General features: G+C 40.5%; 1 protein-coding gene across 3 annotated transcripts; it reads left to right on the top strand.

The window, feature by feature from the left end:
- Positions 1-27,823: 27,823 nt before the first annotated feature.
- map3k7 (mitogen-activated protein kinase kinase kinase 7) lies at positions 27,824-56,165 on the top strand. Of its 3 annotated transcripts, none has more exons than XM_085381556.1 (18): positions 27,824-28,096; positions 28,613-28,732; positions 28,851-28,961; positions 29,040-29,105; positions 29,185-29,230; positions 31,656-31,794; positions 34,332-34,456; positions 35,237-35,365; positions 35,692-35,822; positions 41,598-41,679; positions 45,311-45,441; positions 45,800-45,947; positions 46,689-46,769; positions 50,811-50,878; positions 51,467-51,566; positions 52,238-52,299; positions 54,233-54,348; positions 54,601-56,165. In XM_085381556.1, the coding sequence occupies exons 2-18, from the start codon at positions 28,640-28,642 to the stop codon at positions 54,779-54,781; spliced, it is 1,809 nt and encodes a 602-aa protein (XP_085237682.1). In that variant the 5' UTR covers positions 27,824-28,096; positions 28,613-28,639; the 3' UTR covers positions 54,782-56,165. The 3 variants fall into 3 exon arrangements, with proteins under 3 accessions (XP_085237682.1, XP_085237684.1, XP_085237685.1); XM_085381558.1 differs by having other exon boundaries at positions 28,662-28,732; XM_085381559.1 differs by lacking the exon at positions 46,689-46,769.
- Positions 56,166-68,099: the final 11,934 nt, after the last annotated feature.

A 68,099-nucleotide genomic window follows, 5' to 3' on the forward strand; every position in this document is an offset into this window, starting at 1 on the left:
TCCTGACAGTACCCCCCCTCTAATGGGAACCTCCCAGCGACCTACCAAACTTGTCAGGGTGCCGGCGGCGGAATTCTCTCACCATGGCATCATCAAGAATTGCGGACCACGGCACCCAGGAATGTTCTTCTGGACCATACCCATCCCAATTCACCAAAACCTGGAAGCCTTTACTGCAGCGCTGGTGATGGAGTATGTGCAATAATATATAATCCAGGCCGGTGGCGGGGTCCCGGGAGGCAGGCACAGTGGGTTGGTCCGAACAGGTCTCACCTGAGAGACATAAAAAACATTGTGAGTTCGCATATTACGAGGCAGGCTCAACCGAACTGTCACCGGGTTCAACACAGCTTGGATAGGAAACGGGCCAATGAACCGGGGAGCAAGCTTCTTTGATTCAGTTCTGAGGGGAATGTGTTTGGTCGAGAGCCATACCTGTTGGCCCACCTGGTAGTCCGGTTCCGGGGTGCGGCGGCGATCGGCCAGTCTCTTGTTTTGTTCTGCCGTTCTCAAGAGGGCTGCTCTGGCGGCACACCACGCCTTCCGACAGCGCCACAGGTGGAGCTGGACAGATGGGACGGCCAATTCCCTGTCAGTGATGGAAAGCAGCGGGGGTTGATAGCCCAAGGAAGCCTCGAACGGGGATACTTTGGTGGCCACTGACGTGCTGGAGTTGAACGCATATTCCACCCATGCGAGCTGCTTGCTCCAAGTCGACTGATTGGACGAGACGACACAATGCAGCATAGCCTCCAGCGCCTGATTAGCCCGTTCTGTCTGACCGTTGGTTTAACCCTCTGGGGTCGCCGGATGCGCCGGCGCGTCAAAATCACATGACCACTTTAAGACGACACAGCTACAAGATGCAGCACGTCAGAGTCTCCATTTCAACTTGGTTCGAAAGTGTGGACTTCAAACTATATACCAATTTTTGAATTGTGTCAATGGGCCACGTAAAACCAGAGTTATGATAAAAAATACACGCAATGTTTTTTTCTGAACAAAACAGTGGCGTTTACAGCGGGAAGAACGGTAAAAACGGCGTTTTCTACAGACAGCACTAGCAAACACTCTCCGCTTGCGAGTGAAAAAAAAAAAAAAGAAAAAACACCCCTTCCCTATTGGTGTTAGAGTTTACCATGTCAGCCAATCAAAAATATGATATGGCAACAAGTGACATTTGGTTGTTTAGGGAGAAGGGGAAGGAATGACAAAGTCGGAACATGGAATTCGCATTTCTCGGCCTTCACAGACGATTCTCCAATAGGCGTTGCCGCACAAGCCTCACGTGCTCCACATGTTCCACCTAGCTCTGGGAAAACACGAGAATGTCGTCTAGGTAGACACAGTGGTTAATGAGATCATGCAACACATCATTAATCATAGCCTGGAAAACAGCAGGGGCATTGGTGAGCCCAAAAGTCATCACCAGGTATTCAAAATGCCCAAGGTGAGTGTTGAACACCGTTTTCCATTCATCCCCCTCACAAATCCGCACCAGGTGGTAAGCATTGCAGAGGTCCAGTTTGGAAAAGACCGTGGCGCCCTGAAGGAGCTCAAAGGCAGACGCAAGCAAGGGCAAGGGATACTTGTTCTTGATCGTGATCTTATTCAAACCCCTGAAATCAATGCACGGCCGAAGCATCTTGTCCTTTTTCTCCACAAAGAAAAATCCCCCGCCTAAGGTTGACATGGAGGGTCGAATGATACCGGCCGCCAAAGAATCATTAATGTACCATTCCATCTACTTCCGCTTGGGCTTAGAGATGTTATAAAGCCAACTGGTGGGCAAGGGAGTGCCGGGAATCAAATCAATTCCACAATCGTATGGTCGATGGGGCGGAAGCGAGGAGGCTTTGACTTTGCTGAAAATCTGGGCCAGGTTGTGATACTCAGGCGGGACACCAGAAAAATCAAGGGGTTCAACGGGCTCTACGGGATTAGCAACTGCCGCACCCAGAGTGGCGGAGCGTAAGCACAAGGCATGACACTGACTGCTCCACCCAGAAATACGGCCCTTTGCCCAGTCAATCTGCGGGTTATGTTGCTGCAGCCAGGGATAGCCCAATAGAAGAGGAGCATCAGGAGATTTAAAATGAAACAGGCTGAGCTGCTCCGAGTGATTGCCAGAGAGGGTGAGTGTGATGGTTTGAGTGCGGTGAGTAACCATAGTCAGCGGGCTGTCATCAAGAGCCGAAACTTGGAGAGGCTCAGGGAAAGGAACAATGGGTAAGGCTAATTTAAGAGCTAGCGATTCATCCACAAAGCTCTGCTCAGCTCCAGAGTCAATTAGCGCAGTACAAGGGTGAGTGAGGGAATGAAAAATCAACTTGGCTGGACAGCTGAGATGAGGGACAGAGTTAGCTGTGGCACTCGCCAGTATTCCCACTGCTACTGGCGGGCGGATTCTTTTACTTGCTCATGTCTCGGCCCAGTGTCCCCTTTTCCCACACACAAAGCACTCACCCGTGCACTGTCTTCTCCTCCGATGAGAAGTACTGAATCGAGCCCAACCCAGCTGCATCAGTTGTACCTCATCCTCCGCTGGTTCTTCTTCTTCCTCTCTCCACTGAGAAGGAAGCAGTCCGATAGGCGCATTAGTGCCCCCTGCCGGTCACCGTCCCTCTCCTGCCTGTCTCCCAAATTCTCTCATATGATTATCAAGCTGAATGCACATATTAATTAAAGCACTAAGAGTGTCGGGTAGCTCTTTTGTAGCTAACTCACGCTTGATTTCTTCATTAAGGCAGTTCAGGAAGGCTCCCCGGAGTGCGTTCTCCGCCCAGCCCGTCTCCTCAGCCAGGATCCAAAAGTCCATGGAGAAATCCGCAACACTCTTACGTCCCTGCTTCAGGGTAAACAAATGGTTAGCGGCACCATCTGTGTCTGTCCCTTTATCAAACACACAGCGGAACTTGGTTAGAAAATCTTGATAGGAGATATTAGGTTGAACATTCAAAACATTCCACCATAAGAGTAATCTTAGCACAATCTGAGCCATAACCCTGTGTCTGTTGTCTGAAGATTAATGAACACTGCATCAGAAAGCCTCTACTCTTAGTTAAGTCCCCATCAAACTTCTCCGGGACTGGTAATGTGTGTTCTCACTTAGGTGGAGGTGGCGGTGAAGGAGGTAGTGGGCAAGCTGCGGCCGCACTTACTGATGGAGTGGGTTGTGGATTTTTAGCTGAAGTCCTGGGGGCAGTGAGTAACATACCTTGGAGGTCTGCTAGCACCTGTCGCATCGCCAATTGTTCTGTCATAATATGCTTCATCATGCTCTCATGGCGGTCCAAAACTTCGCCCTGAACAGAGAGCTCTCGTTGGACAGGATTAGAGTCCGCTGAGTCCATGGCTGGCTGGAGTATTCTGTCACGTTGGTGACAGAATACTCCAGCCAAATGGTTTACTGAGTGGACTCAGGCATGGAGCTCAGAATAAAGACAGTGCATCCTTTTTCCCATGCTCAGACCATGCGTGGTAGTGAGTGCCCCTCTCCTCCAAGTGCTTCCTTTTGCCATTGGATCCTCCATCCCAATTCCTGGGTGCACACAAACAACAGCAGAGATGAATACGTTGAGCAATCAACACTGAGAGAACGCAAGCTCGTAACACTACCAGGCTTAGCAATACTCCAGCGCTGTCTGTCGCTCTGCCACACCATTAAATAGCCCTGCCCAAGATGGTAGATGATTAGCAGCAGCTGGTGAATTGATTGCAGGTGCGGCAGCACCGGGCGACAGCACTTCTGGGTCGTGGGGTCCCCTGTTGCTAGGCTGCCTCCGTACACACCACAGCGGAGCCGGAGGGGAAAGACAGAGCGAGAGGCACACACGCACACACAAATATATACACACCGGCAGGTCGACCGGTCGGGGCACCATCAGATCCTGACATAAATAAATGTGGATATCATCTGCATAGCAAATGATGAAATGTATGCTTCTAAATATACTGCCTAAGGGAAGCATTTATAATGTAAACATAATTGGTTCTAGCTCCGAATAACAACAACGGGTTTTCCCCAGAAAGTTTCCCAGTTATCTATAGAGCCCACATCATTTTTTGGACACAATCCAGACAGCCAGCAATTTAAACACAAGCAGGATAGAACCCTGCTGCTGCATGTTTTTGGCTTTGAAACTGATGGTGCAGCTTCTCTGATATGCCAATAGAGAGAAGCAGTCACACTCCTGGGACACATTGCTGATAAAAAAAAAAACAGAAGTGATGTTTTCATTGTAAATGGTTAAAGCTGTACTGAATGCAGAGAAAGTAAGGTAAAAGATTAAATTAAACTTTTCATGATACTGTGAGATACGCAGGAACTGAAAAGGGAGAAATGAAAATGCTGAATCTACTACTGGAGGGAAATACAAAAAAATGTAACTCAGTTATGTTTTTGTAAAGAATGAAATATACATTGATTTGGGATGAAGGAGTTCTGTGTTTAATCCATGTAATCTCATGAGGCTGGCTGAACCCACCACAATGAGATATGTGGTTATATATGGCATAACAGCTTTAACGTAAGCCAATTTACTACACTGAAAACCAAATAAATACAGGTTAATAAGGTGGGTTTATAAAACTTTTTGTGTTTGAAAGGGTTTTATGATGAGTGTAGACTTAGGAAAGGAACATTTTGTTTAAATGTTTTAAATGATAGCGAAAGAGACAAAACCACACCAACTTGAGCAATTGGAAAAAACTTATTACCAAAACAAATAAATAGAATTATTTGATAACATCATTTGTAAATGTTGCATCGCCCTTTGCATTTGCAAAGTGAATTGTTTATTAGATGTCCTTTGTTGTATCATACTGTTGTTTCTGTGTTTAACTGCAGTATAACAGTGATTTCACAGGAAGAGTTCTTTCCATAGAACAGGGCCTGACAAGTTCTGATAAAAGTGCTGATCTACTGCTTGTACATAGGAATAGATGTCTGCTCCTGGCCACAGAGAATACAACATCCCTTTGGAGCTGGAAAATAAGCAATTTTCTACTTGGCTTAGGGCCTCATCCATAAGAAGCATGGATATATGTGACCTCTGCTTGACAGTTTTGCTGATGTGCTGCTGACACTGGCATGTATAAATGATTCTCAATTTCCTTTATTAATTTCAAATGCCACTATAAATTTGCCTCTAACTGGACCTGACCCAACATTTTAGTTCACCATCACACACAAGAGGAGATGACCACACACGCACACACATTTTGGTCATAGTATTGAAAGTATAGAATAGTACTGCAGGTGAGCTTAGAATAGGCACATCTACACCTGTTCTTCACCTGCTGCATGTGGTTAGAGTAATCCTCCAGCTCACAGCAGGTCTCCCAAGCAGAACTCCCATTTCTGGGGAATGCCACAACAGCAACCTGATCAGCCTGGGGGCAGGGAAACATAAACCAGGCAGAGTGCTATGTTTTACCATTCAACAGAACTTTCAAAATAAGAATGTGGGATTCTCTATTAGTAAATTTAAATGTGTCATAACTGCACTGAATTTCCTTTCATTAATAGCGATGATGACCAGCTCATCACTCAGAGCACGAGGGTCTTGTATTTTCAAGCTTTCAGTGACCACTTTTAATCATAGCGCAGTTGCACAGCTGTGTATTTCTGTGTATTTAATATAAGTGTCTTTTATCCTGTCTTCCTTCTCTTTCCCCAACCAGTCGCAGCAGATCACCACCCCTCACTGAGCCTGGTTCTGCTGGAGGTTTCTTCCTTTTAAAGGGGAGTTTTTCCTTCCCACTGTTGCCAAAGTACTTGCTCATAGGGGGTGTGATTGTTGGGTTTTTCTCTCTATGTATTATTGTAGGGTCTACCTTACAATATAAAGCACCTTGAGGCAATTGTTGTTGTGATTTAGCGCTGCATAAATAAAATTGAATTGAATTGAAAAACAAATTTGCAACTGATAGCAAAAGGTTTGTGATTTTTGCTTATTTATCACAAACAGATTGCAAGTCATCTAATAAGAACTAATGAATGCAGCCTATCAAGTTCATTAGTGTGTATAACAACAAGCACTTAACTCAGTAATACACAAGTTAACATTTTCTAAAAGACTAGAGACTGAAATCCTTGCCCATTCTTCTTTGCAAAACAGCTCCAGCTCAGTCAGATTAGATGGACAGCGTTTGTGAACAGCAGTTTTCAGGTCTTGCCACAGATTCTCGATTGGATTTAGATCTGGACTTTGACTGGGCCATTCTAACACATGAATATGTTCTATTTTAAACCATTCCATTGTTGCCCTGGCTTTATGTTTAGGGTCGTCGTCCTGCTGGAAGGTGAACCTCCGCCCCAGTCTCAAGTCTTTTGCAGACTCCAAGAGGTTTTCTTCCAAGATTGCTCTGCAATCCATCTTCCCATCAACTCTGACCAGCTTCCCTGTCCCTGCTGAAGAGAAGCACCCCCAGAGCACGATGCTGCCACCACCATATTTGCATCGCTGTGTTCTGGAACCTAAAGGCAACTAGAGCAGCAGCAAGCCCCAGCACAGAACAGTGCATCACTGACAACTAATATTATATTGGTGTAGTGTAGTGTAAATAGGGATGGGTATTGAAAACTGGTTCTTGTTGAGAACCGGTTCCTACTGTTTCAATTCCTTGGAATTGTTTGCCATTTTTGCAAACGATTCCCTTATCGATTCCAGTCGCCCCGAATGACGTCACCACATTGCGGAGCGTCATTTACCTGGCAGGAAACATGGCGACTCAAACGCTAAAAAGTTTGGTTATACTTTACGAGAACGGATGACAACAGGGCAACTTGCAATACTTGCAAAGTGGATATTTCATTTAAGGGAGGAAACACTACGAATATGCAAAAGGATTTGCTCACAAAACACGCGATAACCTTAAATGAATGTTGTGTTTTTAATTCCGCTCCAGACTCGTGAATCTCAACACAGCAGCAGCAGTAACGTTTGCACATCCCGTTAATGCGGCAGGTAAATAATCAACTAACAGTGCATATTATGTTAGCGCTATCTGCCTTATTACAAAACCTGCCATTACTGTGCGCTGCATTTAGGTGACCATGATGAGAGAGACAGACAGAGTCTGGCTCAGATGCTGGCATTTCTCACTGCAGTCTACCGGTAGCGTCTCCTTTCAGGCCAGAATAGATGAATGTCACCGAGCAGTGACTAAGTTTGTGGTAAAAGGCTTGCACCCATTTGCCACAGCAGATGCCCCCGATTATCGGTAAGTGAATGTGTTTAATTGTAGGCAGGGACATTACTGGATATTCTTGTGTAAGTGCTACAGAATAATTTATGTTATACTTGTCACGGCGGGGTGCGCCGATGTGTGAGGAAGCAGGACCCAAAAGCAGATGATGGACGAGGAGTTGAAAGTTGTAACAGAAAAGTGATCCTTTATTAATGACGGCACAGGAAACCGAAGCAAACTGACAAAAACACTAAGAAACAAAAACACTAAGAGGGACTGAGACCAAAAACCTATAACTATAACTGTGGTGGAAAATAACAGGCAAAGACTATGACTAAGACTAATGTAGAACTGACAGACGAAAACCATAACTATGACTGAGGGTGAGGAAAACTAACTAAGACTAAGGTCAAAATAAACAGACGACCCGACAATGGCATGCAGAAAACAAAGGGCTTAAATACATACATGAGGTGATCAGGGGAAGTGGAGACACATGGGGGAACAGCTGACTGACGTAAACCTAATGACAGGACCAGGAGAGGAAAGCTAAATACAATGAACAAAGAACACATGACACTGTCAGAATAAAACAGGAAATACTAAAACTAAACATGGCAACACAACTTAACAGACCTACGTGATGAATAAATACAAAACCCCAAAACATAGAAAACCAGAAGAACAATAAACAATAACTGCCCAAACTAAAGACAGATAGGAAATGACACAAAACTAATCACATAACAAAATGAGACAAATACAAACATGAACTCAGAGCACTGGGTCAGAGACCCAGCCTGTGACAATACTTTGTTATTGCTACAGAAGAATATTTATTTTATTATTTTACTTTTTTTTTTCCTGGGGACCCTGTGACACCCCATTGAAGAGCCGTAGGCTGGATCTCTTAAGCTCTCACTGTTGGGTTTGTAAGGCCATGTTACTCCTAAATTTCTATCTTGTTCAAATAGAAGATATAAAACAAAGTTTAAGCTATTCGACCTTAGTGTTCTCCTTTTTTTTTTTAAAAAAAACGATAAGAGAATCGATAAAGAGTCGAATCGTTAAACAGAATCAAAAATGGAATCGGAATCGTGAAAATCTTATCAATACCCATCCCTAAGTGTAAATAGCATACTTTATTCAAGAGTTGTCAGTTGAGTGTGCAGAAGCAGACATGGGCTGGTACTGACATCAACCAATGTGTTGGGATTGCTGCTGAGATTAATTTCACGGTCTGTCTGAACTAATGTTTGAATGCATATTTTGACCATTTTTAGCTTGATGAATTTTTGAAAATCAAATGTACATTCTAAAAAAGTTTTAAAACATGCTGTTAGATACATTAGAGGGATTGTTGCATTAATTTTAACATCTTAACTCATTCTACGAGAGATTTGGCCTTGGACTTTTGTTCCCAACAGTTTTTCTTGAAACATTATTGTTTTAAAGTCATCTCTCGTAATTGATCTCTATCTGATATAAGTACAGTATTAAATGTATGCAGTATCTTTTTAGGTTTCTTGAAAGTCCTGCTATCTGTACAAGTGTGTAGATGTTGTGCAGAATTGTGATATGACTGCAGTTTATTTTCAGTGTAGGAAAATATAAACCTGACAGGCAAAGAAATGTCCAGCTCTACTTATGTTCCATAAAGGTGGATATACTGATACATACAGTGATAAAAAAACATTAGTTGTAATAGTTTGAACATATCTGAACCACCTGTAAAATAGCAGAAAAATTAGACTTTTCAATTAGGTCAAAGTAGTACTCCACCTAAGATTGTTTCCTGTTGTCAAAATCACTATGGTCTGGCTTTGAAGCTAGCTTTGGCCTGTTTGATTCATGGAAGGTTGCCCAAAAACAGGATAAGGGTTTGCCTCTTCTGTATAGAGAAAGATTTTTACACATGTAGGAAGAGCCAAGATATTCACTTCTCTCTTGTTTGTTCAGGAAAACTAATACACGGCCGCAGCTTTTCAGCTGCATCCTACACACCACCATAACAGCAACTCTTCCTTTTATGTTCTTTTTATGCAGGGAGGCGTGATTGCCGATGGAGCTCCGGTGAGTTGGCCTCCCCTGCAGCTGCGCCACAAACCACGCCTGCCACAGATGGCATCCATCTTTCAAGCAGCAAACTGCTCATTATTGGCACTTTATTTGACTGGTTGTTCAGACATCAGTTGTCACAGTTTATCAGTGATACCAAGGTAGGGTCAAAATAAGCAATTGCCAAATCCCCTCAGCTGCAAAAGACTTGTGTAGAGAAAATGCTGGCACAGAGCTCTGGAATCTTTCTAAAGCCGCAGTCACTCTGGCATCTTTACAGTTTAACCCCACAGTTGATTATGATTCATGTCACCAAATAGGTAATAATTATTTTTCAGGAAATTGAAAAAGTGGTGCATATGAAGTGTTTAGTGTAAACAAATACATTTACTCTTCTTGCACTTCAACAATGGAGTGCAAGAAGTCAGACAAATTATGTGGTCATTTCCAGTCGTACTAATGAAGCAGCTCGCTAGTAATTATTATATATACCGTTTTATAGTACATTTTGTTAACTCTGCTGAATTCAATAAAGACAACTCAGCAACATAGCAGTTCTATCAGCATTGAAAAATTAACCACATCCTTAGTAGTTGATTTAAAATGATTATGAGTATATTGGATTTCAGGAAGGAAATTTTATTTGACTTATTTTAATGCAGTGGGTTGTTTTTACAAAATAAAACTAATGGTCAAGTGTTATATCTTATACACTCTTTTTCATTATTCAACTTTTTGTTGTAACTTTTTTTCATTGGTTTTTGTGCAGGGCTACTTATTTTTATTTTAGTTTATGACCAAATGCTAATTTAGAAAGCCAAGGCAAGACTGAAGACAGGAAAAATGTTGGTCACTTAATATACTGTTTTATAGTTTTTGATTATGGTTGTTTGTTTGTTTTTTCAACATTAATAAGAAAGCTGTTCATTGACACCAACGTCACTGGTCAATGTGAGGTCTGCTATGATAGCTGATAGTAGAGTTGGATTTAAACAGAAAAACTTCCTTGGTGTCAAACTGTATTTTCAAATCGCAACATGGCATGATCTGCCATTGTCTGAATTATAGAGAAGGGATTTATTCCTTGCTGAACTTGAGAGCCACAAAAACATTATCAGTAGTCACTAAAGGCCTGCAGGCTTCGCTTAGTGAACACTGGGATTAAGAGCAACAAGTGAAGAATTGCCTCCATGAACTGATTTTCTTGATAAACCACCTATAGAAATTTGTCAACAGAAAATGACAGCGATAGTCATTTTCTTTCATATTTTTTTCTTGAAATTTGATTCCTGCACTACATTTCAGTGAAAACTGAACTTATGTCAGCTACATCAGTGATCATGCTGTGTGGAGCATTGTACGCCACAGACTAAAGGCCTGTGGTCAGACAGAGAAATGGTGCTAAGGGGTGGCCATAATCCTCCTAAATAGGGATGGGTATCGTTTAGGTTTTATCCGATACCGGTGCCAAACCGGTACTTTTGAAATGGTGCCGGTGCTTAAACAGTGCTCAAACCAGTGCTTAAAGAATGGAGAACACAAAGTTGGTCCAAAAACCTTCATGTTCAGCTGTTTTTTTGTAAAAAGATAACAATGTTAGCCTTTTCTGCAGCTATAGGGCATATATGGTATCATTCTTGGCTGGAAGCAGTGCTTAAACAATGGAAAAAACACAAAAAATTTTCCAAAAACCTCTCATGTTTAACTGTTTTCCACTTTTTCTTTGGTCATTTTAGCCTTTTTGGCCAGGGTGAAGGGAGTATCTGCCATCAAACAAGAAGACAGCCGCATGTAGCTATGATGATGTTTGCTAGTTCACCTTACATGCATTAATGTAATAACGTGGTTAGCCTACTCAACGTAAATTACACACGAACAACATTAAGCTACTCACGCAGAGAAGAACGGCTGCTGCTGCTGCCAACATCATCCGTCATCATTTCTGCTACACTGGCAGGGTTACGGCTACACCCGCAGTAGATGTGCCCGGTGTGAGGTCTCACAGCAAGCTATCAAATACGGCGCATTTCTCGGCTTTAAAAAAAAACGCTATGCGTCGCCAGGTGTTTCATCGGATTTGAGGAGTTACCTCCTTTGCACAGTATCACCTTAAAGCACTTGTTGCAGGCTGCTGAGTTTGCATATTTTGCTGTGAAGTACAGCCAGACTTTTGACCGCTTCACCTTGGGCATTTTTAATCTGTAGCTCTGCTCTAAAAGAACGTACGTACCTGGACCCGCCTACCATCCTTGGAAACATAAAATGATTGGCTAGAATCTAAAGTGTACCACAGCTCAGGTAAAAAAAAGCACCGAAATAAAGCACCGAAATGTGCGCTGCTTTTCGGTCTGGTTACTACCGTTTATGTCAGAACTGGTGCCATCATGGCACCGGATACCGGTACCCATCCCTACTCCTAAATCCTTGAAAGGTTGTACAGCTGTCCCAATGGCATTAAAAAAGAAATTAGTTCCTTGTGCTCGAACAATTTCCATGGGTAACTTTAAAATTCTTCCTACTTTTTCATCAGTGTTTCTTTAAAAGCATTCCTGCAGATACTCGGAGCAAAATTCAAAAACAACAAAAATGCCCTTGATCCCGTTGGAGACCTTCACCCACTCTTGAGACTACCACAGTCTGTGCTTCTGTGTTCTCCCCTTGATAATATCACCTGCTCAAGGGTATGGATATTATCCTATCTTGCTCATCCATGTGCTTTGATACACAACACTGATGTGCTCATGTACCAGCTGCTTCCTCAGCAGAATGTTCTGTCTTTATCACAGTCACACATTCTTAAATTGGTGAGTGCTGTCAGAGTGCCAACAGAAAAGTTGCCAGGAATAACTGATTGCATTAACTTGTTTGTTTGTGATGTGGAAAACAGCTGAATGTTTAAAGTATCTTCAACCACTACTTTATAAATCCTATCATTCAGCACTGTTTTTGGATTTACTGTCATTGAGACAGCCATGCAAATTCAAAAGTGTTAAATTTTTTGGTGTTAATAGTCTCCTTGCAAAAGTAGAGTTAATTTTACTCTAAGCAGAGTCACATTCTTTTAATGTAACTCTGAGGTGTAAAATGATAGTAGTTAAAATCGAGTGTTAAAAATGAGTGTTTCTCTGTCAAATCTGGAGGTGTTAAAATGGAAACATTAACTCTTGACCTCTTAACTCTGAACTCCTAGAGGGGCTATGACACCAATAGAGTAAATTCACAGACTCCGCCCCCAGCACGGCTCCAATCGAAGCTGAAGTGAAGCCGTTTCAGAACATTTTGCTCTACATATTTGAGTTGTTTGCCATGCTTGGTAAGTCATTTTTTCAAAGATTGTTTCAATTGTTATTAGCTTTTACTTCTGTGGCTCTTTGGAGTTGAGACAAAGCTGTGTGAAAGGCATTAGCCATGTTGCTCGCTGATAGCATAATATTCTGTTTTAGCTAGCTGAAAGGTATTGTTTGCGGGCAAATACCACAGCCTTGAAAAAATGGCTTTTCAGTCAAACCTTTGGTCAAATACACCTAAAACAATGTCTAGAATGTGAAATGTTGGTATAATGGTGCTACTTGAAGCCTGAAAACGATCGCCCATAAAAAAAATAAAAAAAACGAGCAAACAGCAGTAGCAGACGTCCTGACTGGGTTCTACGTTAGCATAGATCCCTCCAGAGTTTTGTGCACACGGTTTAGGTAAAAATGAAAAAGGTTGAGGTTTTACATTTAGTTCAGTATTACCTGTTGCCTGTGTCCTTGTCTTTTGGGAAAATACTTTACACAAGTAATGGCTCAAAGAGGATTCCTTCTTACTGTGCTGCAATTGTTTACTGGATTATTTGTGCCATTAATTAGTGTCAACTAATTTTTATTCAATCTCTGCACAGGATATGCTTGTGAAGATGGAATATGGGGGAGAGCAGAAGTGCGTTGAAGTTCCACAAAGGGATGAATGAAGGACATGCATATTGTATTGAAGAAATAAGTGATGAGAATGCTGTTATTTGCATTTACCATGTCAGACCTTTTGATAAACAAAATTCTAATGAAAGTGAGAACATGTATACTGTTACATCTTTCAGAAAATGTTTTGAAATTGTGGTGCACAGTTCAGAATAAATGTTTTTCAAAAACCATTGCATCTTTTTAGTAAATGTTTATTTCCAAAAGAAATTTCTAGAAGTTCAGAACAGTAAAATTCCCGCTTTTTAGAATGAATTAGAAGATAACTCTTACGTAGTTAAACTAAAATACTCTTTGAGAGTTAATATATAAACTCTTAACACCAAGTGTTAAATTATCAACTCCAGACAGATTTGGTGTTTAACACTAAATCAGAGTTAACGTACCAACTCTCCAAAAAGAGTTAAATTAACACTCTCTGGTGTGGACCCATATAGACACTTTAATAGTGTTGAAATCAAATCCGACAGTGTTAATTTGGACATGCTGGATTTGCTGTGTGTAAAAGAGCTTTAGTGAAGGATTCTTTATCAGTGGTACTGTGACAGTATACTTAGATGATGTCACAATGCGATGTGAGCCCTCTGTTAACCTGTTCTGTTTACAATAAAAATATCAAGCTCGACCGTGGCTCAGGGGGTTGGGAATCGCATCTGTAACCGGAAGGTCGCCGGTTCGATCCCTGGGCTCTCTGTCCTGGTCGTTGTGTCCCTGGGCAAGACACTTTACCCTACTTGCCTACCGGTGTTGGCCAGAGGCGCGATATGGCAGCCTCGCTTCTGTCAGTCTGCCCCAGGGCAGCTGTGGCTACAACTGTAGCTTGCCTCCACCAGTGTATGAATGTGAGAGTGAATGAATAGTGGTATTGTAAAGCGCTTTGGGTGCCTTGGAAAGCGCTATATAAATCCAATCCATTATTATTATTAAATGAGAGTAAAGCCACTCCTGCTTTGAACAACTGTGTACCAGTGATTTGTTTTCTTAATCATATACTGTATATTGCTACACTCAGCTTAGAAGAATAAATATATGAGAAAACAAACAAGCCAAACAATCACTTGCTAATGGTGGTTATTGTCAGAGTGGTTGGGTTTAATTTGATATATTTTAGAGGGAGATGTACATACACTCATAGAGCAGAACATTAAAACCACCAGTCAATGCAACTAATGGTAAATAGACTGATTCGTATATAATGCTTTTCTACTCTGCTGGAGTACTCAAAGCACTTTATACAACATGCCACATTCACACAAGCACTTACCTAAGATTCACACACATTCACGCACATTTGAGCAAGTTGGGATTAGTATCTTGCCCAAGCATATTTGGCATGCACACTGGGGGAGCCAGGGATCAAACCACCAACCTTTCAATCAGTAGATGACCTGCTCTTTGAGTGCCCCAAAACGGTCGCACGACTGAAAAATCGGCTCAAAATGGGCCCAAAATCGCACAGTGTATGCCCAACTTAACTGTGTACTAATGCATAGTGGCAGGAGAGCCATGTTCAGCATTAAGATATTGTTTTACATTCTTCCTATTTCATGTGCGAACAGTCATTTTCTGAAATGTGACTGAAAAGTCACATTTCTGCTTTTAAGATGTACGAGTGCCAATAATGTTGCAGAGTCTCTGATAACAGCAGTAAACTTTATTCTGTTTTTAGTCAGATATGGTTTTAGCCTTTGGATCATGAAGATATTAACGTATGGTGGAATATGGATTTAATCTACTTTTCCTTTTTACACACCGCCACCATCACCATCACCAAATAAATAAAAATTCTAATTGATACTCACACTGTATGCGTGTGTGTTCTTGCTATCTTTGTGGGGACCAACAACCCTCATGGGGACAAAAATCCTGGTCTCCATGGGGTTGAAGGCATTTTTCACACTCAAAATGTGGTTTTAGTGTCAGGGTCACGGTTAGGTTTAGGGTAAGGGTAAGGGTTAGGCATTCATTTTTGATGGTTAGGATAAGGGGCTAGGGAAACCATTATGTCAATGAGATGTTCCCACGAGGATAGCAAACATGACGCATGCGCGCGTGTGTGTGTGTGTGTGTGTGTGTGTGTGTGTGTGTGTGTGTGTGTGTGTGTGTGTTTAGCAGTGACTGGTGAAACAAATTCAGATTAACAACAGCTCAGTTCCTCTAAGTGTTAGATTGAGCTGTGACAATGAGCCAACATCCAACACAGCTGACTTCCCCTAAATAAAATGAAGCCATCATTGATAATTAACTTTTCCTACTATGACATGCCAAATATTCTGCTGTGATGCCGGTCAGTCACTATTTATTAATAAGGTTTTAAAATAAAATAAATTTGCTGCTTGTCACTTTATTGATAAACATATTCAATTGTCTTGTTGTTGATTTTATTTGCTCATCAGGAATTCGCCATCTTCACACTGCAGCATGGATCTAAGTTTTTGACCATACTTACTGTGTTATTTTTACATTTTTAGGTGATTGATATATTATCAACCTTCTTATCACTTCCTGTAAAAACATTAAATGAATGAAGCTAGCCTGTCTAAAACTGACTTAGTGCAGTGACGCATTTAGAGAAAAACTTGCTACAACTATTACATGGACATTTATGTCTTTTTAAAAATGAAAACATTCAGCATTTTTAAAAAAAATAAGAAATAAAAGTAAATTAAATTCAGTAGGGCAAATAAAGAAATGTGTAGGGCAGCTGGGTATAATAGTTTTGCCTCATTAAACATAAGAAAAGTTTATTAAGCACCAAGCCCATCACAGATGTATCGCCACAACAACATTAAAAGGGTCTAAAAACTCTCCCAAAAGGTAACATTAGTATTAGTGAATGAAAAGGTTGGCCAGATAAATCTGATCGGGTTCATTACAACACGTGAGAAACTCATCACACAGAATGGAAGGGAGGGTAAGGCAGCATTGTCCCACCTTGCTACTCCTCTCAAGACAGCATATCAACTGTGATACATTGGAGGAACAATGCAGAAAGGTCACTCTCAGCTGGTTATCTGTGGTGGTACTGCCACCACCAACTATGTAGGGCTGCAGCTGTTTTGTCACCCTGTGAACAGGAAGCAGTTAGAGGGGGCGCAATCCAATTAAAATCAACTCTTCAAGTGAGAACAGAAAGACGAGAAATAATACATTCATTTCTGCTTGGGCTCGAAACATACCTTGGCTGTAATAGTCACATTGCTTGACACTTTTACTGGACTTAAGGCATCCTTTCAGGTTTAGCTCTTTGATTCACTCTGCTGAGTATTCAGCCATTTGCACACTGCTTGCTCGTACTAGTACTAATTAGACTGTGGGATTATTTTTTCAGGTTATGTGTTTCACCTGTCAAATAAATTCAGCATAAGTGAAAGAAGGATTTAGATACATTTTTAAATGACTTGGCAGCAGTTCCCAGTGTCTAACCTGTTTACTTGTTGGGGTTGGAGGGAAACTGGCAGCGACAGGAGTTGTTGTATTTGTTTTGTTTGTTTGTTTGGATTGGTTTTTTACCATTCACTCTAATGAAATAATGCAAGTCTTCTCGGGGAAAAGATCTCCATAACACCAAACGGCAGTGGTCGTGGCACTTAAAAGCCATAAACACAAGATAAATGTTCATCAGCTGCATGAGTGAACCACAATCAATCATCCAAGTTGCAAGAGGAAAAAGATTATTTAAAATGTAGCAGAGTGCTGATGGTGACATAAGAATGAGTAAATGAATCCATCCTAATTGTGAGGAATTTCTTTGTAAGTGGCATACAAACAGATGAAATATGCTGGCCTAATATAAGTGGAGAAAAAGAGGGAACTGTGACTGATCGCTATTAGGCTCATCTGAAAGAGAGGCCAGCTGTTGGAAGTACAACAGCAACACCCTGTGGCTGTGATAACTCATAACGCTGACTCCTGACTTTAAACATGGCCCAAATTTCTTCACAGTGAAGGTACATTACAATAATGCATATTGACAGCCAAAACTAAATCAATAAAATCATCTTTGGCTCAGGAGGTAGAGTGGGTTGTCCACCACTTGGAAGGTCAGTGGTTTGATGTCTGTCTTCTTGATTTTGTCAAAATTACCCCAATGTATCCATGCGTGCAAATGTTAGACAAGATGCTATATACAAGACGGTATACTGCACTCTGTATAAATGTGTGTGGATGAGTGAGGCTAGCAGTTAAAAGCGCTCAGTTACAATAGCAAAATAGTTTATAAATATAAAAAGAGTAACTTTAGACTCTAGATTTCTAAAACTTGATGACTGATAATGTTGTGCAGTTTTTGCCTGCTAATGTAGTGGGTTAGATTTTGTAGATGTTCTGTTCATGCATGGGGTCTGTGAACTCAGCATGAACGTTCCACTTCTCTCTTTGCTCTCTAATGCTGGGCAGACACTGTGCGATTTTTTTCAGTCGCGCGATTCAGCTCCTGCTCAAACTGTACGATTGACTCGCAGGGGTTAGAAGTTCATAGGTCACGATGCAGGGTCTCACACTATACGGCCTGATGCTCTGATGCGACCTGAGTGCTCAAACTATGCGTACATAAAATGAAGGTTATAACAGAAATTCTGTCGCTCGCTCTCCCTCTCTGTCTTTCACTCACACAGACACGCACACCACCACCATCAACTTTGCTAAATTGCTCATGAAAAACATTGATCAGGCAGCTGTGATTGAGCAGCAGTGTAGATCCAACTATTTTCAAGGTTGTTGTGTCGTGATAATTTTTTGAGGCCACATCAAAAAGGCTCGGATGAGCTTTCCAAAGTTCTACAAGTTGTGCCTCCATCGCTTGTGTCCAGATCACACGCTGCACTGCCGTGCTGCGCCGTCTTTTTCGCTGACATTTGTGTTTGCGCGTGCGCAGTGTGACAAACTGCGGTGACACCCTCACGACCAAGCGATTGATGATCGGGAGCTCGTTGTGAGGTGTTAATCGCGTCTCGTTACCCCACGTATACTACACGATGCACGACGCACGATGAAGGCCAAAATCGGGCCGATCACCAAAACGGTCGCACGACTCAAAAATCGGCTCAAAATGGGCCAAAAATCGCACAGTGTGAGCCCAGCATTAGGGAGCGCTAACACAGTCCAAGGATCTACCTCTATAAACAGACTACACAACTACTATCACCACTGTGCAAGACTTAATTTACATGCAATAACCCACACTCTAAATGTATGACACTATTCTTTCCCAGTTTGTATATTTGTACATTTTTTTAAATATATTTTTCATATGTATATAGTGCTTCAGAACTGTGCACCTCACCCCCCTTTCTTTTCCTACATGTTTGCGCTGAGTAGGAGATGCTCTGTATTTCATTGTACATGTGTGTAGTGACAATAAAATGCATTCTATTCTAATCAGAGGCTGGTTATAAGAAGCAGCTGAGTCCTGGCATTTGGCAGTCATTCCTGCCGTAGCTGGCGATGATCACAGCCTGTTATTAAGCATTGCAGATTAGATTCATTTCCCCAGGCAATTGTTAAGCTGTGTACCTGTTAAAGGGTGGTGAGTAGGATCCTCATAGGTTGTCTGCATTTTGACTTATAGTCAGTGTTGGGACTAACGCGTTATTAAGTAACGCGTTACAGTAACTACATTATTATTGTTATTGAGTCGTTTGGTACCGGGCCGCGAGAGTTGAGGCTCAGGTGTGAAATGTATAGTTTTCAGGGTTTTTTAGCGTTATTTTGTTATCGTTTTTATCGTTTCCTCGGTTTTCCTTGGTCTTTTCACGTGTGTTATGAATACATTTTATTTTTTTCGGTACCGGTACTAGTTTTATTTTGTTGAAAAAGACACAAAGCTGGAGTTATTCTGTCTTTACACTGCAGCTGTTTCTTCTTCTCTCATTCTCTCCCCCTCCCTCTCTCGTTTCTACTTCAATCATGAAACTGATCAATGATCAGCTGATCGGCTTTTCTCTCTTATTTGTTTATCGCCCACTTCGCGCCAATAAGAAGAAACCAGCGGATGTCGCACTAAACAACAGCTGCACGTTTAAGCTTGATCAGCTGTTGTTAGAATTTATTTAATATTAATTTCTAGTATCAGCTGGTGTTTGCTGGAGCCACAGCTGTAAAAGCTGCTGCTCATGATGTCGGTTTGGATATGTGGTGAGAGGGAAACATGAAGATGAAACCTGGAGATGTCCTTACTGAATCATCAGAGCTGAACAGGTGATGGAAAAACTGGTTTACCTTTTACCTGACATTAATGAGTTGAAGGGAAGTTATGAACTGTTTATGAGAGACAAATAACACCAGCATCCTTTTTTTTAACGTAGCTGACAGCTGGTAACTGTGCGGAGGCAGGTCTAGCAAAGTTTTGCCAGGAGGGCCAGGTAGGGCATTAACAGGGAAAGGGGGCACAAAGAAATACTTTTCTTTCTTATTCTCATTTAAAATGTCTAGCTTTTATTAAATAATTATCTAAATCTTACAACAAACAATTGATAGATTGATACATATATACCATCAAGACAGTGAACATCACTGTCACAATAGCGGTTTTTTTTTTTCATTCAAAGGCTTTATGATTTTTCCTATAATGGCGGGCCGGTCTCTAGTCAAAATGCCCGGGACGATTTTTTGTCCCAGTCCAGCTCTGTATGCAGCTCATCTGCAGTCTGGTGTTACCTACATCTTCCTATTCAGAAGGCAGAATTTCCGAGTTCTGAGTACAATCAAAGGACCACAACTGCAGTTTTGGTGTTGGATGTAAAAAGTGCACATGACGCTGTGACGTAGGCTAGAATCATGGCAGCGGTCAACGACGGTCCAGGTGTGGGATTTCTCTCGTGGAAATATGCACATTATTTTTTTCCTTTCTATTGGTAGGTGGCACAGTGCACTTGTGGCAAGTAAGCAAGCTAGAAGACTGGCAATCTTGCTGGGTATCCAATTACAGAAGCAACACATTAACAAGAGAATTCTGAGTAAAACCAAAGTTACTTTCCCTAGTAACTAGTTACTTTGAAACTAACGAGTAACTTGAAGTAACTGAGTTACTTTTGATAAAAGTAACTAGTAATGTAACTAAGTTACTAATTTAAAGTAACTTACCCAACACTGCTTATAGTAGGGTGGACCCCAGATAATTGTTCTTCTCTTCCTTGTTACAGGCCTACTCTGCTGCTATCTTGTTGAAGGCTGATTGTTGCTTTGTTGTGTTGTGTTGTGTTGTGTTGTGTTGACTTGCATGTCACTGTGTGTGTGTGTGTGTGTGTAGACAAACTATTGTATAAATGGGTACATGTGGCTAGCAGTAAAAGGTTCTTAGTGTTCAGATGGAGTACGAAAAGTGCTATCTGAGGTGCCAGTCCACTTTGCTTTATTTGGGACGTAAAAATGTAGTTTAAAGAGTGGATATCACCATTTATAACACAAAATCTTGATTCTTTGCTGGTAAGAATATACTTCTTTCTTCAGGCATGGATGCAACATGCAGTCATGTAGTTCAAAATTTGCCAAATTTAGATCAGTTGTAATTTTGGATTATTATTGGTGGAATCCCAAAATTTTATCAACACACCTCATGCAGCACTGATGCTGATAAAATAGGGCCACAGTGGCTCTCTGATATAGGCGGATGCACATGCACAGCTTAAAAGCTTCACTGAGGTGAAAATAATTTTTTCCATATCACTCCCGCCATCAGGATGTCATTAGATAACTGGAGAAGCTCTTTCCCCGGAGTATAGAGACCAGAGAGAAATGTATCAAGAAACCTAGCACATCTTAGGGAACTGAAGGTTGCTTGTAAGTATGAGCCTTGTGAATTTAATGTCAAGGATTTTTAAATTAATCATCCAGCCCTGAAGACAGATCAATTGTCCTTTTAAAAATCTCAGTAAATACCATCCCTAGCTACTACATGAAACTTTGACATTGCAAGGGACTACTCAACTTCTATTGTGATGCTGCTGGATGATGACACATGAATTCAAGGACATATCTTTTGTAAACAACACAAGTCTCCTGCGCAGAAGTTGTGGAGGAATCACTCTTGAAAAGATTTTAGGCAACATGCACCGAAATTTTGACTGTGCTCTCAAACCATATGTCTATTGAGGTAGGTCTAAAAAAAAAACCTTCCAGGTGAGACCATTCTAATCACCTTTGAAATGAGTGATTAGAATAATTATTTCAGGCTAGAGGGATGGCTCCTGCTATTAACAACCCTCTGTTCAATATCACAACAAATTAGTTCATGCTCATTAGTATGAGTTGTGCTTGCTTAGTGGTTTGGAAAGCCTCCATTGGGAACATGCTTTATTACTCCCTGTGTGTAGAGCATGTAATTAACATTCATCAAATGCTGTGTTTATATAACGTCCCTCCTCAAAAATGTAATTTTGACATTATGTAAGTGTTATTTTCCTTATCAAGGAGGGTCTTACTGCTAAATTTGCTAAATTGTTGCATCAACGATCAGCAGAATCTGCATCTGTAGATACAGGGAGTGCAGAATTATTAGGCAAATGAGTATTTTGTCCACATCATCCTCTTCATGCATGTTGTCTTACTCCAAGCTGTATAGGCTCGAAAGCCTACTACCAATTAAGCATATTAGGTGATGTGCATCTCTGTAATGAGAAGGGGTGTGGTCTAATGACATCAACACCCTATATCAGGTGTGCATAATTATTAGGCAACGTCCTTTCCTTTGGCAAAATGGGTCAAAAGAAGGACTTGACAGGCTCAGAAAAGTCAAAAATAGTGAGATATCTTGCAGAGGGATGCAGCAGTCTCAAAATTGCAAAGCTTCTGAAGCGTGATCATCGAACAATCAAGCGTTTCATTCAAAATAGTCAACAGGGTCGCAAGAAGCGTGTGGAAAAACCAAGGCGCAAAATAACTGCCCATGAACTGAGAAAAGTCAAGCGTGCAGCTGCCAAGATGCCACTTGCCACCAGTTTGGCCATATTTCAGAGCTGCAACATCACTGGAGTGCCCAAAAGCACAAGGTGTGCAATACTCAGAGACATGGCCAAGGTAAGAAAGGCTGAAAGACGACCACCACTGAACAAGACACACAAGCTGAAACGTCAAGACTGGGCCAAGAAATATCTCAAGACTGATTTTTCTAAGGTTTTATAGACTGATGAAATGAGAGTGAGTCTTGATGGGCCAGATGGATGGGCCCGTGGCTGGATTGGTAAAGGGCAGAGAGCTCCAGTCCGACTCAGACGCCAGCAAGGTGGAGGTGGAGTACTGGTTTGGGCTGGTATCATCAAAGATGAGCTTGTGGGGCCTTTTCGGGTTGAGGATGGAGTCAAGCTCAACTCCCAGTCCTACTGCCAGTTTCTGGAAGACACCTTCTTCAAGCAGTGGTACAGGAAGAAGTCTGCATCCTTCAAGAAAAACATGCCTAATAATTCTGCACTCCCTGTAGAAGCTAGCAAAGATACTTTAAACTAAAACACTCTATTTGACACAAAGTTGCATCAAAATCCAAGCAAACACTGGCAAAAAGTATTCAGATATTTAGTTTTGCAGACAATTGTGAGCAAAATACAATCACAGTATTTGTTCAATAGCTTTTCAGAAATTCTGGGTGAGTTTATGGCAACTATTACAGGGAGTGCAGAATTATTAGGCAAGTTGTATTTTTGAGGAATAATTTTATTATTGAACAACAACCATGTTCTCAATGAACCCAAAAAACTCATTAATATCAAAGCTGAATGTTTTTGGAAGTAGTTTTTAGTTTGTTTTTAGTTTTAGCTATTTTAGGGGGATATCTGTGTGTGCAGGTGACTATTACTGTGCATAATTATTAGGCAACTTAACAAAAAACAAATATATACCCATTTCAATTATTTATTTTTACCAGTGAAACCAATATAACATCTCCACATTCACAAATATACATTTCTGACATTCAAAAACAAAACAAAAACAAATCAGCGACCAATATAGCCACCTTTCTTTGCAAGGACACTCAAAAGCCTGCCATCCATGGATTCTGTCAGTGTTTTGATCTGTTCACCATCAACATTGCGTGCAGCAGCAACCACAGCCTCCCAGACACTGTTCAGAGAGGTGTACTGTTTTCCCTCCTTGTAAATCTCACATTTGATGATGGACCACAGGTTCTCAATGGGGTTCAGATCAGGTGAACAAGGTGGCCATGTCATTAGTTTTTCTTCTTTTATACCCTTTCTTGCCAGCCACGCTGTGGAGTACTTGGACACGTGTGATGGAGCATTGTCCTGCATGAAAATCATGTTTTTCTTGAAGGATGCAGACTTCTTCCTGTACCACTGCTTGAAGAAGGTGTCTTCCAGAAACTGGCAGTAGGACTGGGAGTTGAGCTTGACTCTATCCTCAACCCGAAAAGGCCCCACAACCACAAGCTCATCTTTGATGATACCAGCCCACACCAGTACTCCACCTCCACCTTGCTGGCGTCTGAGTCGGACTGGAGCTCTCTGCCCTTTACCAATCCAGCCACGGGCCCATCCATCTGGTCCATCAAGGCTCACTCTCATTTCATTAGTCCATAAAACCTTAGAAAAATCAGTCTTGAGATATTTCTTGGCCCAGTCTTGATGTTTCAGCTTGTGTGTCTTGTTCAGTGGTGGTCGTCTTTCAGCCTAATAATTCTGCACTCCCTGTAGACGAACCTTCTTGCTATGAGACAACAGTACTAACCCCAAAACAAAAGACAAAATTACAGAGACATTAAAGAATGTTACAAATAGTATAAAATAGTAAAAGAAAAGAAATGAAATGACAGGTTTAATTTATTTTCTTCTTGAAGAATGTGGACTTCTTCAAGATTTTAATGGTAAATGAGAAGAGGAGCACCATAGGGGGAGAAAAGTGTTGATGATTCTAAGGGCCCATGACTGACAGGGTCCCTAGAAAACAGTAGAAGAGTCAACTAGTCTATTTTTTATAACTATAAACTACAGCATATACCATATTTTATTTTGTGTTTGGTAAAAAAACAAGTGGTCCAAGTGCACACGCTCCTAGCTGATGCTGAGTGCTAGAGCTGTAGATAGTAAAGTGGTTTTATAGTCCTGCAAATGTGTCTGTCAGCATGCAGCAGTGCTGTGTGATACTGCAAATTTGGGCATTGATCCAATACCCAATAAATATCAGTATCAGTATTGGCAATACCAATACTGATACTGATATTTTTTTAATTTCTAAGGGCAACTTATGTAGGTGAGAGCATTGCGATTTTTGCTTTCCGTAGTAATTAGTTAACACAACAAGACACACCTTTCAGCTATTCATGCATTTTGAAACTGGGTTTTTTGGAGACCTGGAATGTAACTGTGCCTATTGTTAAAGCACTTTGGGTCAGCATGTGTTGTTTAAATGTGATATAGGCTGGGGAAAAAAATAGACGTGTAGTCAAAACAAACAGGTTCAGATATTTTTCATTATGCATATTCTTCTCATTTCCAAATAACAAATTAATTTAGTTGGGCCAAATACTGAACTTGGAGGACAGAAAAAAATATTGATCCTATATTGCTAATATCGATCTGATATCAGTACCACCATTGGTATTGATACTATTGACATTTGGACCGATCCACCCACCTTTACCATACAGTTTTCATTTGGACAGAGGAGGGAGAGGGGTTTTCTCTTCAATCCATCAAGATCCTATAGCTGCGCGTTGCTGGAAGCAGATAACGTATGGACTGCCTAATGTTGATTGGTTATAACGGAATAACGGAGCTCTCTGGGAAAGATGGAACAGTGAAAAACACCAAAGATCACAAAATAAAGCATCAAAAGCACTGACAGTGGCTGCAGTGAGGCTTTTCATTGTCTTTAACACTCAGTTTCACTACAGCTCTGTGCATGTTATAACTTTGCTCTCCTCCATGGTCCAATGGCACATCATGAAGATCTTGGAACAAATGATTTTACACCAAGACTGTCCTTTACAGGTGTCACCGAGCCCTAACTCATCTGGAGGAATCTGGCCCTTATGTGAGAGTTTTGTTCTTTGATTTTTTTTAAGTGGTTTCAATACCATTCAATCAAATATACTCAAAGACAAGCTCACCATGATTCCTCCTTTGTTTCCTGGATCGCAAACTACCTGACAGAAAGGACACAGTTTGTCAGGTTGGGGAACTGTGTTTCTAGGAAATTAATCAGCAGCACGGGGGCTTGACAGGGGACTGGCTCAATTCCTTTTCATTGTATACAGCAGAAATAGAAATGCTTGGACGACACTGCCATTGTAGCGTGTATCAGGAATAGACCAGAATCTTAATATGGGAATATTGTAAAAGCCTTCAGTGACTGGAGTCACAAAAACTACCTCATATTGAACAACTATAAGGCAAAGGAAATGAGAGTAGATTTCTCAAGACTCCCAGACCCCCTGTTACGACTGATCGTAATCATATGTAAATTTGAGTGTCCAGGTGCTCCTCTGGGATTGGTGCATCCAGGGTGGATGGCTCACACCGATTGGCTGAGGACCGGGAGGCAGCGGATATGAAGAGACCGCCGGCGACTGCCACTTCATTCATCCTCGGCCCAACCCAACCGGCAGACCGTTCACTGTGTCACGATGTTACCATGTTGGTTAATGTAAGAGCATGTAGGGGTGGACCGCCTTTTTGTTTGATCAGTTTTCTCCTGTTTTTGTTAGGCAGGGAGGAAAGTGGTTGTCGTTTGGTTTAGTTCCTTTGAGTAGGTAAGTTGTGTTTATTCCTGAGATAGCCTACCTTTTGTTTGTTGTTTTGGCCTTGGGTTCACCCTGAAGTTATGATATGCTCCCTTCCTTTGTTTAACTGCACTTATTGTAAATAAATCACTGTCACAAAATATTAAGTGTGTGACGTGCTGCTTGGGGTTGGACGGGGATGGATCACCCTTTATGTTGTGGTCTGGCCGTGCCTAGACGGGCCATAACACCCCCTCTTCAGCCTGTGAAAGTTTGTGGGATGGACATAGAGATGGTAACAAAATACAAATATCTAGAAAACACCTAGATAACAATCTAAATGCGTCCCTGAATACCAACCTATACAAAAAGTGGCAAAGTTACCTCTTTTTGTTAAGAAAACTAAAATCTCTTGATCTGCAGTAAAATATTAAAGATGTTCTATCAGTCTATGGTGGCAATTGTCCTGTTCTATGCTGCAGTCTACTGGGGAGGCAGCATGAGTAACAAGGATGCAAGGAGACTGGACAAACTAGTGAGAAAAGCTGGCTTTGTAATTGGTGCCAGACTGGAGATGCTGGGGAAGGATGCACATTAAAGACATTAGAAGCCATCCTGAATAACGCTGATCACCCACTTTATAAAATCTTTATGGAACAAAAGGCATCAGTACTGGAAGACTCCTCTCTCTCTGTTGTAAAACAGAGTGATATAAGAAATCAAATACACCCACAGCTATCAGGCTTTTCTCATACAAATAGCAGATGAACAATTTCAGACAGGAGTTTTTCTATTTCTTAAATAAAGCTTAGAACAGACACCAAGGGTGTGTTCCAATAGCCCGATTTACTTAGTAAGGTTTCTAAACTTAATAGGTCTTCCAATTCTCCAAATACTAACAGAAAGAGCTTCAATGATTTCTTTTTGCTTCCTTTAGCATAGGATACACTGGAACATCCTTATGAAAGGGGAGGTGAAAACGATGATATAATGATATAACCCTGATATAGACCTGCTTATATATTTCAAGTTTTAAACAACAGCCTGTTAAATTCACAGCTGAACTTTGAACCTCTCACTTGCTTTCCATGAAGAATGCAGAATCCTGTATAAGCCCAAGATTATGATGTATAAGTGATAAAAGCTGCACTTAAGCTTCTGTATTATCATTGTTCATTACTAATGTTCCTTTTCTGAATTGCAGTATTTATATTTTTTTTTTCTTTTGTACGAGTAAGCTGGGATAAGTGATAGACAGAGGGAATTTCACAGAAATACCAAACAGAAGGGAGGAAATGAGCTGCCCTGGATCACAGCAGGTAAATGTAAGAAAACAAGATGTATTTAATCTTATATTCTGCCAGCCCTAAAAATAAAAGACTGTACAGATGTTGAGTCAATATTCTGCTTAGATAAACGGAATTTTTTGCTTTCATGCAAGATTGACGACATGTGCAAGACACATTATTACATTTACATGTTTTTAATGAAAACATTCTTTTTTATTTTTATTTTTTATATTGATTGGTACCTTACACTAAGGACAAATACAAAATATATGTTATCTTGGAAGTAAATTTAAATTCTAATCTGTAAAATGGCATAGAAGTATTTTTACTGCTTCAACATTTTTATTTATAATATTAAGTATCGGAAATTTTCAGAAAATAACTGAAATAATAATTTTTCAAACAAACTAAACAACCAAACAACTGTCTTTGTCCTGAGACCTAGTTTAGGACTTGTTCTAGAAACATCTTTACAACAAAGAAATATTCCACACGAAAACAAATTTCTTACTTTTTCTTTGTGTGTTATATCCGAACTAATTATGTCATTTACGGGGGAAAAAATGCTTCATTTTCTGAAGCTAATGCATTACGCTTCCGTACCTTTTTTGGGTTTCGGGGGACAGAATTACAATACGCACACACTTCCTGGTGGAGCTCCCCCTCTCCCCTGCGAAGAATCAAAATACATTCCTAGCAAGCCAGCTACACAAGTTGTCAAAAAGTTATGCTTGTTTGTCAAGTGGATAGACAAAACAGTTTTTATAAAAATGGACGTTATTCCAGGTTTTTTTTTACATGAATAGTAGAAAATATCCCCATGTCCACATAACCGGCACTGGTGACAAGTCATCTACGAAGAGTTGGATTGTTGAAGCTAAGAAAGTCCTGGTAGCTAGCGTTACCAACCGGGCCAGCCAGCTAACGTAAGCTGCTATTTTAACAGGCCTCGAATTGCTTGTCTTTTTTAAGGTTGTGTTGTGACAGTGTCAGACTCTGGTGAGGAATGGTGTAGTCTTATTCTGTCGTCCCAGATCTTTAATTATGCAAAAAGCTAACTTTAAACACCTATTTTCTCCAGTAGTTTTTCGTAGCAGCTGCATAACTGAGCTAGTTATGCTATGCGGTTAGCCTTGACTGCATCAAGGGAACTGACAGTAGGTAGGCAAACGCCGATCCGTTTTTCGGTGCTTGACAGCCGGCCAAAGAATGACAATTTGCCATTTTTGAAGGCTGTAACGTGTTTGTTTTATTGAGTAGCCATGTCTCCTTACGGCATCAGTCATAATTACGCAGTTACGGTAAAAAAATAAAATAAAAAAAATACGACTGCGTAATTGCAATTGATGTCTTGAAACCTATCTAAGTATCCTTGTGCTGATTTATTTATTATTTATTAATATTGAGCTTTTTACCTATGTGTTGTTTGCTCGTTTTCATAGTAAGTTACTAGCTGACCTAAGCTAGTAATGTCTCTATCGTTACCACCAGCGGAAATGCTTGAAACACCACCTGGGTATCCCTTTGAAGAAATCAATTATGAGGACATTGAAGTTGAGGAGGTAACTTGGGATTATTTTTGCTGTTTTTCGTGTCACTAGCGCATGACAACAGTTAGTGTCAGCTCGATGAAGCTCTTACCTAGTGAGTGTAACTTTGATGCTAACTACCTGTTCTCAGGTGGTGGGGAGAGGAGCTTTTGGGGTCGTCTGCAAAGCAAAATGGAAAGGAAAAGATGTTGCAATCAAGACTATTGAGAGTGAATCAGAGAGGAAAGCCTTTATTGTTGAGGTATTTTTTCGTTATTGAAATATTCTCAAGATTATTTCAACAGCCTGCCTGTGTGTAACCTTTCCTTTTCATCTCCAGCTCAGACAACTTTCACGTGTGAATCACCCCAACATTGTGAAACTGTATGGCTCTTGCAATAGTCCAGTAAGTTCACTAGGATAACAATGACTATTTGGTCTATTTGGTTGATTTTGAGTTTTTGATGGTGTTCTTTCCACCGCAGGTTTGCCTTGTGATGGAATATGCAGAAGGTGGATCATTATATAATGGTGAGTCAATATGTTTTAATAGAAAACACTATGGTTGTGTTACATGTTACACCATTTATTTTGCTTTGCTAGTAATGAACACTGCTTTAGACAGACACAGCCCTGTTGAGTTGATCCTCCAGTTGTTTGCATGTTCAGCCACTTTTCTGATTCGTTAGAAGTCCATGTTTGCACAGCGACATGCAGTCCTTACATGCACATACCTAAATATTCAGATAAACCTGGGAACTGGTGGGGTATAAAATTGATCAGTAATAAAATAATTTGTGTGCGTACAGTTAAGACAGTTAAATTAACATTTTCAGTAAGAATGAAAATTGAGTATTTGAACCTTCTGCAAATAAATTACATACATATATTTCTTACAGCCTTATTTTCAAATAAGTTAAAAGACTTATCCTATGTATATCTAGGCTTGTTGTTTCTTATGTTTACCATGAGTGCTTTTATAAGCAATTTGTTGTCATGTAGCAGCAGAGTCTGGGATTACTGGATGTCAGATAGGTGCAGGTTTATTTGAATTTTTCCGCCTAATGATGGCCTCCCTTTCTTGCGAAATCTCTTTCCCCCTAACTTTCAAACCATGAAAAGCAAATTCAACACTTCAGAAATGAAATATCATGAAATAAGAGGGGAGCAGCCCTCACCTGGCCCAGCTGGCCAGGTGAGGGCCAGTTTCCTCGCCAGGTGAGGGCTTTTCCTCTGCAAAAGGGGGACAAATTTAAATCTCTGACCTCAACTAAAAGGTCAAGGTCAGAGGTCAAGTTTTTGAAAATCTTGTGAATGTGATAACTCAAGAAGGATGCCATTTTTTTGTTTTAAAAAAATTGAATTAAAGCTGTCTCCACTTCAGTCACAACTGTTTTATATATAATTCATTTTGGGTAGCATTCAGAGACAAAACGTCAAAAACTTGTGTCTTAAACATTATGGAGGGCACTGTTAGTACTAATTTGTATCATGTTCATAAAATATTCTGTGCTCAGTTGTACTTAAAATTTGCCAGAATTGTTATGGGGCAAATTTCGCTGAATTTCAGTGAGTTTGGGGTTTTCCCCTTGTAGCTATCAGGTTTACTTGAATGAGGTTTTGGGACAAAGTAGTTTGCTGTTCTTAGTGGTTTGCTTATAATACATTTTCATAAACTACATTTTTGGACATAGTTTTGTGGGACATTGCGGGCAGTGAAGCAAATATAACAAATGCTGAGAACTATCGAAAAGTCCTGTTGTTCTTGATGATATTGCGTGTGTTTGTGCGCAAATGGAATTCCTGGTCTCTGACTTTGGCTGGCAATTGTTGTGATGATGGAAATATGCTTACACCAATGGCATCATGGTGGACATGATAGTGTAAAAATGACTGTGTGAAGATGAGTTTGAAATTAGTTTTGCGGAATAAATTTGGACAAAATGAAGTGTAAAGTGAGTTTTTCTAACAAGGCTGCAGATAGCTCAGTTTGTGTTGTGATTACATTTCATGGTGAAATATGCTGACACTTTGAAATCCAGTCATAAGATATTGTTGAAACAATGCTTTTGGATGTCTACAAATTTAGAGTTTGAACCTCAACCTCTTTTCCACTGCAAATGAGACTCTAGGCAGTTTAGTCTTACTACAGAGTCAGGTCACATGTATATGGTTGAATGAGAAAATACACATTATTTTATATCAGTTACTCAAAATTAATGTCATTAATATTATAATTTTTTCTTAAAAATATATATGCTGTTAGAGGGTCATTGTGGGTATTTAATGTGCATATATGTTTCTTCGTGTGCTTAGGCCTTGTATCTGTTAGCTGTTCTGGCGAACATTTTTGGTTGACAGAATGTTTATTAAGGGTCACCCTTTATTGATAATCAGTAATGATAATATCCCCAATGAGTTTGAAATTTTATGTTGACAAACACTCATTTTTATTTTTATTTTGATTGGTGAACTAATATACACTCCTGGGATGTCTTGTAATACTCGATTGAATTTCAAATTAACCTAGTAAGTTGTAAGATATTTCTCCAGCATTTTTAAACATGCTGCTGTCATTTAAAAAAAAAAACATTAATATGAATTATATTTTTAAATATGATTGTATAATAATGATCATTATTTACAGGTATTCTGTTCCTCCTGGTGTCAAAAATACTAAATTATGTCTTGGAAGCTGTTAATGTAACACTCTTCTCCTTGTGAAAATAACACCAGGCTGTTTCAAATTTATAACATAGGTGCATCTGCTGGGACACTGAGGGCTAGTAATAGCTTTTTGTCAGTACTCTTAAAGAAGCTATAGTGAAAATGCACATGGGTGTTTCAGTCCATATGACAGTGTCATAATTACTATAGGGACCCCACACTTTGCCTAGTTGGTTTGAAGGTATGCTGTCTGTGGTCGCTGTTTGAGACTGTGTTTTCTTGTCCACAGTACTGCATGGTGCTGAACCCCTCCCCTATTACACTGCTTCCCATGCTATGAGCTGGTGTTTACAGTGTTCCCAGGGTGTGGCATATCTCCATGGCATGAAACCAAAGGCTCTCATTCACAGGGACCTCAAACCACCCAAGTATGCACCTTTTCACCTCACACACTCCTTTATGTTTCCAGCAAATTATTTCTTTAAAGTAGTTTGATTCAGTTTGTACTATATTGTGTTCTTGTTAAAATATCTGGTATCTTTTGAGAAACATGTAGAGGCTTTTTTTTTTTTTTTTGGCATGGCATTGTAAGCCACTTAGTTGAAAGTTACTCAAGATATTAACTAGGGCTGCCACAAACGATTATTTTGATAGTCGACTTGTCACCAATTATTTTTGCGATTAGTCGACTAATCAGATCATGCATCCATTGGACGTAAAACGTACAGCTTATTGCACCAGCACGCATCTGCTCTTGTATAACTAACTCATTAGCTTACAGTTTGAAGTGTTTATGGTATGTGCTAACTAAAAATAAAGACAAGATGATAGTTTATTAAATTTTAATTAAATCTGCAGGTTGTTTCAGTGAAGTTTAAATAAACTCAGCCGCCTGCTCCTTGCTATCTAAAATATAACAAGACACCGGAGTATATTCTCGAGCATCTCACACTTCTGATAATCAGTTGTTTGCTTGACGTTTATTCAGCTGTGTAAAAACTATAACTTTATTTCTCAGCCAAACCGATTTACTCAGGAACAAATAAAATACTAAAAAAGCCAAACAATAACATTTTTAAGTTCTCTAAGTGACTTATATTACATGTTTAACCTGAGTAGTGAAAGACGGCGGTGGGTTTGAAAACGATTTGCCGGGAGTCCGGTGTTCTCACAGGCTCTAATGAGCCTTGAACCCCGGCTAACTATCGAGCTGGTGAGACGTATGTTACCCACTAGCTATCGAGCTAGTGGGTAACGCACGTCTCCGAAAACGTCAGAGCGCTTTTGAAAATATGTGGTGTCTTGATAAACTGAGCAGATATTTGAGGTTTACACAGCTACATTCTCACCTGAAAATATGTTAAACTTTATTTTGTGACCCAAAAAGAATAATAAGAGTAATATTAAAACTAACTAGCTGCCGCCATTGTTGACTACTGCGCTGGGCCGCGCTATGAATTCTGGGGCACAGCTTCTTCTTCTTCGGGGTTTAACGGCACCTGGCATCCTTGTACATGCAGTGCTGCCATCTTCTGTTTCAGTCCGTTATTACACTCTTAAATTCTACTACTTATTCCTGCGTCTTTTGTGATCTTACAAAGCTTCAAACGACGCGTCGAGTATTAAATCAGTCGTCGACGATTTTACTAGTTGACTAATCGTGACTAGTTGACTAATCGTGGCAGCCCTAATATTAACAGACATTTATTGCGACCTATCAGGAATGCTGAGGTGTGTGGAAGTGTCACAGTAAGATGTGTGTTGTATTTTGTTTTTCTTATTTTATTATGGCTCTTTTTATTTACCTTTAGGATGCTAATGAAAGTTTGGAATTGTGACATGTTCAGAATATATCATTTTTCTTTCTCTGTCATGATACGAATCCTACTATCAGAGAATTTGATAAAATGCTGTATTTTTCAAAAAAGAAGAAGAAGAAGAAGAAGAAATTAGCAAGACAGTGTACTCCAACCCTTAAATAACTAGCCAAAACATTTTGGCCATAAATGAACAACATTTGGATGTGTCTGATACAGGCAAAATGGGAAGGTGTAAAGACATTATTTACTTCGATATACATTTTGTTTTGGGCTTATTCAGATTATATTCTCATTGATTATGGAAAGCCTAGATGGAAAAAAGGGAAATGAAAAGCAGTGGTTGCAATTCAATCTGGCAGCTTCAGGATTCAGGGAATGGCATTACATGCCAGCAATGTAAAATCCTGATCAAAGGAAGTGGTAAATACCATGAAGAAAACCTGTGTTATCAGCATATAGAGTTACTCGCATCTTCTTTATAACAGCTGGATCAGACTAACACACCCTCTATAAATGCCAACTCTTGCAGGGCATCCACACAGGATGGAAATCTCATTATTATGTGAAGACTGTCTTTATTCTTATTGCATGGTCATTTCCTCTGTGGAAACCCTTTAAATGTGTTGCACTAAAAAAAAGAAAACATGTGGAAATACAGAATAGTGGTAGATTTGATGTAATTGTTTACTGCTATATAGGATGCAGTAATTAATGAAATATGTTGTGATATCTGGATTATATTCCATTGTCTCAGAAGGACCAGAGGCAACACTTCCAGCATTAATTAAAAAAAAAAAAAAAGCAAGAAAACTAACCTATTACTAGTAAGTATTCTGTAGGAAGAGAGGACCAGCTTACCTGTTCTGTGTAGATCATTTGGAGAGTTTATAGAATTAATGAAGCCTCTCATAGTCACAAATTGTCACCTATCCAATATTGTACAGGAATTTATTTCCTGCATTATTACTATAGAATTTCCTTTGTCTCAAACAGTCGTAAGAGCTGAGCACTGTCATTCCTCTAGTACTTTTTAAAAAGAAACATTTTAAACCAAACCGGGCTGAAGTTAGTTACAGTTAGTCCTATGTTGTTTAGTTCAAGGCACTTTTTTGCTGCTAACAGGATGTATGTCTTCCTTGTTTCAGTCTACTTCTGGTGGCAGGAGGCACTGTGCTGAAGATTTGTGACTTTGGAACAGCATGTGACATTCAGACACACATGACCAACAACAAAGGAAGTGCAGCATGGATGGCCCCAGAAGTATTTGAAGGCAAATATGAGTAGTATTACAGCTGTTTGAAATGTTTTCCTATTTTTTGACCAAGAAAAACTGAGATGTGTTTTTCTAATTACCTCAGCCTCATCATCTTTGTCATGTTTCATCTAATTGGAGATGGGTCCTGCTATTATTATTATTATGATTATTATTATTATACTATATATTACTTCCACCATACTCTTATTTATTGATAGTAGCTACCGAACCAGTGACAGTGAGATGATGAATGGAGTCATGCTGTACTGGCTTTTCTTCTGTAAACGCAGAATTTTTGTTCTTACACAACCAAGAGCCTAATGTAAGTCTACAATAAGAGACTGATTAGAGGATGTCACAGGGAAAGATGAATTACTCCTAGTCATTGCCTTGTTTTTGGATGCATGTTGCAAGACTCCAGTGCAATTAAACAAGCCGCTTTTGCCCCCTCAGTGAACCCTTCACAACTAATTTGCATCAGTGTGGAATGTTATCAGAAAAACCCAGCGCAGCAAGTTTGAAATAGGTGTATGATGTGCACTTTAATTCTTCAATAACAGGCTCCATAATTAAGCAACACAGGAGCCGTTCCTTGGTGAAAATGGCTCCCTTATTTTCATCCTCCTCCCCACTGAAAGCAAGAGAAAAGCTGCTGCCTTTGCCAGGCACATTCCTCGCTCTCTTGTCAAATGTTCCGCAGAGAATTTCCTTTATCAGTCAGTGATGTCAGACTGAGCCTTTTCCCCCTCTTTGAAAAGGACCTAAGTGTTGCTGTGGGTTTCTTTCTACTCACAGGCAGCAATTACAGCGAGAAGTGTGATGTGTTCAGCTGGGGAATCATTCTTTGGGAGGTGATCACCCGCAGGAAGCCCTTCGATGAAATCGGAGGGCCAGCTTTTCGCATTATGTGGGCTGTGCACAATGGTGAGTCACTCTTCCTGTCTGACTGTGTGGGTCTGTGTGTTTGTTTGTGGTGGGTGATGCAGAGGTCACATCCAGCTGTCGGCCACTAAGAGTGCTCAGGCATGCATGCTAGAAGATTGTCAAAATAAAGATGTTGGCAGAGGGGGTAAAAGACATGTTGACCTTTTCAGCTCTCCTTGCAGTTTATTGCATCCTGGATGCAGCACTACTGACTCAAAAAATGGGAGGCAGTAATATATAATATTTATTTCTCTTGTGTTGTGTGATGCAGATATGTCTTTCCCTGTAACTGCGTGTGACCAGTTATTTCTTTTTATTGTATTCAGGCACAAGACCACCTTTAATCAAGAATTTGCCCAAGCCCATTGAAAGCCTAATGACTCGCTGTTGGTCCAAAGACCCCTCTCAGCGGCCTTCCATGGAAGAGATAGTGAAGATCATGACTCATCTAATGAAGGTATTCTGCCTTGTGTACTTTTAGTAAATTGAAGTAAATGAATCAAAAAACTGCAGTCTCCGGGGGTCTCATCAGTTTGTTAAAATTAGGGATGTACACCTCTAGCTGACAGCAATGTTTAATCATTGCTGTCCTTGCTTGTCGGCACCAGAAAAAGTAGCTGGTCGAATATATTCTAAACATATTAGTTTATAAATGGCAGTTACCAGTCCAGAGATGTTATGACTAGGGATGGGTATCGTTTAGGTTTTATCCGATACCGGTGGCAAACCGGTACTTTTGAAACGGTGCCGGTGCTTAAAAAATGGAAAACACAAACTTTGTCCAAAAACCTCTCATGTTTATCTGTTTTTTTGTAAAAAGATAACAATGTTAGCCTTTTATGCAGCTATAGGTCATATATGGTATCACTCTTGGCTGGAAGCAGTGCTTAAACAATGGAAAAAACACAAATTTTGTCCAAAAACCTCTCATGTTTAACTGTTTTCCAATTTTTCTTTGGTCATTTTAGCCTTTTTGGCCAGGGTGAAGGGAGTATCTGCCATCAAACAAGAAGACAGCCGCATGTAACTACGACGGTGTTTTCTAGTTTACCTTACATGCATTAATGTACAATTACACACGAACAACATTAAGCTACTCACGCAGAGAAGAACGGCTGCTGCTGCCATCATCATCAGTCATCATTTCTGCTACACTGGCAGGGCTAGGGGCCAGGGCTCTCCTCTTCCGTTTCTTGGGGGATGTTGATAACTCCGGGTCCGATAACAGGCACCACACACGGAGTAGGTACGGTGCATTTCTCGGCTTTAAAAAAAAGCGGTATGCGTCGCCAGGTGTTTCATCAGATTCAAGGTGTTACCTCCTTTGCACAGTATCACCTTAAAGCACTTGTTGCAGGCTGCTGAGTTTGCATCTTTTGCTGTGAAGTACAGCCAGACTTTTGACTGCTTCACCTTGGGCATTTTTAATCTGTAGCTCTGCTCTAAAAGAACGTACGTACCTGGGCCCACCTACTATCCTTGGAAACATAAAATGATTGGCTAGAATCTGAAGTGTATCAAATCTCAGGGAAAAAAGCACCGAAATAAAGCACCGAAATGTGCGCTGCTTTTCGGTCTGGTTACTACCGTTTATGTCAGAACCGGTGCCATCATGGCACCGGATACCGGTACCCATCCCTAGTTATGACACCACTATCCATCTCTCCCTCTATCTCTCCGGTCAAAGGGGAAGTAAACAGGCGACGAGTATTAAATGGTGAAGTTGTGCAGATTTTTGTGCTTTTTCAAAAAAAAATTGAGCAGCTGTATTTTTGCCGTTCAAAATTAATAATTTCATTAAAACCAAGCAACCAAATTTTGCACCAGGGTGTGGACACTAGCATGAAAGAAAACAGTTTAGTCTGTTTTGCATTTGGGCTGATATATACACCATTTGTGAAAGAATGGGGCACTCTCAGGAGCTCGGTGTATTCCAATATGGTATCGCGATAGGGTTCCGAGTGTGCAACAAAAATGTCCTTGCTACTAAATATTACACAGTCAACTGTTAGTGGTATCATAACAAAGTGGAACCGATTAGGAATAAACCTTGTGGAAATTCTTCCTAAAGGAGTTGAAGCTGTTATAGCTACAGGAGTAGGGCTGCACGATATTAGGAAAACCTGCGATGTGCAATAACTTTGATCAATATTGCGATAACGATATGACTTGCGATAAAATAAATAGCAAAAAAAAAATGAAATGAATACATAATTTCCATAATGGAAAAATACATAATTTCCATTTTACTGCAACAGTTTATTTAAAGAAAGCTGCTGTATGAGCAGTGTAACAACAAAGTGCACTTTAACATTGAAACATTACCCCCATAAAAAAAAGACATCCTTCCCGGTCTCTATCATTAGTTTTAAATAAACATAACTTAAATTATACTGCAAATGATCTCAATGCAGTTGTTCATCATTTTACCACTCACCAAGTAGTTATGATGTAAGTCAAAACTGGAGAGGAAACTTTACTGTAGTGCTTGCGTAGTTTTCAGCTTGGCTTAGTTCAAACATGACGGTCTTGCAGCATGTTTCGTACATTTGTGGAATGGCGACATGGGAAATGTAGTTTCGTGAGGGGATGCGGTATCTCCGGTCCACTTTATGTATTAGACTGGTGAAGCCCTCTCTGCTAACTGTATTTATAGGCATCATGTCTTTAGCCAAAAAATGTGTAATGGCCTCTGTTATTTCTTTATACCGCTTTGACGTTTTCTCATAAGGAGTTCCACTTGAAAAATCTGATACAGAGACTGCTGTTGGATTGCTGTGCTCTTTGTCTTAACATTAGCAACCTTTGTTTGGCTAGCCCTATCTTTCTGGAACTCTTCAAACAGTTCTCTGTGGTTGTATTGAAGATGATGGTGGAGATTAGTCGTGATTCCTCTGGTGGTTGCCACAAGTGTTCAGGAAGTTTTGCAGAGTACCTGTGTTTGGAGAACGTCGTCTTTATCAAATCCAAAGTACCTCCAATTAAGCGAGGTACTATTATTATTATTATTTTTTTTTTTTTTTTTTTTTTTTTTTAAGCCACGAGTTCATAGTCAGTAGCATTCTTGTCATGTGTCTCGCTCTCAGCCATTACAACTCTGACTCGTTGCTGCAGTGTTGTTCACTCCCCACCTCTAATCCATGTGATTGGTTAATGCCGTGAAGGGCTCTATTCGACTGATCAAATGTGTAAAGGGGTTTCTTTTATTGGTAAATTCTTTAAAGCACGTGTGTAAACATTTTAAGGTATCCAATTATCGCCGTTTACGCCGTCTTTTGCGATGGGCCCATCGCACAGGCTGATATCGCGATGACAATAAATTTTCGATTTATTGTGCAGGCCTATACAGGAGGCAGGCCAACATAATTTTAAACGCTATTAATTAAGAATGGGACGTTTATATACGTGTGAACTAAGCCTGGGCAATATGAGGAAAATCTAATGTCACAATATTTTTTTGATTATATCATGATACACAATATATATCACGATATGTTTAAATAACCTCCAAAAAACAAAAATTGTTTTCAACCATACAGTGCCTAAATTTGCACTGGTATGCTCATTCAATATTTATTTTTCTGCTTTGAATACAAGAAATCTGAATGAATTAAAATGTTTTATTTAAACCATTTTTTTTAACCATCAGTTGCACGCAGAGGTTTTTGACCAATGACAATACTGTCACAGCAGGTGGTCAACACTAGACCTTTAAAAAGCAAACAAAAGATCATAACGAAAAAGGACATCGAGTAATAATAAAACAATTGAAATTGTTCTTTTGTGCTTATAATATATAAAAATAGTAAAATTAAAATGTGATGACCCCAAATTACAGAAAAAAAGTCTAGACGGTGACTATAAAAACGATTGACAAAGAATCAGGTATCACAGCTGTTTTATTTAACATTTTCTTTGGTGTGTGGGAAGATGTTGACATGCAGAGTTTAAAACATTCTTCATTTTGCAGTGGATGACTTTTCGGCTGTTGGAATACATTTGTGCTACTGCTTCCCGTTTGCGGCAATAGTTTTACGGCACATTTTAACCATTTAACACCATTTTAACAGTCTTACATTGATACCAAACGTGTATACTAAGAGGTTTGAGGGGTACCACTGGTGGCCAACAGTATTTTTGAACATTGATGTAATTATGCAAATTATAGATAGTCTTGTGTATTATTTTATAACACTTCTAAAATACATCATTCATATGTTTGAAAAACCATTATACTATTCTAAACAAACCACATCTTTATTCATATACAGTGGGGCAAAAAAAAGTATTTAGTCAGCCACCGATTGTGCAAGTTCCCCCACTTAAAATGATGACAGAGGTCAGTAATTTGCACCAGAGGTACACTTCAACTGTGAGAGACAGAATGTGAAAAAAAAAAAGCCATGAATTCACATGGTAGGATTTGTAAAGAATTTATTCGTAAATCAGGGTGGAAAATAAGTATTTGGTCACCTCAAACAAGGAAAATCTCTGGCTCTCACAGACCTGTAACGTCTTCTGTAAGAAGCTTTTCTGTCCCCCACTCGTTACCTGTATGAATGGCACCTGTTTGAACTCATCATCTGTATAAAAGACACCTGTCCACAGCCTCAAACAGTCAGACTCCAAACTCCGCCATGGCCAAGACCAAAGAGCTTTTGAAGGACACCAGGAAAAGTATTGTAGACCTGCACCAGACTGGGAAGAGTGAATCTACAATAGGCAAGCAGCTTGGTGTGAAAAAATCAACTGTGGGAGCAATCATCAGAAAATGGAAGACATACAAGACCACTGATCATCTCCCTCGATCTGGGGCTCCACGCAAGATCTCATCCCGTGGGGTCAAAATGATCATGAGAACGGTGAGCAAAGATCCCAGAACCACACGGGGGGACCTGGTGAATGACCTGCAGAGAGCTGGGACCAAAGTAACAAAGGTCACCATCAGTAACACACTACAACGGCAGGGAATCAAATCCCGCAGTGCCAGACGTGTTCCGCTGCTGAAGCCAGTGCATGTCCAGGCCCGTCTGAAGTTTGCCAGAGAGCACATGGATGATACAGCAGAGGATTGGGAGAATGTCATGTGGTCAGATGAAACCAAAGTAGAACTTTTTGGTATAAACTCAACTCGTCGTGTTTGGAGGAAGAAGAATACTGAGTTGCATCCCAAGAACACCATACCTACTGTGAAGCATGGGGGTGGAAACATCATGCTATGGGGCTGTTTTTCTGCCAAGGGGACAGGACGACTGATCCGTGTTAAGGACAGAATGAATGGGGCCATGTATCGTGAGATTTTGAGCCAAAACCTCCTTCCATCAGTGAGAACTTTGAAGATGAAACGAGGCTGGGTCTTCCAACATGACAATGATCCAAAACACACCGCCCGGGCAACAAAGGAGTGGCTCCGTAAGAAGCATTTGAAAGTCCTGGAGTGGCCTAGCCAGTCTCCAGACCTCAACCCCATAGAAAATCTGTGGCGGGAGTTGAAAGTCCGTGTTGCTCGGCGACAGCCCCAAGACATCACTGCTCTCGAGAAGATCTGCATGGAGGAATGGTCCAAAATACCAGCTACTGTGTGTGCAAACCTGGTAAAGACCTATAGTAAACGTTTGACCTCTGTTATTGCCAACAAAGGTTATGTTACAAAGTATTGAGTTGTATTTTTGTTATTGACCAAATACTTATTTTCCACCCTGATTTACGAATAAATTCTTTACAAATCCTACCATGTGGATTCATGGATTTTTTTTTTTCACATTCTGTCTCTCACAGTTGAAGTGTACCTCTGGTGCAAATTACTGACCTCTGTCATCATTTTAGGTGGGGGAACTTGCACAATCGGTGGCTGACTAAATACTTTTTTGCCCCACTGTATACTGTGCTATATAGTGTCAGAACTATAGTAAACGAAGGTCACTTAGCAGTTGACCAACCCTATCTCTTTTCTGCAAGGTAAATATGGCTTTGTGTCAGTGATCTCTGGTAGATTCATTCTTGGTGTTCTCTTAGTGTTTGAGGTTGTAACATTAAGCCAAATATAGCTTAAACTTTCCATATATTATTTATTATATATATTACATATATATACATAATACATATATTATGTCTCAAAATATCACCAAGTCCTACTCTCCTGAATTAATTATACTAATAGGATTTTTTTCATTCATAGTAAGCCTGAGTTGAGAACTCCCAACATTATGTGTTGTTTTCATTCTTTTTGCAGTACTTCCCAGGGTCTGATGAACCCCTTCAGTATCCATACCAGTATTCAGATGAGGGACAGAGCAACTCTGCAACTAGTACAGGTACATCTCATGTTAAGGTCGTGTGAAGATGACGCTCTAGATTATGTTTAAATAATTATAGTTCCTCTTACTGCTGCTAATCGCTTTTCTTTACAGAAAAACTATTATGTGCGTCGTTAACTTACTTCTTCTACCACATAGGATTTTTTTCCTTTGTTAATTCAAACTGTTTTCTCTGCCTGCACAAATACCATGGATGTTTACAAAGGTGTACCATGAGCAGCATGTTGTTGACCAGCACAGCAACTCCAGTGTATCCTGGTATCTATACAGTTGCCCAGTACTGAGCTCAAGGTCACATGTGTTTTAGAAGTTCTCAGAATAATATACCTTCAAAAGAAAGCAGCCTTGGCTTAAGTTTGTGGGCAAATGATTGCAGTAAAATTCAGGCCAGTACACATAACATTAGCAGCTGGATTAACATTAACATGAAGCAGTAAGATAGATGTTCCTAAGTACATAAGTACTGGAGTACACCAAAACATCCTCAAAAGCCAGACATCATTCCGCGATCCAAGAAAATTCAGGAACAAATGACAAACTAAATAAAACCATATCTAATTCAATTCAATTCAACTCAAATTCTTTGTTGTCCCAAAAGGGAAATTAGTTTAGCAACAGGATAAAAGTAAACGCAACAATAATATAAAATTACAATAATAGTAATAGAAAAGCTCTGGGACTCCAGAAAGCCACAGTGAAAGCCATTATCCACAAATGGGGAAAACATGTAAGAGTGGTGAACCCTCCCAGGAGTGGCCACATGACCAAAATTACCCCAAAAGTGCAGTGACGACTCATCCAAGAGGTCCCAAAAGACCCCAGAAGGACATCAGAAGAACTGTATGCCTCAGTTAAGGCCGGTATTCATGACTCCACCAGAAGAAAGAGACGACAAAAGGAACATAAAGGCTCTTCTCAGTTTTGCTGGAGAACATCTTGATGATCCCCAAGACTTTTGGACAAAAGTGTGTGTCCCCTTGCATCTTGCATTACTATAACACAGCATTTCAGAAAAGGAACATCATACCAACAGTAAAATATGGTGGTAGTAGTATGATGGTGTGGAGCTGTTTTGTTGACTTGCTATAGTAAATGGAACCATGAATTCTGTTGTCTACCAAATCATCCTTGAAGGAGAATGTCCAGCCATCAAGCCGAAGTTCACTTGGGTTCTGCAGCAGGACAATGATCCGAAACACACCAGCAAGTCCACCTCTGAATGATATAAGAAAAACCAAATGAAGACTTTGGAGTGGCCTAGTCAAAGCTTTGAACTGAATTTGATTGCCATTCTGTGGTATGACCTAAAAAGCCGGTTCATGCTCAAACTCTCCAGTGAGGCTGAATTACAACAATTCTACAAAGATGAGTGGGCCAAGATTTCTCCACAGCGCTGTAAAAGACTCATTGCCAGTCATCACAAATGCTTCAGTGCAGTTGAGGGTGCAGTGACAGTAACACTGAACAGAGTACACAGAAGTGTGGCATTTTTGTGAATTTATAGGACCAGCACTGAATCAGTGTGGCATACAGTCAGGTCCATAAATATTGGGACATCGACACAATTCCAACAAATGAAACAAACAAGATGTGCTTTAACTGCAGACTGTCAGCTTTTATTAGAGGGTTATTACATCAAAATCGGGTGTAGGAATTAAAACAGTTTGCATATGTGCCTCCCACTTGTTAAGGGACCAAAAGCAATGGGACAATTGGCTTCTTGGCTGTTCCATGGCCAGGTGTGTGATATCCCCTCATCCCAATTGCAATGAGCAGATAAAAGGTCCAGAGTTCATTTCAAGTGTGCTATTTGCATTTGGAATCTGTTGCTGTCAACTGCCAAGATGAGATCCAAAGAGCTGTCACTATCAGTGAAGCAAGCCATCATTAGGCTGAAAAAACAAAACAAACCCATCAGAAAGATGGCAAAAACATTAGGCGTGGTCAAAACAACTGTTTGAAACATTCTCATGAAGAAGGAATGCACCGGTGAGCTCAGCAACACCGAAAGACCCAGAAGACCACAGAAAACAACTGTGGTGGATGACCGAAGAATCCTTACCCTGGTGAAGAAAACACCCTTCTCAACAGTTGGCCAGATAAAAAACACACTCCAGGAGGTAGGTGTATGTATGTCAAAGTCAGCAATCAAGAGAAGACTCCACCAGTGTGAATACAGAGGGTTCACCACAAGATGTAAACCATTGGTGAGCCCCAAAAACAGGAAGGCCAGATTAGAGTTTGCCAAACGACATCTAAAAAAAACCTTCACAGTTCTGGAACAACATCCTATGGACAGGTGAGACCAAGATCAACTTGTACCAGAGTGATGGGAAGAGAAGAGTATGGAGAAGGAAAGGAACTGCTCATGATCCTAAGCATACCACCTCATCAGTAAAGTATGTTGGTGGAACTGTCATGGCGTGGGCATGTATGGCTGCCAGTGGAACTGGTTCTCTTGTATTCATTGATGATGTGACTGCTGAGAAAAGCAGCACGATGAATTCTGAAGTGTTTCGGGCAATAATATCTGCTCATATTCAGCCAAATGCTTCAGAACTCATTGGACGGCGCTTCACAGTGCAGATGGACATTGACCCAAAGCATACTGCAAAAGCAACCAAAGAGTTTTTGAATGGAAAGAAGTGGACTGTTTTGCAATGGCCAAGTCAATCACCTGAACTGAATCAGATTGAGCATGCATTTCACTTGCTGGAGACAAGACTGAGGGGAAAATGCCCCAAGAACAAGCAGTAACTGAAGACGGTTGCAGTAGAGGCCTGGCAGAGCATCACCAGGGATGAAACCCAGCGTCTGGTAATGTCTGTGTTCCAGACTTCCGGCTGTGATTAACTGCAAAGGATTTGCAACCAAGAATTAAAAAGTGAAAGTTTGATTTGTGGTTCTTATTCTGTCCCATTACTTTTGGTCCCTTAACAAGTGGGAGGCACATATGCAAACTGTTGTTATTCCTACACCATTCACCTGATTTGGATGTAAATACCCTCTAATAAAATCTGACAGTCTGCAGTTAAAGCACATCTTGTTCATTTCATTTGGAAACCATTGTGGTGGTGTATAGAGCCAAAAATGTTAGAATTGTGTCGATGTCCCAATATTTATGGTCCTGACTGTAAGTACACGTGAGCCTCCCACCTCTCCCAGGAGCCACAGATGCTCTGCCCCCACCCAACTCCTCCATAGAGATGGCCGTGGCAAGACGATTCAAATACAGCCTCAACTCAAATGAGACAACCACCTAAGTTTAAGCATATAACTAAGCAGAGGAAAATGCATTGTAGTAATATTTTCAGTCTATTTCAGATTTCTATATTTGTCTGTTAGTTCTTTATTTTCATTATTTGATTTTTTTTCAGTGTTTTGAAAACTCAAAGACAACAAAAATCCACAAAGTTAATGTAAAGATGCATATTGTATATTTAAAAAAATATTGAAACTGTCTCTGTGCCAGTATAAATTTGAGCAGATAGCCCTTGTGCCAAAAATTTACTGCAGTCTTGTTCTCGATCGCTCCTTTCCTGCCTGCCTGCTTTGCTGTCCTGATATTAAAACTGATAAATAAATTTAACTTCTGTCCTGTCCTGTCCTGTGTCTATTGAAATGACAGGTTCATATGTAGACTACACTGGTAACAGCACAAGCTACAGAAGTGATGCGAACATGGAGCACAGTGATTCTCAAGGGAGCAATGACACTATTAAGATTACGCCTCAGTTTGCACCTCATTTCAAGCCAAAGGTAAGACCATATTAAAAAGGGACGTTTTTACTGTACATGTAATGATTTATCTTTTTTTTTTGTCTTCTGTTGACAACTCTGCTGGTTTCTGTGTTGTGGTGTTTTTTTTAACATAGTTTTTACATAGTTTGGATTCATCATAATGCATATGTCAATGAACAATGAAACAAACATAAAGGTCCTTAAAGGACAATTTTTTATATTAGCTGTTATATTGACTGGTAAAAAAATGTATATCCCAGGTTTGCAGAACACTGAAAACCCAGAGTCAGCCATGAAGTTGCACTGATAAGCACTTAATCCTCATTTGTAATACAGTCTTCTGTGGTTCAGTAAAAGTTTCGTGTTTGTCTTTCAGGGAGACACATTAAGGAATGTGTCTCTTTCCAGAGGGGGCAGCGTTGAGAGTCTGTCAGCACGAACACAGTGCCTGTCTTCTTCTGACAGCAAAAGAATGAGTGCTGACCTGTCAGAGTTGGAGCCCAAGATGCAGTTTGCACCTGCAGGTAATGCCAGACAAAACTTGGCACAAATCAATACATCAAATACATTTAAGAAAAGAAAAAAAAGACCAGCTTAACAAAGCATATTGGCCTGATCATGCCATTACTTCAAATTTAAAAAAAAAAAAAGGGGGGGGAGTGCATGCAGTATTAATATTGAGGCAGTCTTTGCTGGTCCAGTCTGGAAGCTTCTTTTTGGCACCTAGGTCGCCCTTTTATGTGATTTCATCACTTTGAATTGAAGATTGATTCCTCATTAAAAGTGTCAATATGTCTCTGAAGATAGGGCCTCTCGAAACCAGCTGTCGCTAATCTCCTTTCAGCAGATGTACTCGTGCTGTCATAGAGAAACTAAATCAAGAACTCCTCTGGTGTAGTTTCGATTTCAATGTGAATGTCTGTCAGTTTTCTTTCTTGTTTGTTTGTTTGTTTTAAATGTTGTTCACAATTAAATATAGCTTCAGTGGTTGGGGTTTCTAACATTTAATTATTGAAAACTCTGTTCTCAGATCACCTTGTTGAACTTTTCCAAAAAGCAAAATGCCTGCTCTTGTCTGTGCTGAGGAAGGTAGTGCATTCTCTGCTGACTGTCTATGCAGTACTGATTCACAGCTCCTGGAATGAATGGTGCATGTTTCCTCTGCATGCACAGCTATGTTCTGCATGTGTATGACCCACATTTGCAGTCCAGCTGTGGGCATGCTTGTCCTGTATGCAGCTATATGTGTATATGTGTTTTTGCAGCAAACCCCCCGTATAAGCGAGGCCACCGTAAAACTGCATCATTCGGAACCATACTGGATGTCCCCAAGATCGTCGTTACAGGTATCACTGGACTACTGGTCTTTCCGGTGACACGGTGGAACTGGCTTGAATGAGCCTGTGGGTTACTGTCATCAGACATGGCTTTTTGTTGTGTGTCACTCCATATGATCCCCTCAAGAATGCAGATAATGTTCATAACATTTAAATTTTTTTCGAATTTGCCCTCTGATTTAAAAACACAAACCAAAAATTTAAAATTTAAAAAAACAACAACACAGAAGTCCTTGAAGCTGATTTTGGAGTTACATACATCATAGCTGTGTCATGTCCTGTTTTCTGTTTTTTCTTTGTTTGTTTTTCGTAAAATATTGAAGTTTTCTCATCTGTTATCAACACATTTGTTGGAGCTGTGTGCATATTTGTCCACTAAAAGCAAGTGGTTGTTAATCAGTACGTTATAGTCAGTATTTTGACATAGATGAGATAACTTTCCTAAGTCCTGGCCCTCTCCTGTCTCTTATATCCCTGGCTTGGCTGCAGCAAATCACGGGTAGCAGTAGTAAATTAGTGCATTTGAGCTTGTCCTTGACTTTCATGCTTAGAGGACATTGAGAAAGCATGGCTATTTTTTTTTTTCCCCATTTCTCACTCACTTTCCATCCATCCACATCCACTTTGAAAAAAGTCATTTTGATTAATTTCCCTCACAGTGAGGGTCAGAGCTATTATTATAAGTTGAGATATGGATCAAAGGGAATGGGGACAACTCTGCCTGTCAGAAATACTTCTATTTTGAAGATATATGAGAGACATTGAGTAAGTGTTTCATTTAATCAAGTGGTGCAGGGAGTCTGCATGGAATTGTTATAGATGGTAAGGCATGCACCTTTGGATCTGCAAACCTGTACAAGGAAAAAAAATAACCAATTTATGTAATGAGTGTCAGTAAAATGTGGTCTGATCTTCATCGAGTCACTTTTCCATGATCCCTCCAGATCACCGCTGACTCACCACCAAACCAATCACGTTGGTGGTGAGTGAGCGACCCGACCGTGGGGTGTGCTTTGATCTGTGAAACATTACATGTGTAACACTGTCTATGTGACTACATTTAAGAAGTGCTTAAAATATTTGAAAAATGTTTAGTGTCATCTTGTCAGTACAGAACATGACATCATCAGGTTGGTTGTTTGCAGTCAATAGGTTTATATTAGTGTATGTTATCTAACTAGTAATAGAACCAATAACTCTAAAACTAAAAATTTGTCTTAATAGGATCACTTTTCATGGATGTAAATTAGAAATTTGGGGAATGTCCTGACTATAGAAGAATCCCTTTTCCAAGTGGGTGGTGTTAAAGTTGATATCGCTTATTTTATTTATTTGTTTGTTTGTTTGTTTTAGGCGTCAGTTAATTGTGAATCACACAGGCCTAGAGATCAGTCAAATCCACCAAAATAAGTCTGCACTGGTCGTGACTTGCGACCAGTTGCAAATGGTTGCTGTGAGACTCATTGCTATAGAGCCATCCACGGAGACCTAAAGACTTCATTGACCACTGACCCCCGTGACCTGTTTGGCAGGCGATTGCTGGATGTTGCGGCCAGTCTTTCATGTGATATTAGTTGCAAAGATGTATACAGTGCTACACCAAAAGCTTCCTGGGGATTTCTTTGGTAACTAGCAGGTCGCCAACAGTTTGCATAGAAGATGCTGACCAGTCTGCAAACTACTTGCCAAGCAGTTGTGCGTTTTTAAAATGTGTTGGTTGCAACATGTCATTGCTGGTTGGTGAAAAGTTTATGCAAAATGTCACATTTTTAATCGTTAATTGCATTGTTTGCCATAACTTTGATTACAAGTATTGCTTTTTTCAGTCCATTATGAATGTATTATTATTTAGAGGCCCTGTCACACTGTCCTAGAGATTAGATAACAAACACCAGCAACCGCAATTTTAACAGGAGGACATTTTATCTTAGACTGTCCCAGTTCCCATTTAACATTGCCATTTCAGAGATTGTGACCATATATAATACAGATTAATGGTATGTTGGTAAAATGTCAAAAGTCTGATGTCTTGAATAATATTTAGCATTTTTGGGAGTCCTAAAAAGTTTAATTCCATTCAAAGCTTAGTTGATTTTGGTGTGAAGCCCAGAGGGACCTGCCTGCTAATAAAATATCATTTTAGGTTAGTACCTGTGGCTAATTGTCATGTTGTTGCTCCAACTGTCAACTCTTAGCTTCAGAGTGACTGTTATTCCTAAAGACAGATATGTAAATTATTAGTGCTATTATGAGGAGTGGTAGTAGTATTACTCCATGTACTATTGGTTGCACTCGTGTTTTGGTGCTAGTTTGTGACTCTGTGTAACATATAGGGATGGATATCGTTTAGGTTTTATCCGATACCAGTACTAAACCGGTACTTTTGAAACGGTGCCGGTGCTTAAACGGTGCTCGAATCGGTGATTAAAGAATGGAGAACACAAAATTGGTCCAAAAACCTCTCATGTTTAGCTGTTTTTATGTAAAAAGATAACAATGTTAGCCTTTTATGCAGCTATGGGGGATTTATGGTATCACTCTTGGCTGGAAGCAGTGCTTAAACAATGAAAAAAACAAAACACAAACTTTGTCCAAAAACCTCTCATGTTTAGCTGTTTTCCACTTTTTCTTTGGTCATTTTAGCCTTTTTGGCCAGGGTGAAGGGAGTATCTGCCATCAAACAAGAAGACAGCCACATGTAACTACGATGGTGTTTGCTAGTTCACCTTACAGGCATTAATTTAATAACGTGGTTAGCCTACTCAACGTAAATTACACACGAACAACATTAAGCTACTCACGCAGAGAAGAACGGCTGCTGCTGCCATCATCCGTCATCATTTCTGCTACACTGGCAGGGCTAGGGGCCAGGACTCTCCTCTTTGGGTTTTTGTGGGATGTTGCTAACTCCGGGTCTGATAACAGGCACCACACCCACAGTAGATGTGCTCGGTGTGAGGTCTCGCAGTAAGCTATCAAATACGCCGCATTTTTCGGCTTTTAACAAAATGCTGTACGTCGCCAGGTGTTTCATCAGATTCGAGGTGTTGCCTCCTTTGCACAGTATCATCTTAAAGCACTTGTTGCAGGCTGCTGAGTTTGCATCTTTTGCTGTGAAGTACAGCCAGACTTTTGACTGCTTCACCTTGGGCATTTTTAATCTGTAGCACTGCTCTAAAAGAACGTACGTACCTGGGCCCGCCTACTACGCTTGCAAAGGTAAAATGATTGGCTAGAATCCAAAGTGTATGACATCTCAGGAAAAAAAAAAGCACCGAAATAAAGCACTGAAATGTGCGCTGCTTTTCAGTCTATGGCACCAGTTCTGACATAATACCGGTACCCATCCCTAGTAACATGTGTGGAGAAAACACTGGAATTCTGTCAGAACTTGAAATTGCATGCAACTGAAGAGTCTTGTAGTTCCTGCAAGGTGATCGAGCTGATGTTCTGATTGCACCTAATGTCATCCTGGCATAGTGTTAACCTGACCAGCAGATGAATTGCTGATTACTAGAATGAGTACTGTGACATTTTGTGTTTTTGTCTGAGCCGCCCCCAACAACCTTTTTTGTATTTTTGTCTGGAGTGGTGGTTTGTGTGTATGCTGTGTTCTCTGTCAATGGCGGTTACTTATAGCCCCGCTGTTTTTGTTCTCTTCTACCCATCCCTGAGTCTGATTCTGCTGCAGGTGTCTTTATGTTAAAACAGAGTTTTTCCTTCGCACTGTTGCCAAGTGCTTGCTAGGGGGATTGTTACAGGGAGTTGGGTGATTGTTTGGGTTTCTTTCTAATATTGTTGGGTCTTTACATTTCAATATTGTGAACCTTGAACAAGTGGCACAACATAAATAGAATTGAATGGATTGGTTATGTTCCCGCCACACCACAACTTATGATGGTTAAGTAAGTGCAACTGTTACAGTATGGCTCTGTGGGTCTGGATCCCCGTCAAGCCACAAGCAAACACAGGGATTAGTCCCCCAGTACCACTATCCATAGTACTTGAGGTCTCACTCTTTCTCTTGTCTGTCCTTTACGCTTTTCACAGCCACATGTGAGTCTCAGAGACGTCGGTCTGTACAGGATCTGCCAGGCATCTGCACAGAATCCAGCCAGGTAAGACATGTGCAGAGGACCTGTGAGGTTTTAGCTTTTTGATGATTAGTGACTTTAGGGATTGAGCGTTTAAAGAGATCTAACTTAAATCACATTTTTTAGTTTGAAAGATAACAGTTAGCTTTTCTAGTTTCACGCTCTTTATGGTGTGCCCAGAATTATAGCTTCACTGTTCAGTCCTTAGCAGTTCAACAAAACCATATTCACAGATCACGTCACAGCATAATGCGATTGTCTAGTATACCATTAAAGTATCAATGCATTAGATTCATTAGTAAACTTAAAACCTGCACAATCAGAGTGCACAGTACTTTCGTGTCAAGCTTAAAGCATAACAGCCACATTGTGGGACACAAATGTGACAGAACTGCTTAAAGTGGCTGTTAAATGGTGCGCTCATTATTCTTCACTATTGCTGCTAACAAAACACTGTGGAGCATCTTCAAAGACATGACATTACTAAAAATGTCTCCATGTTGTCTACAATGAGTGCACTATTTTGCTCATATTTTGGTCCAGATGTCATTTTCTCACTCTGAGACTTGGAGGGTATTATTGACTTTTTGGCTTCTTTTGTAACCTTTGCAGGGGAGTAGGAACAGCAGTCGATCTTCCAGTCCAAGTGTGAGAATGATGCCGCCTGACAAGACAAGTGGCAGGGGCTATTTCTCCCCCGATGACCCCACAGGTAATGACAACTGCACAAATTCCACTACAGTTAACTACTGTTTACTACATTGGGTAGTGCCACCCAATGTACAGCCACAATTGAGAAGGGAATCACTGTTGAAAAGTTTTTGTAAGCTATTTGTTTGAAATTATGAGCAACAGTACAGAAATTATTATATAATTATTGTAAGTATTAAGTCTCAAACTGCCACATTGGGAAAGTATTATTAGGACTGAACATATGAGTCATATCATGTGCAGTAACAGCTGGGAACTCCTGGCATCTCAGTTTCTGATGAAAACTGCTAATTGGTAATCCTCAAAAAGCTCTCCTCTTCCAAATCCATGACAGTCTAAGTGAATTGAAACAAATCCTTTCTGGACCATATCAAAAAGTTTAGTTGCGAAGAACTTCTTGTCAGCTGTTCCCACTGAGGTATCCATGTCAAATGTCAGAGTGAAAAATTGTACCCCTCAGTGATTTATTACACATCTATTAAACACAATGACTATACCACCATCAATATCACTGTGGCCCAACTTTATAACTCATTCAGGCTACCTTTATAAATGTTAATGATTTTTCTGTTTTTTGGCCAAAGATGTGTTTAGGACGTGTGTTGCTAATTTCTGACATTTCTGTTTCTATGAAGTCCCAAAACAGCCTGTTATATATCTTTCTCCCCTCAGATACAAATGGCTCAGACAACTCCATTCCCATGGCTTATCTCACCCTAGACCATCAGCTGCAGGTACACCATCCTATCAGGCACTTGTACACAATGCACTGATGTGTAAATAATAGGGGTGCAACGATACACAAAATTCACGATTCGGTTCGATACTTTGGTGTCACGGTTCGATATTTTTTCGATACAAAAAAATGTTCATTCCTTTTTAATTTGTCATTTATTAAAATTATAAATATATATTTTAACTCAAAAGTACAGTTTTTAAATGTAATGTTGCTGAAACAACAAAATAATTTAAAAAAAAAATCTTATCTGGTCGAGAAATCACTCATCTTTGGAAAAGAGTTTATTTCAGAGAAATGGCTCTTTCCAAAATAAAAGCTATACTATACGCTTCTTCTGGGCTATATTCTCAGCAGCATATTAAACATATCAGGTCCCCATAAGGAGAATCATGTGCTAACGGCTGTCTAGTTTGTAGCATACGTACTTGTTGTTTTTGTCTGCTTCCACTTGTCTTTGCACTAGGATGATGTCGGCGTAAATGTGCAGTCATATTCGTTGTGTTCCCACTAGTGCTGTCAGCGTTAATCTCGTTAAAATTGACATTAACGCCATAACGCGGCAAATCTCCGTTAACGAGTTACTGCGGATCGCCCCGTGTGTGGGGCTGGACGGCGTCAACACGTTAACGAGCTAACTGCGCTAACGCACTAATTCCCAACAATGTAATTGAGCATTGCGTGGCACATCTAACATACTGTTTTACTTTTGTCCATGACGCGCTTACCTTCAGGGTCATACTTCACATGAAGACCAAAATAGTTCCAAACGCCAGATCTGAATGAGGGTGGGGGAGGTTCAATTTTGGCTAGCGTTGAGGAAGTTGCCATGTTGCAACGAGCTTAACATCTGTCTCGCTAGCTTGCGCTGAGCTCAGTGGATCTACGCTCGACAGTGCAGCCTAGACGGAGTAGTTGAACGCAGATACACTGAGCTCTCAACACAGACAGCATCATCAGAAGAAAAGTTGATAAAATAAATTAAAAATTTTGTATTGTTCGATACATATGCGTACCGAACCGAAAGCACTGTATCGAACGGTTCAATATCGATACGAGTATTGCTGCACCCCTAGTTAATAACCCTTCCTTCCCACTGTCACCAAAAGTGCTTGCTCATAGTGGGTCATATGAATGTTGGGTTTTTCTCTGTATGTATTATTGTAGGGTATTCCTTACAATATAAAGCGCCTTGAGGCGACTGTTGTTGTGATTTGGCCCTGTGTAAATAAAATTGAATTGAATTGAATTATGCTTTGTAATGTAAATGCTGTATTGAATCTGATGCGGCTCAGCTGCACTGGTATCAATTCAAGTTCACTGAGTTTTATTTTTAGAGTGCCAAATCACAACAACAGTTGCCTCGAGGCACTTAGCTATGAGGCGACTGAGGCCATGGGACATCAGCCATCTCATTATTATTATTATTTGTAGAATCCCAGTAGAGCACTACGATCTTCCAATCAGATGCTCCTAGCACAACCTAGGTGTCGACTGAAGTCCAGAGGTGACCGGGCCTTTGCAACCGTGGCACCTAGACTCTGGAATAACCTCCGTGTTCATATTCGGACCGCCGAGTCTATCCAGTCTTTTAAATCATGTCTTAAAACCCATCTTTTTACTTTGGCTTTTGATTCTAACTAGTTGGCTGTTATCTGGCTTGTTGTATTGTCACCTATTGTTTCCTGCCCTGTTTTCTTACTGTTTTGTTTTAATTGCCTCATGCTTTTACTGACTGTGAAACACTATTGTCAACTTTGTTGTTTTTAATATGTGCTATATAAATAAATTTTGATTAGATTAGATTATTATTATTATTATCCCTGAGGACATGATGCTCTGTAAACAGAGTAATGTAAATTTAAATACGCACTAGCTGATACTAATGCCTGAGCAGAATATTTTTAAACAGCGTCCATTTTCATTTCCAGCCCCTTGCTCCCTGTCCCAACTCCAAAGAGTCCATGGCTGTTTTTGAGCAACACTGCAAGATGGCCCAAGAATACCTGAAAGTGCAAACTGAGATTGCCTTGCTAATCCAAAGGAAGTAAGTGTAGTGACTAAAGTCAAGTGTTGCTTAATTATTTTTCTTAAATTCACTTTCATTCAAAGACCTCACATAAACCCCAGTGGAAGATGCTTATTCATTGTGTCTTAACTGCCAAATCTCACAGCTGTAATGTGTGAATGTTTAAAATTTTAATTGCATAAAAGCTACCAAAGCTGCATGCATAATCTCGTAACATAATGTTGAAAATGACATGCCTAAAAACGCAGCCCCCCCTGACTATCTGCACAGGAAGGAGCTCATTGCTGAACTGGACCAAGACGAAAAGGACCAGCAGAACACGTCCCGTCTGGTGCAGGAGCACAAAAAGCTGCTGGAGGAGAATAAGAGTCTGTCCACATACTACCAGAAGTGTAAAAAACAGCTGGAGCTGATCCGGGTTCAGCAACAGAAGAGACAGGGCACGTCATGATGAGACACAAACTCTGCCACTCCCCCTCCTCACCCCCCCCCCCCCCCCCCTCCTCGTCACCTCCACCCTCCTGCGCTCCTCAACATTGCACACCAACACTACCCGTCATCTGCTCTGCACATACACTGCTCCCAGTCCAGCTTTGGAAAGAGACCTCTATTCTACTGTCTGCTGCATGTTGCATTGTAGACCCAACAGGAAGACCTTTGTCTCCTGTACATACATTTGCACATCCTCACAGTGTCTTCTGTGAGCGCAGACCAAACAATCACTGGTCCTCCATTCAGATGAGCCCAGACACTGCCGCTGCCGCCACTGCGCTTCAGGACGGAGCGAGGTGGCTGACGTCTATGACCGAGACAACTTGCTGATGAGACGCAGGTTGTGTTTTCTCTGTGTTTGCTCTCAGGGCCTGTGGGCTAACCAGTCAGTGTCTGTTTGCGCTCCTCAGTGGTTAATGGCCACACCATCCTCCTCAGAATGTGAAACTCAAAACAAAGGCTTTGAAGCAGAATGTGCAAAAAAATCTTTCTGCAGTGCGTGCTAGGAATCCCTGTTATCCAAATCATAGCCCCTTTTTAAATTCACCCATTATCTCTACCTTTTTAATTGTGAGCATGAGCCTCTCCATAGACCTCCAGTCAGATGTGTCAGCAGAAGGAAGAGCTTCACATTAAAATACACATTAAAAAGTGGGCTAGCTTCCAGAGTAAATACAAGGAGCTGTGGTATCCCTTCTTATTTGACCTCAGTGTTGTTTTGCGTTTTGTCTTTTCTATTCAGTAGTTCACTTTGTGTCATTTGTTTGCAATAGGACATATTTTATCTGGTCTGTGAATGGCCTAACGGACAAAATAGAGGAGGGTCACCTCCCTATACAGTAGAAGTTGTTTTTAGTTCACATGTTGCCTTAGAAGTTGCCTGCATTTTAAGTGCTTGTGTTATGTGATATTTAGTGGGGATAAAAATTTTTTTTTTTTTTAAAGATATTTTTGATCTACTGAACATGAATGAAATAATAACGGAAAGAAGAGAGATAGATGTGTATCATTGAACTGATAATGTAAATGTCTGCCAGCAGCTTTATTCCCAGGACTATGAAATGTACGTTTTTTTTCTTGGTGTCTCACATCTCGTAAGTATTTTTGCACAGTTGCTATTTAATCAGGTTATATTCAAATTGTATTTCTCATTATACTGGTTCTGGTTTTAAACATCCAAGACTTAACAACATCTTTCTTTTTAAGTCCTCCTGTTGAGATTGAATTATAACACACACACACACACACCTCTTTTTCGAAATGTTTCATAAGTTATTGGGAAGGGGGTGCAGCATATGACATCAAGGAAGGCATTATGAAATAAACAAAATGGTGAAACGATGTGATGTGTGTGTTATTATGGAGGATGAAACTACAGAGACTAAAACCAATAGAATATACTTTTTAAGGCTATACAGTTAGACATTTTAACATGGGGGGGTCATCTTTCAAGGTGGACATTTTATTCAGATTATTATTTTTTTTATGACAAATCTAACAAATTTAAAAATGTAACAAACCCACATACAGATTCAAAAAACACAACCAACCTGTACAATCATGTCCAACATACCCAAGATTCCTTTTTCATTCCTGGCTTCTCTTACTTTAGTAACAACAGTCCTGCTACAGTAAGAGAGATTTCAACCCAATAAGTCGACTCAGGGTGACATAAAAGGCAGTACTGGCAGCAAATAGTCAATCTTAAACACAGACAGGTCAGTTGGCTGCTGTCTAAAACTATAATATATGATAAATAATATATGATATCTAAACATAATAATCCAAAGAGGCTATAATGCAAACCAAAAGCTACAACGATGCTGCAGCCACTGAATCACTAAAATTGGAGGAATGCTGCGTAAATAAAGTCCCATAAGTGCTCTTGAGGCAACCTGTCAGCCAGCAGACAGTGTCATTGTCTCATCATTAAAACACAAGGAGCTCAGACTGTGCCTTTTTTCGTTTGTTTGTTTTTATCTTCACTTACAATTTTAGATGTATTTCTTTAGTCAGTAGGGAGAAAGTGTCTGCATGTTAAGACAGACACTCCAGTTAATAGAATAATCAACAAACTCTAAAGCTTTTATCAAAGAAAATTTATGTTTACTTAGGGAATAATATGTCTTGTTGGTGCAGAGTGGGGAATATTTCTGCACACTCAAACTAATAGATCTATCATTTATTCATGTATCCAGTAAAACAATTCAAATATTCTGTCATTGTAGTTCATAACATGAGGAAAAACAAGACATTACAGACATTTTAAACAGCAGAATTTTGAGCCCAAATCTGAATCTCTGCTGCAGTGCCTCCAGGCAGACAGCAGGTGGTACTAAACACACAGTCTTTGTAATGGAGCCACATAGCTGTGGATCTATTCTTCCTCAGATAAAGAACCATACATGCTCTGCCTACTGATTGCCACAATGAGTGTGAATGCCTATTTTCACACGCTACACTATATCAATTTTGTGCAATGTGCGCTCTTTTGAGTGGAGCAAATTTGGCCACCAAATCTGTCTCACATAAGACGCATCTGGCCATTGACAGTAAGGAGCAACCCCCCCCCCCCCCCCCCCCCCCCCTCCAACCACCCCCCTGGCTGCTGGTCTAGATTTCAGCTCCAAATTCTGACAAAGGGTTTTTTTTGGTGGAGGGGCATTTGTGAGGGTGCTGCTTGTGTTTGAAGTTGAAAGCTAAATAGGGAACAATGACTCACTTTATTGTAGAGAAGTGATGTCATCTTCCTTCTCTTGCCAGGTATTCTGTGTGTGTGTGTGTGTGTGTGTGTGTGTGTGTAAGCTACTCCTCACTGAACTGGTAAACACAAGGAAGACAGAAGGTTGTTGCCAGCTTTGTCCAGCTCTCTTTTGTCTCAGAAGGCCATGTAAGGTTTGGCCAGCTGTAGGAAATCCAGTTTGATGGTTTATTTGTGTGTGCAAACAAGGAAGGAAGGCTTCTGTCCACAGGGCCTGTGTGTCGTTGGCTGAATTGTATTTTGTAATTATGATGTTTTATTTTCACAAGGAAACCTTCATGTCTGCAACTGGTTAGGACTTAAATTTAAAAAATAAAACAGCATGTAGCTGGAAAATAGTTTGTATATTCTTTAGTAACACAACTGATACCAAACCTGAACTCTGGTCACAAACCAATTTTGGTAAAGTTAAGTGCAAAAACATAGCAATATATGTCATCAAACTAAAAAAAAACAATATTAAAGTAATAGGGCACCTGGCACGTGATTGATTTTGATTCTAGTGCCGGTACATTTAATTTCATTGCACTTGAAAGGACTTTGCTTCAGCTGACATCAACATTTTGTTACCAAAAAGCTGTTCTAGGTCCTTTGTAAGGTTTGACACCCAACCTTAGCTCAGTAGTTTCTACATCTGTTTAACTGTGACCACACAATTATAAAATGTGTTCTTTCAGAATAGGCTTGTTTAAGCTCTCACATTTTCCAATATGCTAGCACAATTCCCAAGTTTTTGCACAGAAGATTCCATAGTTGTACAAACACAACTATAGAGAAAACATGTTAATGTAAGATATCTGCAAAAGTGCTCTAGGTCACATTTTGATTTGTTAAATGCTTGCACGCAGGTTGAGGTTCAGTAATACTTGTATAATATTTTAGTTTTATTGTTGCAATTCAAGTGTAGTGTATGTTTTTGTTCTGCCTTCTCAAACCTAAACCAAATCAGAATGCAAATTATGTTCTCTTATTCATATATATGATGATGTAATACGCAATCCTGAATTGTCTTTGTTGAAGCGCAGTACTGAATGCAGCGGAGTAATGTCATCCCTCTCCTCACTGGAAGGGAAAGTTGAGGTTGCATTGGAAAACTGTGTGTGCTTTATGTTTTATCTATGGCATGGTAGCCATGGAAACTGGATGACATAAATAGGCTAGCAGTGGCAGAGAGAGGGATGTTGCAGTTTTTAATAATGGACAGAATTTGGGTCATGATATCTTGCTTGATCTGATCTTGTTAGATCCATAAATTGCATCATGTGCCACTTAAAATTTCATTAATTTGCATGAATCCCTGCTTGGTCTTCAAATCAGCTGCAGGCAGTCATTTAAGAACTGAGTGATGTCTCCTTGCAATCATTAAAGCAATGTTAGAGGAGGAAAAAGCCACATGTTCTTACACCAATTTTTTTTCTTTGTTTACTTCATGTCTTGTGTAATTACATACTGCAATTCAGCGACATTAACAGCTTAAGCATGGTAATTGAGATCATGAATCACTTTGCTATTTGGAATAGCACTCAACACAATTATTTCCCATTCATAATTTCACTGCAGGTTTATTTAGAGGGGCACTAATAAGAGTGAGGGAGGGAAAGAACAGTAGCTGCTCTAGTTTCTGATGCAGAATTGCAAGGAAAAGCTCTGACAAATTTTCTGTGATTATTAGCATATCAGTGGTTTGTTTCTGTTTAATTAATTTTCATGGAAGAGCATCTGAGAAACGTCTATGAGATTTTATAGTGGCAGAAAAAGGTCAAAGTCTGTGCAGCATGCTGGAATATACAAACTATGGTTCCTTAATGACAAGACGCTGCTAACAAGCCAGCAAGCAAAGCAGACTTAAAAGCATCTATTATGTGTCTTGTGCAAGCTCAGCCAACACTGATGTTAAGGTACAGACCATGGAATACATTTCAAAATCACAGCAAAGAGATGGGTGATAACCTAAACAACTAATCAAATGATTTTAATTAAATTGGTATTTAAGAATCAATAGAAGAAAATACTGAAAGAAAGTTTCATTAACACAGGAGAAAGTACTGATATGAGCTGAAGTTAGTGTTAGTAAACACACAAGTACTGAATTCAAGTAAGGGCTGGAAGTAGTTGAAGTCTCATATGAAGCCAGTGCTGAAAGTTAAATGCGTAAATGATCTGAAGTGTTCATTGAAAAGTCCCAAAATGAGTTAACTTTCTAAAAGAGGTTATTGTGTCAGTGAAAACACCAGTGTAGTCAAAGGCAAGTGCTGAACGCAACTGGTGTTTCTTTATTTAGGTTCCCTTTTGCTATCACCTGCTAAACTGTTACTTTTTCTGGTGTTGCTAGGAGGGGAAAAAGACTGCAGCAGCATGATAATCCTAGTAATAAATACATAAAAAAGGAGCTCTGTGGTAACTGGCAGTCTGTTGCAGCAACTGTTGTGTTTCTTGCTGTTTTTCATCACTTCTGAAAAATGAGGTTGAGTAGCTCATCTACTAATCGGAAGGAATATATATACATATATATATGTGTGTGTCAGTAAACGCTACCATCAAACTGACTAATTTCTGCCTAACAGGCCACAATATGTGAGACTGGGCAGTGCTCTGTCTGATTTGGAGATGAACATGTCAGGAGCTCCTTATGGCTGTCTTCCTGTTCAACTTGTATGCCCCTAGACTTTCAGTACAACTCATTCCAACTACAAAAATACTCTGATTCTGCAGTGGTTGAGAACAGAGCACTAATGTTTTGTTTTGTTTTTAAAAAATTCACTTCTGAAGGTGAATAAATCAGAGAAAAGCTAATGGACTTCACATTGAAGAGAACACCTACATGGCTCCCGTCTGGGGGTTTCCTCCTCCTCATGGTGGGATGGACGTGCGGTTGTCATCAGGATGTGAGGCCTCAGGGGGGGCTGCAGTTGGCCCGGATCTCCTGGATCTATCTGTGTCTGCCTCTGGCTCCTGGGGACATTATTGTGCTTTCCCACCCTTTTTATCAAGTACAATTTATGGCAAAGGCACATACAGAGACACTTGCTCACTTCTTACAGCTGCAGCAGTTTGTGATACATTGTGCTTTTCTATTTGTGCTCTATCCCTTTATTATATTTTCTCATATTTTTTACCCCCTTCATTCTTTTTTTCTTCCTCCTGCCTGTCAGCTTAGACATGGTCATACTACATATATAATGTAATAACTGAAGCCTAAATGCATCTGACATAAGACGCATCTGGCCACTGAGAGTAAGACTGCTCCTCCCAGGCTGCTGGTTTACATTTCGGCTCCAAATTCTAAAAAAAACAAAAACAAAAAAAAAAACGCATGAATATGAGCAGCCTATAGAGCTCATCTTAGAAAGAACTAATTCAGGCTCTAATAACTGTAACAAAGGCTCTGGCCACTACATTGAAAACATATACCAGAGAAACAGAGGCCAAGACAATAAATAGCCTGTTCTCCAAAGATCCATCCAGCATGTACCGGGGGAATAGGGTAGACTTACCCAGAGCTGAAACTGGAAGAATATCAGGAAACAAGAAGCTTTAAATAACACCAGTGCCAAGTGGCTGGTAAAGCCACAATCAGACCATAGCAACCTCCCAGAGCTATATACACCACCAAGACAGACATCCAACAACAAGTCTCCAGAATGAAGAGCTGTGCAGCACCAGGACGTGACATGATCCGTGCCTACTGGCTGAAGAAGCTATTCTAATCTGGGATCACCTGGCAGCACAAATAAGGGGTCTGCTAACAGAAGGTACTCCTCCAACTAACACAGAGCAGAACAATCCTGGTAATGAAGGATCTCATAACATCAGCCTATTGCCTTTCTTTCCATGGCATAGAAGCTCCTATCAGACATCATAGCAACCAAACTGAGTAGGCACATGAGTGAATACATGAGCACAGCTCAGAAAGGAATTGGAAATAACACCAGAGAGCCAAAACACCAGTTCCTGGTCAATAGAGCAGTATACCAGGGCTAAGACCTGGCAGGCAGATCTGAGCAAGGCCTGAAAATTGCCCCACACATGGCACAGGTGGAGGCCCTAAGCATCAGATCCAGAGAGGCAGCAGTCTACCACAGGCAACAGGACCCAAGTTGCAGATTGGTGCCCTAGGCAAGGCAAGGCAAGTTTATTTGTATAGCACAATTCAACAACAAGGCGATTCAAAGTGCTTTACAGAGACATTAGAAACAAGAACAAATAAAAAGCATGATTTAAAATTGATTAAAACAAGCAAATAAACTAACTAACTAATTAACAAACAAACAAACAACAGTATATAAAATCAAAACAGATAAAATCAGAACAGTAGATAAAATCAGTAGTTAAATGTAAGTTTTGAAATTTAAGCTTAAAGTGTGGATTTGGTGCTTTATTCAAATGCAGCTGAGAACAGGTGAGTCTTCAACCTGGATTTAAATAAACTGAGTGTTTCAGCTGATCTGAGGCTTTCTGGGAGTTTGTTCCAGATATAAGGAGCATAAAAGCTGAATGCAGCTTCTCCGTGTCTGGTTCTGACTCTGGGAACTGATAAAAGACCGGATCCAGATGACCTGAGGGATCTGGATGGTTCATACTGGGTCAGGAGGTCATTGATGTATTTTGGTCCTAAACCATTCAGAGCTTTATAGGCCAGCATCAGAACTTTAAAGTCTATCCTCTGACGGACAGGCAGCCAGTGTAAGGACCTCAGAGCTGGACTGATGTGGTCCACTTTTTTGGTCTTAGTGAGGACTCGAGCAGCAGAGTTCTGAATGAGCTGTAGTTGTCTGACTGATTTTTTAGGTAGACCTGTAAAGATGCTGTTACAGTAATCAAGCCTACTAAAGATGAATGCATGGACTAGTTTTTCCAGGTCCTGTTGAGACATCAGATCTTTTATCCTTGATATATTCTTGAGGTGATAGTAAGCTGACTTTGTTATTGTCTTAATGTGTTTTTCTAAGTTTAGGTCTGCATCCATCACTACACCCAAATTTCTCGCCTGGTTTGTGGTTTTTAGATGTATAGATTGAAGTTCTCTGGTGACCTGTAATCGTTTTTCTTTGGCGCCAAAGACTATTACCTCAGTTTTGTTTTTGTATAAAGACTGTACAGCACATAGTAGCTGTGTGTGAAATGCAAGCTAAGAGAGCGTACACTTAGAAGAAAATCCAGGTGGCCGGGATAGTGTACAGGAACATCTGTGCTCCATATGGACTAGAAGTCCCCAAAGAGACTCCACCAAAGGGGGTGGGGAACAAGAGGGCAAAGGTCCTGTGGGACTTCAAGTCCCAAACAAGCCAGACATAGTGGTGCAGTTGTGGTAGATGTGGTAATCATGATTTTAAAGATGAGAAAATAGAGAAGTACCAGAAGGAAGAGCTGGAGCAAATAAAGATAAGATAAAGAAAAAGCAAAAGATAAAGTTCAAAATGGTCCCAATGATAATAGGAGAATTAGGAGCTGTAACCTTGAAACTGGAATAGTGTATAGATTCAATAGATTCAAGCCACGGCACCAGAGGTCTCTGCCCAGAACAGAGCGCTTTCTTCTTGTATCCTCTTTTCTTGCTCCCCACAAAGACACATCTGGCCTTAGAGGTGACTGAACATTCTCACATGGTTTGTAGTGACACATTTTGGTTCGCTGGGAGCTCACCTGGCTTTTTCTCTATGTGAAAACAAACCAAACCAAGGGGGAAAGCTGCAAGCTCACAAACTCGTCAACCAATTCGGACAAGGGTAAACTACGTATAGGTGGGAAAACGCCCTAAGATACTGTGCAGAACCCTCAAACTGCCTTTGGAAGTGGACCCGAGCATAAGGAACACACACATATCGTGTGTGTCTGTGTGTGTGTGTGTGTGTGTGTATATATATATATATATATATATATATATATATATATATATATATATATACACACACACAGACACACACGATATGTGTGTGTCTGTGTGTGTGTGTGTGTGTGTATATATATATATATATATATATATATATATATATATATACATACATACATACATACATACATACATACATACATACATACATTTATATGGTAAGGAGCTTTATATATATGCATGGTAAGAAAGCTCCTTACCATGCATGGACGGCTTCACCCCAAGTCCAGCACCCTGAGGCTGTACGCTAAGCGCAAGGAAGGGGGCCGGGGACTGGTGAGTGTCAGCACCACAGTCCAGGATGAGACAACGAACATCCAAGAATACATTGGGAAGATGGCCCCAACTGACCGAGTGCTCAGTGAATACCTCAGGCAGCAGAAACCCAAGAAAGAGGAGGGAGACGAGGAACCATCATGGAAGGACAGACCCCTGCACGGTATGTACCACCGGCAGATAGAGGAGGTGGCTGATATCCAGAAATCCTACCAGTGGCTGGACAAAGCTGGACTGAAAGACAGCACAGAGGCACTAATCATGGCAGCACAAGAACAAGCTCTGAGCACAAGATCCATAGAGGCTGGGGTCTATCACACCAGGCAAGACCCCAGGTGCAGGCTGTGTAAAGATGCCCCAGAGACAATCCAGCACATAACAGCAGGGTGCAAGATGCTAGCAGGCAAGGCATACATGGAACGCCATAACCAAGTGGCCGGCATAGTGTACAGGAACATCTGTGCCGAGTATAATCTGGAAGTCCCGAGGTCAAAATGGGAGATGCCCCCAAGGGTGGTGGAGAATGACCGAGCTAAGATCCTGTGGGACTTCCAGATACAGACGGACAAAATGGTGGTGGCTAACCAACCGGACATAGTGGTGGTAGACAAACAGAAGAAGACGGCCGTAGTGATCGATGTAGCGGTTCCGAATGACAGCAATATCAGGAAGAAGGAACACGAGAAGCTGGAGAAATACCAAGGGCTCAGAGAAGAGCTCGAGAGGATGTGGAGGGTGAAGGTAACGGTGGTCCCCGTGGTAATCGGAGCACTAGGTGTGGTGACTCCCAAGCTAGGCGAGTGGCTCCAGCAGATCCCGGGAATAACATCGGAGATCTCTGTCCAGAAGAGCGCAGTCCTGGGAACAGCTAAGATACTGCGCAGGACCCTCAAGCTCCCAGGCCTCTGGTAGAGGACCCGAGCTTGATGGATAAACCGCCCGCAGGGGCGTGCTGGGTGTTTTTTATATATATATATATACACATACAACCTTTAATATTAATTTGTTTTGGCCACAATAAGTCTAGATAAAATTCAATATGGTGAAAGCCTTCACATGATGGCCCTGCTTTGTTTCAGATCACCTCTGCTGAGACTCAGTAGGATCCCAATGATGCTGTAATAATACAGCTGACAGGCTACTGCTGCGTCATGCTGGAAAGAGATGCACGAGTTAGTGGTGAGGGATTTGTGTGTTACTGTAAGAAGAGCATCTTGTTCCCTCATGCCCTCTGGTTCACGAAGCAGGAACAGACAAGAGTAGGGCTATAAAGGAAAATGAAATAACAACAGCAAATATTCCTGAATACATGATCACTACAACATCTTTTTGCCCGTTGCACACATTTGATTGACACAGTGCACAAGCTTATTCATAATTTAAGCTTGCTCAACATAAAGCTGGGATGCAGTAATATGCTCACATTTTACCTTCCTTCTCCACTGACATTGTGACTATAACATTTCAGTACAGAGCATCTGTTTGGTGGCAGGTGAAACTAAATGTAGGAGACAGGCCATGGAGTTCAAAGTGAACTTTTGCCATGTAAACACAAAACCTCACAGTTTTCCAAAAGCAGAGGTCTAGGAAAAATAGAAACAAGCAGTCAAATGTGAAGAGGGCTTTATTCACCAGTAGGTTTGCTGTGACGCATGATATGCACATGTATGCAATGTGACATGTTGATATGTAAATATATGTACAGAAAGGCAAGCAAAGACAATTAACCCCCAGTACAGATTTCATGTTGCATATTTAGATTTCAGATTTATTTATTTATTGTCAATAGTTGCTTTGTGGGGATAGGTCAATTGAAAAATCTAAATTGCCCACAGGTGTGAATGTGGGAGTGAATGTGAGTGCAAATGGTTGTCTGTCCCTGTGTGTTGGTCCTGCGACAGACTGACGACCTGTCCAGGGTGTACCCCACCTCTCGCCCTATGACAGCTGGGATAGGCTCCAGCAACCCTGAAAAGGATAAGGGGATGCGAATGGATGGATGGATGGATGTTGCTAGAACATAACAAAAATTACAGTGGTGCCCTCTGTGATAAAGAAAATACAAAAAAAAAAAAAAGATGCAGCTGCTGTACCACAGTCGTACTGTGGCAGAGGATGTTCTCGATTGCAGCTCTGTAAAAGTTCTGAGCAACTGGGGGGAGAGTCCAGCCCTCTTCAGTTTCCTGAAGAAGAAGAGTCTTTGTGGAAGCTTCCTCACCAGAAAGGAGGTGTTCAGTGGCCAAGTCAGATCTGGAATTTGATGTTATCCACACACTCCACCACCTCCCCTTGGATGAGGTGAGGTGGCTGCTCTGTCCTCCTGAACCTTCTGTAGTCTACTGGCCTTGCTGGTGTTAAGCAGCAGATTGTTCAGTAAACACCACTGGGGCAGGTGCTGGATCTCCTCCCTGTGGAGGATTTCATCATTGTTTTTTATAAGACTGACTATAGTGGTGTTGTCTGGAAACTTCAGAACGGTTTTTGATGAGCAGATAGCTGTGCAGTCGTTAGTGAATAGTGTGAAAAGAGTACTGTATTCAGGACCAGAGTGGATGATGTTCTGTCTCTTATTCTCTCATCTTAGCCGCTATTGTGCCTGATATATGACCCCTATTAGCAAGCACTTTGGCAACAGCGGGAAGGAAAAGCTCCCTTTTAACAGGAAGAAACCTCCAGCAGAACCAGGCTCAGGGAGGGGCGGCCATCTGCCACGACCAGTTGGGGTGAGAGAAGGAAGACAGGATAAAAGACATGCTGTTTTATACAAGTTTTATACAAGTTCTTACTAAAGCATGTCAGTGATGCATGCTAAGATACAATATATGTTGATATCTCACTGAGATATCAACATAATACCAAAGAACTTGTCCAGGACTATTACACTGTCCCATGAAGCTGTAGTCCAAAAATGTAAATTTCAGTCTTCTGGGAATGTTTGCATTTCTGATAGTAGGGATCAGTTCATTAGAAATGGTAGTGTTACTTACTACAATTTATTTTCCAGAAAAAAATGCACAGAAACATTTAAAGCTGCAGTAAGGTAGATGTTTTATTTCTGTCTGGGTGTAAAGTTGGTATAGTAGTGCAACAAAATTCACTCTACTTTTAGCTGTTTGTTTCCACCAATTCTTGAGAAAGTCATCTGACATTTTAAAATAATGAAAAAAAAAAAGATCAAATAAAACTGCTGGACCGCTCCGTGAATTCATTGTTTTAAGCAACATATCATGTATCCACTGGTTGTCTAAAAAGGTTGATTACTGTAGTTTTTAAAATATATAGCGAGGTTAAAATTAGGTAGTGAGTTAATTTAAAACTGTGTATTGGTTCATATTTCCAACATGTAGTCAGATTTTCAGTAAGACTGATTTCAAATGTAGAATGACTACTTTTAGGATGCGTACAGTGTGAGCGCTCTCAGTGGTGCACACATATGTGCGTGTTTGTGTGTGTTCGGGGGGGGGCGTGTTGGGCTGAGCTACAGAGTGCTGGCAACAGCCTGTTATTACAGTCCATGTGACTGACAGTGTGTGGGCGAGAAGGTAATTGCTGGAGTATGCCTGTGGTGACGAGGGCCTTCAGGGGAGCGGATGTTGAGCAGACTGAGGCACACAGAACGCACAGAGAAGGTGCAGGCAGCCCAGAACTGATGACTCATCTCTCACAAACCATTCCCTCTTGATTGTTTACTCTGCTCTTCTGCAGCCCGAGTAAGAGTGCTGACAGACAAGGGACTGTCACCCAGTGACTGGGCCGTCTTAAAGGATTTCACCTGTTTAGACTTCAGGACAAGCGGCTTATTTAGATCCAGGTCCGCTTCCCGTGTAAACAGCCTCCAGAATTGGCAGACTCTAAGCTTCTATTTACTGCACTGAGAAAGAGAGTCAGTCGTGTCTGCATCTACTAACCGGGCTCCTAAAATAAACTGCCAGATGCTAAGCTTTTTATTCATTGTGGATACTATACTGTTAAAAGTATATGCATTGCTTTCAATTAATGAACTGGCACTACGATGGACACCCCTAAGAAGTGTCCCCTCATTTTTAATCTATCCTCAATAAAGACACTGTTCATAATAAGAGCAATAATAATTATCATTATCATCATCATCTTGTAGCTCCTTCCTTTAGGTTTCACAGTAGATTATCTGCCTCTTCTTTCACACCAACCGTCTATGTCTTTCTTCACTGCATCCATGACCTCCTCTGAGGTCTTCCCGTTTTCCTCTCGGCAGCTCCATCTTCAGCATGTTTTCTCATTGATATCCACTATCCACATGTCACTGATATGTGCAGAAAAGATACAGTGACATGTCACAGTGTTACATGTCACATGTCAATCTTAACCTTG

This window comes from Rhamphochromis longiceps, linkage group LG15 (genome assembly GCF_057381845.1).
Source record: "Rhamphochromis longiceps isolate RC_006_pf linkage group LG15, R_longiceps_female_GT1.1, whole genome shotgun sequence".
Lineage (NCBI taxonomy): Eukaryota > Metazoa > Chordata > Actinopteri > Cichliformes > Cichlidae > Rhamphochromis > Rhamphochromis longiceps.

Bases quoted from the DNA above. Each gene is read 5' to 3' on its own strand.
- map3k7 (XM_085381556.1), top strand. From the start codon at position 28,640: ATGTCTCTATCGTTACCACCAGCGGAAATGCTTGAAACACCACCTGGG. The intron at 29,231-31,655 runs GTGAGTCAATAT...TCTTGTCCACAG, and splicing joins AGGTGGATCATTATATAATG to TACTGCATGGTGCTGAACCC. The intron at 35,366-35,691 runs GTGAGTCACTCT...TATTGTATTCAG, and splicing joins TATGTGGGCTGTGCACAATG to GCACAAGACCACCTTTAATC.